General features: G+C 41.9%; 1 protein-coding gene across 10 annotated transcripts; it reads left to right on the top strand.

Annotated features, from left to right (window-relative positions):
* Positions 1-32,867: 32,867 nt before the first annotated feature.
* On the top strand, positions 32,868-64,991 carry dag1 (dystroglycan 1). Of its 10 annotated transcripts, XM_081705136.1 has the most exons (5): positions 33,395-33,745; positions 42,181-42,263; positions 47,051-47,624; positions 52,245-52,777; positions 58,697-64,991. In XM_081705136.1, exons 4-5 carry the CDS (start codon positions 52,475-52,477, stop codon positions 60,977-60,979), a joined length of 2,586 nt encoding a protein of 861 aa, XP_081561262.1. In that variant the 5' UTR covers positions 33,395-33,745; positions 42,181-42,263; positions 47,051-47,624; positions 52,245-52,474; the 3' UTR covers positions 60,980-64,991. The 10 variants fall into 10 exon arrangements, with proteins under 10 accessions (XP_026857651.3, XP_081561261.1, XP_026857655.3 ...); XM_081705135.1 differs by lacking the exons at positions 33,395-33,745; positions 42,181-42,263 and adding an exon at positions 32,879-33,019; XM_027001854.3 differs by lacking the exons at positions 33,395-33,745; positions 42,181-42,263 and adding an exon at positions 33,030-33,388.
* Positions 64,992-72,089: the final 7,098 nt, after the last annotated feature.

Genomic DNA, 72,089 nt, shown 5'->3' with positions numbered 1-72,089 from the left:
TCAACAGTATTGCAGAGCTCATTAGCTTCCCAGGGCATTTCCATTTTTACTAGGCTTCAGACCATCACAGGCGACATGATAGATCTATTTGCCTTTATCACCCTGGTCCACATAGATGGGGGGGGGGGGGTGTTTGGGCTAGAATAGGCAGTGAGGTGGTGAGAGGCATGATTAAATGAACAATTGCGCAAGGCTGGTCCACCAGATTTCACATGCATGTGAGAAGTGACATTGCCCTATCTAGGCCATGACTGACACATTAGTATTTAAGGCCAGATGAGGCCAGAGATGTGTGCATTTTGCATTTACTGAAAGAGATAAAGGTTGCAGTTTTGGGGTTTTTTTGAGAAAAGGGAAACTAGGTTAGACCTGGCGTGATGTATTCAAGAGTGATTTTTCCATATGCACCACTGTGCCCATGGTAAGACGGTCAAGGCAATATCACTTTCACCATTCTCAGACACTAAAGGTGATTATAAGGCAATGCCTTTGGGATGCTCAACTCTGAATGGCGACAAAGAAATACCATTAGAAACTAGGAATCAGACAGTGAGACACTGACTTATTATTCAAGAGAATATGAAAGGGTCTCCAGTCCCCAAGAGCTGACAACTAAAGAAAGAATATCAGAGAACAACGCCCAATAGGAATAATTAAAAGAATTTCCGTTAACAGTTCCTCTAGTTCTTTTGCACCAAGTGTTGTTGTAGCTGGCTGGTATTTGAGGTAAAGTAAATAAAAATTCCAGATCACTTGCAGACATCATCTCAGTGAGCTTCAGCTGTCAAGCTGTCAAACACCACGCAGCCGGAGGAGTAGCCAGCAGGCTGTGTGGATTTACTTGAGATTAAGCAGAATTAAAATAAGAAAAACAAAAAATAAAAAATAAAAAATAACAAAAACAAAAAAGCTCCATAGAGAGAGTGGTGTCAGGGAAGTGTGTTCTGTTCTATGTATATGCAATGGATTCAACAGTTTATTTGATCCCAGTTTGTGTTGCGGACATAGCATGCTGTCTGACCTCTAAGTGCTGGGTCAGGAAAGGGGTAGGGTCCAAGCCCGACCTATAAGCTATCGGCCGTCTGTCCCCTGCAGTGTGCGGTATGCGTCCGCGTGTGTTATTGTGTTTCAGTGTGGAAAGTGACACAAGGTGGAAAGTGACCCGAGGCGCCCCTATGAGCTGGATGCCATGAGTATGTGTGGTCTGGAGAGTTTCTTCCCCCACCCACTGAGCGGATCTGGTCCCGGGCCCGCTAAGTAGCCACTCCCACCATGCCCTCTGCCTTCTCCGTACCCGTTCACAGTCCAAACCCATTACACAGGGTGGGTGAGGTTGCTGCAGGCTAATTTCGATTGCTCCCTCCGCGCTTGTTGACATATTTGGGCAAAGTGCGCGGGAGGTGGCAGCTGTACCCCCAGCTCTTGTTACGGGCCCCGTTTCAAAGCAGGGCTGTAAAAATAAGCGGAGGTGAGAGTGCAGCGATAGGGAGGCGAGTGACATCGACTGCCCTGGCACCCAGAGAAAGGGATCCCAGCCGTTCTTCTCCACAGCGATTCCGAGAGCCATTAAACCACGGCTGGGGGAACCAAAATGGCTCTACAACCTGCTGGCCGGCGCCAGAACTGAAATCAAACGCATGATTTGTTTTCAATAATACAATCGGCGGACCCTCCAATGCAACTCAAACGGCAGTAGCTGAACTCAGGCGAGCGCTCTGTTCACCCATCCATGGCTAAATAGAAGCCTGCAGAGAAACATTCTCCATTCTCTCTATAGTCTTCTTCATGTGCTGTTCATCCTATTCTGTTCATATACATATTGATGTATGTACTGCGGGTGCTGTTTTTTGTTGTTTTTGCGTCTGTATATGCCGTTTGTTTAGTCTGTGAAGTGTAATCAAGCTCTCATCAGAAACTGAATTGCTCAGATGCAGGCTTTATGAGTGATTCAGTGGCACTATTCACTACTGAGGTGAGCGAATCACCCCAAAGGATCACGCACAATTGGACATGAACACGCACACGCACACACACATGCACGCACACATGCACACATGGATGCATCTCTGCAAAGCCAAGCTATAAGTCTTTGCATTTTTGAAATTCAGTGCTGTGGGTTTTACTTTAAAGAGCACATAATTACATCCACCTTAGTATAACATGGCCTGAAAGGTCCATACTTGCTTGTGATGGATGCATTAGAAGTGAGTTTGAATAATATCAAGTGCTTTCTCCAACATTATTCAGTAAAAAATGTTAGGATTTCTACTAAGCAAAGTGACGTTTTTGATGCAGTGGAAGAATGGAATTATTCAGAAAATGTGGTGAAAAAAGTGACAGTATTAGCTGACAAATCTACTTTAAGGTGCATGAACTATTAACTGGGTTCGATCCTCAGTCACATTCAGCTGTTTCTCCCCAGCCCATCCCTACGTTGGCCCTTTAATGCCCTCAATCCCAGAGTTTGACTCCATCTTCTCTGCTGAGCTTTGGCTGCGTCTCGCATTTCAAGCCGGGATGCTCAGCATGGAGGTGCAGGCCTGCTGACCTTAGAGCAGAGGGGATATACACTTACAGCGGTGGAGGGAGAGCTCAGGGCGGTCCTGAGTCAGTGCGGTCCTGGAGCTTAATGTAGAAGATTTGTCATGCTCCCCCTCTCTAATCAGATGGTACTTGCCCAGGGGAAGGAGGCTGTAGAAGGCAGCTGGTGCATGTGCACTAAGGTGAACGTGCACTAAGGTTAGCATGCACTTAAAGTGAACATGCACTAAGGTACCGTGCTATGAGCCCCAGCACCCAGATCCACTCACCTTTTGTTGCATCATTGCCTAGGAGTGCTGGTACATAGACTGCACTACAGGTCTTTGACTAACACGTTAATGACTGATGCAATAAGTTACAAAGGATGAAATATGTTGTGTTGCTTACAAAATTGCCAAAAATATCATTCATATTAAAGAAAGAATGTTCTGAGATTCAAATATAGGAGTGCAAATCCATTTAACTGTAATGCATTTATTAATTTATTTATAAACAGATAAATCATCTTTTGGTAATATAAGGTTTAATAAATATATATATATATATTTTTTTTTAGAAATAAATAAATACAATGGAAATAATGTATACAATAAACCTTGTATTACCAAAATAGGGTGGTATATCAAGCACTATTGTATAAACCTTTGTAGAGGTCAGAGCTCATTGGTGTGTATATGGAATTATTTTTTCCAAAAACCAGCTAGCAGCACTAGAGCGCTTCTGGTTCTATCCTAGCTATTAGCGTCTGCCTTGTACCGAAGTTTGCCGGCTCTCCATAAACCCTTATCAGCCTATGTGAGCCACTTGACCCCATCTTGCCCCAGAGACAGTGTGACATGACAGCACTGATTATGTTTAGCTTTCACAATCAGGTAACCTTGCACAAAAAGGAAAATGCTCCTAATGGACCAAGACTGACCTGATAAAAAGGATTTTTTTGTTGTTGTTAAAAGGTTGTTCTACTTGCAGTTGCATCTTTGGTGCAGCCCAGACCAAAGACGTAGTCAGTTGAGTCTAAATCCATACATCTGATTGGACAGAGCATGCACATCGGGAGGGAGATTTGCCAATAAGCCCATGGGGCTGTATGGCTTTTTGTGACAGCCTTCTCCTCTGAAGACAGGCAACTGCACTGTGTGCCACAACCTCGCCTTTGCCATCAGACAGTTCATCTCAATTGGTTTACAACCAATGCATCGCAAGCGAGTTTAAAACTTAGATTAGTGAATGAAGCCTGTTTTTGGGCAGGAATCTCTGCAGGCAGAAGGACAGTTCGTGCTGGGTCTTCCATCTTTTTAACCCCCCCCTCCTCCCCAGTGTCACCGGGATTGACGGCAGATGCATCTGTTTTTCGGCAAAGATGGAATACCGAGAGCCATGGCGTTTTCTGAGCACATTCCAATATTCAGAAAATTGTGACAATACAATCAGTACTTCTGCTGAGTTGGTTGTTGAATGTCAGGATGTTCTTGAATACAATTCAAAAAGAGTGAATGAGCAAATCATTAATTTGCAGCAGGTTGTCTTCTGTGGAAGGATCTATTAATCATTGCTAAATGGATGAAGCTTTAAAACTGAGGGTGATTTTTATCCTAAGTACTTGTTCTATGGAAAATCTATTTTTTTAAACTAAAGACACAACAATACCAAAACCAATGCAAGAAAAATTGTAGCAAAGATGATTGTCTGGGACTAGCTTAGAGGGAGGAGTAACCATTACCACTAAGCAGTCCATCTGAATAACAGTATAGTAACACTGTTATAATACAGAAGTTCTAATTAAGAGAACTCTAGGAAAAGACCCGAGTTTTTAATAACGGTCATTGGTTTGCCTCCTTATAATTCAACTATCTCACAAGAAAAGCCAACCTTCTATTCTGTCCTGATGGCTTTTTAAAGCTCGCCAAAGTGTGCCGCTTTTCTACACAAGAGGCAACTTAATAATCAGCCACCATGTTATGCAATGGAAATGTTTTGCTGTTATTTTCAGTCATTCGTGGGCTGAATATGCACATATATTTCCTGTAAAGCTCAATTGTATGCTAGCGTGTGGGGGGTTGGTGTGTGTGTCTGGAGGATGGGGGGTTGCACAGATGCTCCCAAACATGGACCATTCAGTGGCAGTAAGCCTCAAAGGCCAGTAAGGGTGGCTGTGTGATGTGACAAAAGAAGCATTTGAAAGTTCTTGTGGAGGGATGGTCCAAGGGTTCATTTACATGTGTATTTGTTTGCCTGAGGTTGGAATGTTTATTACACATTGGTGGTCTTTGGGGAATGGTCCCAAAGTGGACCCCATGTGGGCAGCAACCTGTCGCAGTGCTTTTGATCTCCTGAAACATGATTAGTCCCTTCGCACCACTGCCCAGTGGATTTATTGAGCAGACTCCTTTGGGAGAGTTCAGCATGTTTTAATGGGCAATAATCAATTACGTTATAGAATGTTTATAACCAAGCATGGGGTTTAACAGACAAAGACGGCAGGGTTGTAGTGGATGATTGGGATGGATGGTATAATGAGGGGACCTGTGGGGCTAAAGGGCAGCTAATATAAGCATCTAAACACATGGAATTAACATTTAAGGCTTTACCACCTGCAGAGACTTTAGAAGGAAAGATTTATCCATGACACGGCCAAAGGTTTGCTTTTCCAATTTTCCAAGTTTCAAAAAAACCTTCTAAGGGAAATTTCTAAATCTATGCAAATACATGTGGTCATGAGTTACATAATATGTGTAATCTAACATTCAGGTTTAGACCACCAAGCAAGGAATGCTATGTGTAAAAGCACACATAGCTCTACTACTAAGAAACTTGATTCTTTTATATGTTTAGAAATGTTTTTAAAAGGACAAAAAGTAAGCTTGGTACACTGAGAGTGTTTATCCATTTTGTTGCCGATCTTTGAACCTTTGGATGCAGAGGAGACCTATAATCAAACGTTCTGTAAGCGCCAGTTAATTAAAACTCCGCTTCACAATTGCACACTCAAGGTGTTTTTGACTGATTGAGTCTGGCTCTAATCTACACAGAAAGAAACACTTAAAAACAGCTTCTTGACATCACTGCAGGAGCAAAAGATCTCTGGAAGAGACACTTTTTCACATGTGACTGACATCACCAGTGTTTTCTATGTGCATTAGCCAGCAGTGACATATTAGGTTAGAGGTCTCAATTTATTATGAAATTGTTAATTATGCGTTAGCTATCTGATGTGTTAACTGTGTAAATCAGTAGATCGGGACCTGGATTAGTATAATTAAAAGATTAGAATAATCACACTTTAGCACCTGTAAGAAATCTAAGAATTTTATATACAAGATTAACTTAAAAACAAAACAAAAAAACCCATTATGTCTTGCTTCCTGAGTTAACACCAGTATTAGTTGAGATGAGAGTGGAGATTATGGAGTTATGCAGCTTCTGCAACACCCCTTACCCTCACCCTCACTATCTCCATTTCTCTCTGTCTCTCTTTCTCTCTCTCTCTGTGTCTCTTTCTTTCTATCACAGACCACCTAGCTACATAGGCAGGGGCTCAGGGGAGTCTGTCAGCTGTCTGCTCCGTTCGGTCAGCCCCTGATTAAAGTGACTGGCAGCTCCGTCTACTGTTATTAATGTGCTCTATCCTCTTTCAGTGTCCCCACTTGCTGGAGTGACTACAGCAGGATCTTAGAACCATGGTGTTTCTCCCCAGTTCTCTCTATCCTCTGTGCTTCCACTTAGGTTAGGCTAAACCACTTAAGCTCTGCTTTTACCATAGAGTAACCCCTCCACTAATGGTGTCCCACTGATTTACTGATTTACATTTACTTATCATTACAAGTTTGCCTTTAGCTCCTGCTATGGTAAATAGTAAATCCATTATGCCTCACATTTTCTTGATTTGACCACTTACCTTGTATGAGGCCCATAGTGAATCAGCACCTCCCCCTCCATATATGTATTACCAAATTAACAAAATTAAAATATTATTTAAATGTTCCTGTAGGAGAATGTAGAATAAAAATAGCGTCTTCCCAGGCAGAGAGTAGCACAGTGCATTGGGCCACTGTGGGTTTTAGCGGAATGCTGGTGTTGACGTATTTTCGCTCCCAATTCTGTCCTAAAAATAGCCGAGTCTGATAAATAGCAGCATGAAAAGGATCAACTGAACAGAGCTGAAGAGTTAATTACACTGTGACTCATGATTATTTGGCTCCGCTATTAAGAATGACAAAGTTAGCTACTCAGGATGAAGCTTGCCAACAGCCCCCCCCCCCCCCCCCCAAAAAAACCTCACTTGTGTTGCCTTCCTTTTGCTGCCTTGGCAACATTAGCCAACCAAGTTAAATTCAGTCCAGCATGTCCCCTAGGAACTGCTGCATAAACACCTGATCCGGATCCCAGAGCAAGCGAGCCGGGTTTGAGAGAATGTGCCGACACGTCTGCTTCACCAAATCTTGACAGAAAATGATCTCAGAGTTGATGTTTCCTTTGACGACTTTGAAAATCATCCTCTGGGTGACTCTTGTGATCAAGAGGAGAGCACTAAATGCACTGTGTACAGTGTGTGCGGGCATGTGTGTTGGCGACAGGGTGTTAGTGGTTAATTATGTCCTTGCTTGTATCCTGATAGGAAATCCATTCCCTCCTGCACAGTCCGAAGAGCAGGTTTTCCGAGAGGGAGACAAGCTCCTTCAGACACACAGAGTGTAAGCAGACTGCCCCTACCAAAGATATCCCACATTTCTCCGGGGCCCATGACATGGTACATTCAAAACGTTTGGATTCGATGATGGAAAACTCCTCTCGCATTGAAAAGTAAAGGGTAGAAAGAGGAGCAGGATTGAATGTGACACCATTTATTCAATTCCAAATAGCCCTGATATTTTCTGAGGACTTAGGCGACCAGGGGAGTTCTGCGTGTGAAAATCGTGTACCAAAAATTAGCTTTGGCGCAGAAGGCTCGGGTAACCCTGCATTCTTCACGTAAAGGTCACTTGTTCTGGGAGATTTCTTTAAGGCTGCTGCTTCACCACAGCTGATCAAAATCAACAAACACATGGCGAGCCCATATACAGGACACCTCAAAAAGACGCTTTTCCTTCTATCTGCTCTTTAGAAACACCAGTGAATCAAGCGCAGTGTGAAGCCAGCCTGTCGGGTAGCCGCCAGGGCGGCTAACGTCTTCTGAACTGGAGCTGTGGAGGCAGAACTCTGCCCATATGCCCGCGAGCTGAAGCGAGTCATTCGGTGGGGCCTCGTACATTTTTCATGACTTGATGAAAGGGCTTCTTGGATTAATCATTGTGGGCTTGGACAGGTTGCAGATACGGCCATGAAATATGAATACAGCCTAGTTAACGCAGCTCCATCCAGATCGGCAGAGATGCAAGAGTGGGGTGGGGTGAGAGAGGGTGGGGACTGTGCTTCATCTGGCACACAGGTCATCATCTCAACTTGTCTCGGCACTGGAGGGAGGCCAGTGTGGTCACAGTATGCTTTCTGATGGCTTGCTTAATTCACTGACGCGGATTGGCCCGTGTGATGTCTGTTAATGTGCACTGTAAATCTGTGTTGTTTACAGAAAAGCCATGCCTCAAATATGATGACCAGTGCAACAGGCTATTTCATGCTTTCTTCACATTCATGATAAAATCTCGTGTGTGAAAAGCAAATCTGAAAAGGGGTAACCAAGCAACCCACACTTTAATTAATCATGGAGAGAGGCAAAGTGTGTAAGGTCTCTGAGCTTTCAGACCTGGCAGCTGCTAAGTTGCTACGGGGCTAGGTGTGAAAGATGGGGCCGTATCTAAATGCAAGTGCAATAAAATCATCAAAGAGTGTGAAGCTCTGTCAGAGTGTTTCAAAGCCGCTGTTTGACTTAAAGTCAACCACCTAGTATTTTACATGCCCTAAACAAAAGATCTGAACAGTGGTCTTTAAATAAGTTAGCTTGTGTGTAAGTTAGTGTGCTTGATTTTAAAATAGGCACATGGAACATATAATTTGTAACACCCCTCCCCCCCAGAAAAAAACTGTTTGAATTTGAACCTATTCCATCATCTCTTTGCAGAGTAATTGACCATCTCTGTTAGCATTTAGCACTAAACATAGCAAAGCATCAAAGCATTAAATTAATTTTGCATTAGATGTAGTAACATTTTGTTGATAGAGACATAAAAGGTGCACCAATCAGTGCAAATTATGACTCACAATCAGTATAACCAGTTTCGGTGTTTAAGCAAGTACCCAGGTATCACTAATGAGGAGAAAAGGGACAAACACTGAGAACATGGCACTCAGTATATACTCTTGAATCCCAGCACTCAGTACATGCTCTTGAATCCTGGCACTCAGTATATACTCTTGAATTCCAGCACTCAGTACATGCTCTTGAATCCTGGCACTCAGTGCATGCTCATGAATCCCAACATTCAGTACATGCTCTTGAATCCTGTTTTCTAACTTGAAATGAGCAAACATCTGCCTTTTGATTAATTGTTCATTATTATATTCATTTATATGAAATAGTATATGAACATATATTCTTACTAGTGCTTACATGGTCATTAGTCAGTTTTCCTAAAATTAAGATGGTACTTACAGAGGCTTATACAGAGCAAAAGATAAACGTTTCCTTTCCTGTCAGTTGTGTGTACACTGAACAACATTGCTTATAGGAGCCATGTTTTTGAATAGGCATGATTTTCACTTAAGAACGCATTGTACCCTTCTGCTTAAAGTGGTCAATGGATGTCTTTTTCTCAGTGGAGGACTGAAATGGGGGAGTGCCATAACCAAACAGACACAGAGGCATTGGGAGGTGGGGAGGCATGACCCAAGGATTTACATTCTCAAGGCATGTTTGCCTGCAACAAGTAATGGCAAAAACCCAACCAGTCCCTTCGGTCTCTTCTCAGCCCTGCCCCCAGCACCCCCCCCCCCCCCAGCAGACTCCTCCCCCAACTGACACCCGCCTATCCACTGCAGACACCGGAGGATCAGAGTCCATGTCTCAGTGTCTTCATAATATTCCTGAAAAAGAACTAACCTGATCTGTACTGAGTCATCAAGTATAACTTTTATATGGCTTTTATAAAAATACTTACAGTAACTCTACAGGTGTTGAAGTATAAACAAATTACATTATCTTGTTACCACTGCAAAATATGCAAATGAAATAAAAAATAACTTAGAAACTACTGGGATTCAAATTTAAAAATATGAAAACTGGACATCCATATATTATCTACCAAAGCTGTTATGATATTCCAAATTGTGATCGCTTAGCAATGCCTAGCAGTGCTGTGGGTGCCAAAAACTGTCATATCACTTTGTGCTTAAAATAAAACACATCAAGCATGAGCTTTGAGTCTTTAATGTTAGCCTGTCTCACATGCAGGGCTCCCTGGGCTAACATATGGCAGAAAGAGACCAAAGGCAGTGTAGTTCACAACACAGGTGCCTCACGTCATTTTTCGGTTAAAAATCACTGCTCACCTGTCCACCGTCAAATGCCTAGTACATCAGAAGTGCCAATAGCATATTACTGCAGACCTATCTGGGCTCTGAGCCTATTACTAAATGGTGGCCAACAGGCTTGTGGTAAAATGTATTAGATATTTAACAGACAAGGCTGACAGAAGATAATATAGCCAATATATATAGAGAGACATGGCAATACATATGTCTCTCTCTCTGTTTCTCTGTCTTTACTAGGCATTCAAAGACTTTAAAGTGTTCTGACTTTGTGTCATTCTAAGCCGCAAAGAGGATTACACATACAAATCCAAACAAAGTCCCTGAGGTATATAGAAGTGCATCACATGTAGCCGAGGACTGATACCGGAAATAGTTTTACTGAGCCATGCTGTAAGCACACTTTTTTCTTACTTGTCCAAACATAAGCCATAGTTTCTAAGTTGTGGCTATGTTTGCTTGACTTCTCATGTGATTCTAGCATCAAACCAAGCATTTCAAATGAAGGTGTCATCAGCCTGTTGTGCCCCAGCCACCCAACCTGGAGATTCGCTGCTGGTATGCAACACTGATTCACTTCGCTTCATTTCTGAGGGATCGCCAGGTACATCTTTTTGAAATAAATATGGTGCTTTCAAGCCAAAAAAGAGCAGGAATGTTAAAGTTAGGCAAAACAAGATTAGGCACTAGGGATGTAGGGGAATAGCATCCCGATTTCTGAAAGAGCGAGAGGGGGAGATCGACATGTGAGCTGGCCTTGGCAGGCCACTGCCCCGCACAGGAAGCAAATGCGCAGGAGAAAGTTGTGCAGTTATATGCCAAATGCATATGCATTTGTGTCAGTGGAATGTACGTAACAGGTGAGCTGTACAGTTGTGGCCAAAAGTTGAGACTGACACAAATTTTGGTTTTCATAAAGTTTACTGTCTCAGTTCTTTTCCTTTTGTCAGATGTAGTGAAGTACAATTATAAGCATTTAAGCATTTTGACAAAAAACATGCAGTATTATGCAAAGACATATTTACAGTGTTGACCCTTGGCATGCTAAATATCAGCTTGTGGGCAAATCCTGACTGATTGCAACCTAAGCTTGCCTAATTAGTTCTTGGAGTTGATTACAGGTTTCTCCACCCTGTTTTTAAGGATAGAGTTTCCTGGCCATGTACCCAAAATGTAAATGTTTTGTTCTCCAAGCCACTTGGTTATCACTTTTGCTTTGTGACAAGGTGCTCGGTCATGCCGAAAAAAAAGCATTGCTCATCAATTTGCTCCTGGATCATTGGGAGAAGTTGCTCTTGGAGGATGTTTTGATACCATTCCTTATTCATGGCAGTGTTCAAAATTGAGCAAACCCACTCCCTTGGATTAGAAGCAACCCCACACATGAATGGTCTCAGGATGCCTCACTGTTGGCGCGACACAGGACTCATAGTAGTGCTCACACTTTCTTCTCTGGACAATCATTTGTCCAGATGTCCCAAACAGTCTGAAAGGGGCTTCATCAGAGAAAATAACTTTACCCCAGTCTCCTGCAGTCCAATTCCTATACTTCCATCAGAATGTCAGTCTGTCCTTGATGTTTTTCTTGTAGAGAAGTGGCTTCGTGGCTGCCCTTCTTGACACTAAGCCATCCTCCAAAAGCCTTTCACCTCACTGTGTTTGAAGATGCACTCATACCTGCCTTCTGCCATTCTTGAGCAAGCTCTGCACTGGTGGTGACCTGATCCTATAGCTGCATCCTCTTTAGGAGACGGTCCTAGCACTTGCTTGACTTTCCCAGGTGCCCTGAAGCATTCTTCACTGCAATTGAACCTCTCTCCTTGAAGTTCTTTGTGATTCGGTAAACGGTTGATTTAGGTGCTATTTTACAAGCAGCAATGTCCTTGCCTGTGAAGCCCTTTTGATGTGATGCAATGTAATGATGACAGCACATGTTTCCTTGGAGGTAACCATGGTTAACAGAAGAAAACTTCAAGCACCACCACCCTTTTAAAGCAACCAGTCTGCTCTTCTAATCTACATGACAGAGTGATATCAGCTGCCTTGTCCTCATTAACACTTTCTCCTGAGCTAACAAGTTGATCACTTAAATGTTATTAACAGGCCATTTTGTGGCAGGGCTGAAATACAGTGGCTGTGATTTTTGTGATTATGTTAATTTCCATGGCAAGGAATAACTGCAATTAATTAATCTGATCACTCTTCACAATCTAGAGTTAATGGAAATTGCCACCATAAAAACCTGAAGCAGCAAACTTTGTGAAAAACAAAATTTGTGTTAGTCTCAAAACCTTTGGCCACAACTGTACATGGGGGGTGAGTGTTGAACCTGGGCTCACTGGAGATGCTATGAAGAGATCATTTCTGTATAGGGTGTGTGGCTAGCTGTGGCTAGGTATTTAGCTTTGGAGCAGAAGAAGAAAGAAACACAGCCAGGAACCATATTTGACCCACTTCTATCCTTCTGTCAATCCACCCATCCATCAATAATTCTCTTCCTGCCACCTCAGCTCTGAGAGTGATCTTGCGGCAAGCTAAGATGTCTAAGTGCCTCTATTTTTTTTGCTACCATTTTAGAGTGGTAACCAAACTTGCCATCACATTTAAATTTTACTGAATGATCACACAGGGAGCAGTTACAGGAATTCTCCAATCAGCTCATGCTTGCTCCCAGAACAAGTTAGCATCATGGGAATAATGCTATGTGACGTGTGTAGCTTTTTTTTAATTTTCATTAACAGACTAAAAATTGAAACCTGACACAACAGTCCTTTTGCCATTACCATGTGAACACATCTAAGTGTACAAAACAGGGTCGTAGTGATCCAGCTCGTCCGATTTTCCTAACCGAATGAGATATTGTTGGTCCTCGGTCATTCCGAGGAGCCTGAAGCGGTCCAGCTGGTGCTTGGGTATTCTGTCATTGTCCAGCCTTGGGCTGAATACTGTGGCTGAGCACTGGAGGCTGTGGTGACCCTGGCCTTATCTTTGAATCAGACATAGTCCTCATCAGATACATTTGTCATTGCAGCTGCGACAAATCTCCATGGAGACATGAATACCAAGGACAATAAAACTTGAAAGACTCTGAGTTCGTATGTAATAAAATTGGTGTTAGTGACCTCTATGGAATTACCATTACAATAGAAGGCCTGTCCCAATGGAGGGGTGGATATATGGGTAAATAAATATATACATAAATAAATGCATATATAAATGCATAAATATATGAACTCAGGATTTAAGATGAAGTGGAATTGACTCTTCCTAAATTATGGCTGGTAGTTACAATTAGTCATACTTTAAAGATTTTTTTTTTGTTTGTTTCAAAATTGAATTTTAAACATGCTTAATGTAATAAAAATTGTGAACCCTTGAGTTCTGAGCCCGCTTCATAATGCTGTTGATGTGGATGCATTTGCCTGAAGAACCAAAGTTGGCTTTAGGGAGTGGGATGGGATATTACACCCCTCCATCATCCACCCTTTATCCTCTACCCTCCAGCTTCCATCCTGTACCCTTCATCCTACACCCTTCTTTCTCTGCCCTCCATCTTCTACTCTCCACCCTCACTCCTCCCCAACTCACCACTGAGCCGATCTCCATATGCACTCCTTTTCCGCTCTCCTGAGAGCTGGCACTGCCCTGCTGCAAATGACAGGTCATCCACCCTCCAGTCGCCGAGAAGCAAGAAGAGCACATGCTTAGTTTGAGGGTTGAGGCTGTGCCATTTTTGAGCTTTTCCTGGCCCCAGCCCTTCATAGCAATCCATTCTATAAGCATTGGTGGAAGGCCCATCGATGTTACGTAAAGAAAACATATTAGTCTGGGCTTTCTCTTTTTCTCTTAATGGTTATGTCATGTCTCTCAGGCCATGGGTCTTTCTTGGTTTCCTGGTATCTGCTACACAGGGAAAAGTCAGCGATTTAAGTCAGTGGAGCAGTAGATACATTTTTGTTCTTTGATATGCTGATCATTTGGTTGGATCTTAAATGTACCGTAAATGTACCATACCTTGGGCTCAGGTAATCTTTCTCAGCAACTTAAAAGGACCCTGGGCCTTTTAAAAAACGTTTCTGAATGCAAGCCCAGCCCAGCCTTCCTTTGCCCGGCTGAAGCTTGGGGGAAGCGGGAGGCTCATGTGTGCAAATTCCGGCTGAGCTTTTTGAGCAGTGTGCTAAGCTGCCAGGTCAAGCCTGAAATGTGCTCACGCGTCCGAATCTGAGCAGATCACATGCCCGCTCTTTTATGTTCTCTTTGGATGCTATTCGCTCTGGCATTAGAGAGAATCCATCCATGTCGTTGGTCTCCTGTTCTGGGTCACACGGGGGTCCATGACTTTCTCTGGGGCTATTAGAGACTGTGTCAAAGGCAGTATAATCATGATGGCAGATGTTAGGTTATAGTGACGCAATAATCATAAGTAAATTCTGATAAAAAAAAACAAAAACAAAAAAACAAAAACACTTTTAGATTAATATTTCTTAAGATGTTATTTTCTATTTCTTTCTTTTTTTGAGAGAGGAGGTGATTCCTGATATCCCTTTTAGCTGAAGCATGAAATCAGAGTTGAGCTTTACAGTGACATAAGCTATCAACACAGAGTAGCACCCATTTTAAATGTCAGAGCCCTCGAGGTCTCACTCGCCGAACAGTGACTATTGAAATTGGATACATGTAGAGTAACAGGATACTTGAAGTCTGAGTTCTTCCAAACTGTCAGCCTTTGAAGAGCGCCGATTGTGCTATGGAGCGCCAAACTGTTTATTATATGACTGTTTTTGGATCATGGAAACAACTTTTCCTCATGACTCATCCTTGTTACATCCTATGAACAAACCCAACTTGCATTACTTGCATGACTAACCTAAATCAGGTTTGGCTTATTTCTATTGTATTACAATTTTCAAAATTTCTATTATTTAATATCTAGTGTATGTATATGTATATATTATTTGGTTTTAGTGCAAATGCCTCAAGACAATCAAACTATGAATGCTACTATGATGAATGCTGCTTCTCATGGTTCAGAATTGGAATTGTGTTCTGTAAAATCCAATTGACTGTCCACACCAGTTTGGAAATCCAAAAGAATGAACTTTTACTATGGAAGCTCTCTCAAGCAACAACATGTAACACACAAAACACACAAAATGTTTTCCTTTATTTCCTTATGCTTAAAAACATGATGATGCATGCATAATACATAGCATGTCATAACTGACATTGTAATATATATCTCTTAAAAGTGTGTATCCTTTTTAATACATATTGGTGTAAGATTTTCCAGACCTGTTGCAATAGCTCACAATACTGAAGGTTAAAGTCCTCATTTTAAAAAGCCCTCATTGATATTTTAACTCTTAGAGTAAAGCTTCTCAGTGTCCTTCAAAATGCTTCCTATCATTAGAGAAATACACTTGAAATACACTTGAAAATGTCATGGTTGGCTTAGTCTAATATCCCAAATACACTATAGGGCCTAGTTAATTTCCTTCTTAGATAACCAGACATTTGATTCCGTCACTATATCTAGGCTTCATTGTGGAAGAGAATATTGCACTGGCTTCGCCGACTAGGTTCTGTCCATGGTGTGTGGTGTGCGTATGTCCACATGTGAGCATGTGGGTGTTCATGTGTGTGTGTATGTGCGTGTGTGTGCATGCACATTTGTTTGTTTGTGTGTGTGTGTGTTTGACTTAAGCATGACTCACTTTGTATTTTCTATTGACTCAACAAGACAGCATCACTGGCTATCTTATACTGAGTTCAATAGACTAACTCTGCAAATGCTCTTGGCTAAGGCGGGTAAGCATTTGCGTGTGTCTAAGCATTTGTTAGAGAAGATAGACTCAGATAAACAGTATCAACAAATCAAATTACACCCGGCCTCTGCCATTTTTGATCAATATGTGTGGAGATAACTCTGAGGGAATGCCTCTGAATGGCGTGACAGTAGTGTTGTTGCATGTGCTGATCCATGAGTCCCCAAGCATCTGGCCCATGATGAAAGAGCAGTGCAAAAAATAACAACAAGAAACCCCATCTCCCCCCCCCCACCAGGGTGTATGAGTATCAGCCCTAAAAATTTGGAATTGCATTTACCTTTTGGGAGGTAAAGGCGTGGTGTATAATTGGTGGTACTGGTACTGAGAAACGTGTCGGTTTTTCGTTATGTTTCTGAAGGACTTAGAGGTCATTCTGATAGAGAGAGAGGGAGAGGGGGGACAGAGAGGGGCAGGTAGGTGGCGGGAGTGGTGAGAGCAGGAAAAAACCCAGGGTGTGTGACACGCTGGTGTGACGCTCTGCCTGCGTCTCGTTACAGTCCTGCATCTGCATGAAGGCACAGACAGCCCTGCCTCAGTCTTCGGTGGCGTCAAACTCTCTTTTATTGTCGCCTTTTCCCCCAAAATCGACTGAACTCTAGTTATCGATCACAATCTAGCCGAGACCTCATCAATTAACTTCTGCCCAAATGCCCCTCCCCACAGAAAAATATTTAAAAAGACAAAAAAAGGTAAAAGAACTGCCCTTATTTGCAGCTAATTCAGAACAGCTGGTTGGTAGGCCATGGGTGAGAGGCATTCCAGTTCCCTATATTACCCTAGCCATTTGCTCAGACTTGTGATGCAGCACCTTTGTGCATGTCTCTCCTTGCGTGTGTGTGTTTGTGTGTGTGTGCCTCTCTCTCTCTCTCTCGAATCAGCTTGGCTCCACCCCCACCAGGCCAACCTTCCCACGGGTAATGCGCCTGGACCAGAGTCAAAGCAAACAAAGTGTGCTCGGCTCAGCTCGAAAGAAAAGGGCAGTTCTTCCCGCTGCCAGTTTGGGGGCCGGAGTCAGCGCGGCGTGAAGCCGAGCTCTCACCGTAGCACTGCGGTTGCACGATTGCACCATGCCATCCGCACGCTCTTGGGAACTGCGGAGAAGGTTCTTCTACACCACCCACCACCCCGACCCCCATACCCATTGTGGTCCATATCTGGTTCCATTGGTGCAGCCCCTTATCACCACCAAATGTTGTTACCTGTGGATCAACGGGGCAGAGGCCAGGGAAGTTTGGAAAGTACGATACTCTGTACACTTCGTGAAGCTTCTGCGAGGTAGTGATTGGCCTGCATTTCATTCAAATTCCCAAAACCCACCATAGAGAAGTTTTTCTGTTTCTTTGTCTTTCTGTTCTCTCTCTTTCTCTTTTTATAACGTGTCTGGATTGCTGATAATTGCTCGTAACGCAGCTCAGCTGATAGGGAGGCACCGAGGGAGCCTGAGGGCGATATCAGCAGTTGTTAGGAGTCCGACAGTAAGTGGTTGGGTCTCGATGGTGCAGGCCATGACGGCGAAAGTCTGATAATCTCTCTCCAGCTGGAGCCCTGTGTCTCACTTTATCTGGCTCAATTAGCAGGCCAAGGTGTATTCTTGGATGTCCACGGGAATGTTTTCCACCCCCTAAATTTATTTGTGTCGTGAAGCATGGGACAGATACCGATGATTGCTGATGAAAGCTACCCAAGGCAGTCTGGGAAGGCAAGGAGGATAAGGCTTGTTTTAGCTTGGTCTCACTGAGCTGCTGTACAAATGCAGACTGAAAACCTAATTTATACCAGCCATCCATGAGAGAAGAGGTTTAAATGGCAACAGGGATGTGAAAGGATGTCGCACACGTTATAAAACCTTTAAACCTCAGGATGCTTGGAATCTGTTTGCAAGTGAATTAACGCAAATATTCCTGGTTTAGCATAAGCTGGTTTTATACAGAAGCCTTAAAATCTTCCTGAATTGGTCCAAGTATCATAATTCACTGTTTGCTCTAACAGTTTTTTTTTTAATTTATTTTTTCTTCCTAGTTCTCACTATGATTTTTCACAATGTAATGTCAACTGGATAGCTACTGTGCTAAATTGAGCTTTCCTCAGACACCCAGGGCTTCTCAGTATGAACAAAGTTGAAGAAACAAGGCTGTCTTGAGCTTGTGTACCTCTGCATAGCCACTTTGAATCACGCTGCCAAGAATCGGCCGTACCCAGGCCATAACCCCCGTGATTAATTGCACCTTGCTGAAGAGATTACCGTGTGAGGAAATTAATAATTCCATGTTCGCTCCGCTTTAAGATTCTGTGGCACTGGCATATACAGAAGGCGGGGGAAGCGGTTTGGAGACGGAGCGAAGTTCCACCTGCTCTTTATAGGCTTCCTTATCTTGCAGGCAGCTGCTTTGTAGTTATTTCATGAAGCCTGCTTCGGTGGGCTCGGCGAGGCTTAACCCCCAGTCCCCTGTGCTGCACGTGGGCTCCCAGCCACGCATTCCAAACTGGCCCGTGTACACCCGACCTTTGTGTAGTCCAATTTCTGGCTGGTGGGGACTCACTACAGTAAGAGACTTTGGTCCCGTGTAACCTTTGCTTCCATGCTGAGCATTTGGGCCATTGAATCTGAACATTTTCAGCTCAGCTGTAGTGCTTTAGAGCATTTCTTAAAAAATGGACTAACTGACACCTCAGCTGCACGCCTATGCTCGCGAGACCCTTTATCGTAAACACACACCTTTTAGATATACAGCTTATAGAACACGAGCAATGCACAAATTGTGTTGGTCCCACTGCACCTTAGTGATCATGCATTTTTGACCATAGGACTGCTGTACACTGAATATGGAGTGTGGCTAAAGGCTTTAGCTTGCCTAAATGGGTTACAGTCTAAAATTGTCCACTTACAAAATACACCTATAAGACCCGTGTACCTAATAAATTGGCCAGAGGGTGTAGATACAGCACAGGATTTTAAAATATAGCAGCTGTGAGTATGAGTGTGCCCATAAGAAGACGCTAATTTAAAGGTAACTACACCAAGATTTCAGGAAGCAATATTGATTGCTACACACAACACCTCTAAAGGGCCTTTGAAAAAGAAGCGAACAGCAGTGGCATCTTTGCGGTAAGGCCCAGGGTGAGCGTGAGCCCGGTCGGGCGTGTGAGTGGAGCGTCCTGATTGTGAGTACTGCTCAACGGGACGTAGCAGCAGCCAGGAGCGGGCGTATTATTTCCCCCCCATTTCCTGGTGTGCTGCTTCTATTGCGAGGGGAGTGGGTGTCACAGACTGAGTGCCAAGAGCAACAGCTGTTATTAGTGACCCCCTACAGGGACACGCTAAGTGCTTTCCAGCATACGGGGACAAATTCGGGTTTTGGATGACCCTTGGTTCTCTGCGCTTCTGGTGGCAGGTTTCCCACCCTGCTTGAAATGTATCGAAGAAGTCTTGGCCACGCTCACCAGAACTCAAGCAGAGCTTTAGAGATGTGGAGCATGTGGAAGTGGTGAAGGAGGCCTGAGATGGGGTCCACTGTGATGAGGCCAGGCAGTGTAAGGAAGCAGGAAAAGTGTCAGCTCATATTCTGCTGGCAAAGAACAAACTAGTGAATGCAAGACTCCTAATGAGAAAAACACAGGTACGTGAGCTTTCATGCTTCTGCAGTGACCTCAGTCATGACTTAACCTGTTTCATGAACTTGCAGGACTCATATTAGCACCAAGGTCTTGAGATCTTTACTGATTCTTTGGGGGTCCCCAGTACAAGAGAGAGTTCCAGATAATGAGACAGTGTCATCCCATGTCAAGAGCTGGAAGTCAATCGCGTGAGTTCCCACTAAGATGACAGCAGAGATCATAATAAGACCCTGCCAATGTTGCCATGGGAACAATAAGCAATAGTGGCATTTGTCCTGCTGACAAACATTTTTTTTTCTCCTTTTCATTATTCTAATGCTCAGACCTGAAGCTAATGGAAGGTGAGGCTAATGGCAGTGTCTTGGTTTACTGCTGGATCAATCGCCCTTTTTCATCCAGATTCATGTGGCTGACCACTCCCCCGACACTCAGAGACATTGGTGCATACATCACTCAGCCACTCCTCTCTTGACAAACACAGATTCAAGCGTGGCTTCGATAGCTTGGTGAACACTCGGCATATCGATCTGCCACAAGCGTCTGCCTGCCCCGGACTGAGACGTTTGGAGTGTTTTTTTTTCCTCAGAGGAGAAGAATTGGGTGTGAACTCCGCCGAGGTTGGCGTTGACTGAGTTTGCATACAAACTACCATGCAAGTTATTCAGAAGAAAACACAAGAACTCACTTTTGCAGACAGCAACCACTAAATCTTAAAACAGGACAAAATATGTAAACCTGTGCATTTCTATAATTAATCAAGCAAGTTGCATGCCAAATTCCTGATATCAAATCAGCTCTTACAAAGTTCCTGTGACTCTAAATCTGTCCAGAGCTGACTCATATTATGATGAATGGCTGCTTATGTGTAGGAACACTGGCACTATGTAGTCACAGTCCAAATAACCAGCTTTCCGAAATACACTTCAAGCTGAGGCTAATCACTAACCAATGCTGTGTTGCTGTCTTTATGGGGTCGCTGCAGGTCGTCCCCTTATTTATACAGGCGTGCCCCGCCTGTTTAGTAGGTCTGGCGTGTCTTTTACATTTTGCAAGCAGGTCGCAGACTGATGACCATTGCCAATTGAACCATGCTCTTTTTAAGCTTCTGCATCAGTGCTGGCTGCTGTCTGCAATCCAAGGAGGAGTGTGAGCGCGCAAAGAGACACCAGAGCCGCCTCCGCATCCAGTAGGAGGGTGCTGACTCATCTTGGTCTCCATACAGGTGCTCTGGAATGTAAATCAATGATGTTATTTGAGAAGTGGAGGAACCAAGCTCTTGGTTCTTTCTTTGTGCTCATGCAAGCAAGTGTGTGTGTGTGTGTGTGTGTGTGTGTGTGTGTGTGTTTACTGAATCAAAAAAAACAAATAAACATTTGCTGTATACTACAAGAAGTTAGATATTCATCAAAGAGTTATTTTTAAAACATCATGCGAGGTCTTTGTCCTCATTTATGGTCAGGTTGTACCCTAATGATATCTTTTTGTTTGATCTAAAACGGGCCCAAAAGCCTCAGGACAAAAAGAATACTTCTTGGTTAGTGTTTCACTGTGGGAACTCCTCTTATTGGCTAAGCATTCATTCCAGGCCTGTCGAAGCAGGCACCAGATTCTGAGATCAGCCTGCCTGGCTCCGATGCAACACCTTCAGAGTTAAGGCTCCTGCTTTTCAATTGTTCTTTGTCTGGGAGTCACACAGGCTCTTCCCACTGAGGTTTACAATATGATTTTAGTTTAGTTCATATTAATTTACTGCTGAATGCTCCAATATGTAATAAGAATTCAGAAGGGATCACAGACTCGTGCTGATTGGTGGGGCTTTTGGGTCATGGAGCATTGTTCTGGAAAACAGGAGAGGGAATAACTGGGGCAAGGGAGAAAGGGCATGTGTTTGTGCACGGGGACAGGGACATGAAAGCGTGGTGAAGAGAAGGTCTGTCAGCACATCCATATAAGAGTGTCTGGCCAGTAGTGATGTGGGAGCAGCCCCGGGACAACAGCCAGTCTCTCCTCGGTCTGCAATTACAAAGTGCAGCTGGCTTCGGGTGGCTGCTGCTCATCTGCATCAGCCTGACACAAATGTCATCGGTCCAGATCAGGAACGTAAGATCTGTCTCCTAGTGTTGAAGGTTTTCAGCTTAGCCCATTCTTTTAATAGTGGATGTTGGTTAAGTCAGAATCATTTAAAAATAGATCTGTTCCTAAAATCAATACACAGGCATGGTGCATTTAGTTCAGGCAAATATGTTTACTTACAAGGTGCCTCTCCTATATATATATATATATATATATATATATATATATATATATATATATATATATATATGTGTGTGTGTGTGTGTGTGTGTGTGTGTGTGTGTGTGTGTGTGTGTGTGTGTGTGTGTGTGTGTGTGTGTGTGTGTTTACATTTACAGCATTTAGCAGACGCTCTTATCCAGAGCGACTTACAAAAGTGCTTTGTCATTTACTCATAGAATATATCCTAGTACAGTACAGTAGGGTAGAATCAAAAATACCAATGAACTAGAATACTGTAGAATACAGGGATGAATGCTGATACCTAGAAGTACAAAATACATAAGGTCTAACTTAAACGATGATAAGTGCTAGAGTGTTAAACAATACCCTACAATAAGTATTAATTTAGTCAGTCAATATGGGAGCAGTGTCAGTTGTCCTTTAAATATTCTGCAAATAGATGGATCTTCAGTCTGCATTTGAAGACTGCAAGGGACTCGCTGTCCAGACAGCAAGTGGGAGTTCATTCCACCATCTTGGAGCCAGAACAGAAAATAGTCTCAATGCTTGTCATCCATGAGACCTGAAGCAAGGTATTTCAAGCCGAGCCATACTTGAGGTTCAAAGTACTCGAGGTATGGATCTGGCTTTGACCATTGACCTCGTGTATGAAGGGGCTGGTCCATTTTTGGCTTTGTAGGTAAGCATCAAGGTTTTAAATCTGATGCGTGCAGCTACAGGGAGCCAATGAAGGGAGCGCGGCAGTGGTGAGTATATATATATATATATATATATATATATATATATATATATATATATATATAATTTTAACAAATAAAAACTTTTTGGCAAAAATGCCTTCCTACATTCTACATAATTTCTTTTTAGGAAACATTTGCCAACTATATGCACTTAAAGCAGAAATACAACCTTAAGAGTTGTAGTCATGTACAAAACTACTCATTGCACCTAATTTATTTTACTAACAATCCCTTGTGGAAATATTTCAGTAGCTTTATTATAAACAGAACTTTTTTCTTATAATTCCATAGACTAACCATTAGCAAACCCTGGCAGAGTCCACAGTTGTGTCCAGCTGGTGAATAAAATACCTACTTCAACTGAAAGTCGTTCCAAAGACAGACAATTCACACTCATCTACAGGATAATTATTTATTAACAATTAACTTGTGTTGTCGTAGAGTTTAGTCCACAGCTTGTGAGAAGATCTAGCCATTTCATTAAGGTCTCCTTTTGCTCAGCTAAGCAGTTCTTTCCCTATCTCCAGTCTCCATGCATGGAGAAAACATGGTATTGATGAATTCCTCTGACTCTTGGCCATTAAAAATGAAGAGATTAATTGCTCAAACTAGAACTAGTTCTTTATGGGCTAATGTGCAGCACTATAAACTCGCCCCTTGAAAGCTCACGGAGAGCATGTTTGGGGGGAAAAAACCTTTATGGGAAGAGTAATTGTGCGTAATTGTCCAATTTGGTTCACAATGCACTGCCTAAGCTGAACAGAATCAGAGATCAAAGACAAAGCCAGTGAGGGCTGAAGTTATGTAACAAATGAACTTAGGTATAGAGAAAACACAGCAGATCTGAATGGAAGAAGTAACACGCTAAAGGTGACCTTCATACCAACAGAAGCACTTTGTACTGAAATTAGTGCTGTTTCGGGCCATTTGGTCAAACGTGTCTTTTTTTAGGATACGTTTTCATTGTTTATTTGAGGAGAAAACTCCTGCAGCTGAGATTGCTCTGTCTTTATGAGACATGCTTGGTGATCCTGTGTGAAAGCCATGCACTTTCGCTCTGATATGATGCTGTCTCCTTACTTGCCAATTAGGTGCATAATTAGAATGTAGAGTTCCCATTTAAATGATGACATGCATGCAAGATAACAGAAGGAGATTATATGTTGCCTAGCAACATTTCACTGCCTTAACCCCTTCCCTCTCTGCCGGTTTTTTTCCCAGTAGGAAATGTGGCCGCTGATTCAACAGAGATCATGGCTATTGGCTCATGCTTTTTTGCATTGCAAATGAATTAGGAACTTTGATTCAGTTCAATGAAATCTCTCAGCCATAATCATCATGCACATAATTCTGTGAGGAAGCTGTATTATTGATTTTATGACACACTGAGGGGTGTGCTGCAAGGTAATGAAGCTTAATGTACCACTATTAAAGAAAGCCAGGGGTACAGAATTAGCATTAGCACCCCCCCCCCCCCCCCCATAATGGTTTTGCAGTTGACAGTCAAAGAGTTGACTCACACCAAATATCATCCCCCTACACTAAGTGCATAAACATCCGCTTTTCACAAGAGATGGGTTTCCTCTTAACACCATCATACTTCTGGTGATGCGCTCACTAGAGCAGATGGACATGAAAAGAGCAAACCAAACTGTAAGTAAGTGTAAATAGGACTGCACTACCTTTCTTTTTTCTCCTTTTTTATCTACTGCCATATTTGGCTTGGGGAGTTAATGTTTCCAATTACATTTCAGCATGAATTGCAGATGCATAATATGACAGTCATGGAAGTCTCCTGGAGACCAGAAATCAAATATGCATCCAGTGGATGACAAATGTTTGTTATATTGCTTGAAATAAATTTCAAATGTATCCATCTGCAAAAATATGCATACTATGCAAACCTTATGCAGTCATATTTACATTTGCCATATCAGCATATCAACATAGTATATTTTACTATACTCAACAGCCAAACTCGTACTTATAGTCAATGGCCTCTTTATCGGGTGCATCAGTCATTTTGAAAGTGCGGAATTACAGGCTGTCGCTTATCTCTTGGCATGCACAGCTCATCAGCTGGCCAGTTCAGCTTCTCTGGTCACCAAGCTCTGATCACCAGTACCAGTTCAGCTTCTCTGGTCACGCTGTGAAAGGTCACGCTCCTCCATATCAGCATGAATGGCGCAGTGAGATGTGCCTACATCCCAAATGATATCGGATCAGTAGCAGTCAGAAAACGTCCAGTAGATGAACTTAGTAGAAGTACTAAATACTAATGAAGTACTAAGTTCATCTACTGGACGTTTTCTGACTGCTACTGATCCAATATCATTTGGGATGTAGGCCCATCTCAGTGCGCCATTCATGCAGACATGGAGGAGCGTGAGCTTTCACAGCGTGACCAGAGAAGCTGAACTGGCACAGGTTTATCAAGCACAGCAGATATTTTTTACACGTGGCAGTGTCACTGTGGGTTTGATAGGGATCAGCCTTAAAAAATATCTCCAAACAGCAGCACCTGTGCTGGTATTGGACACTGTCCACTAATGAAAGGCTAGAGAATGGCTAACACAAATTGCACAGTGACAGATGTGCTGTAGGAGTTTCTAATAAGGTTTGGCTTTTCTAACACAGTAGCTTGTGAGTGTATATTGCCAATTGACTTAATAAACACTACAAAAAAGTAGTGGCAAAAAAAAAAGGTCACCACCTAGATTTAACTAAGCAAATAGGTAAGAGCCTCCCATTAGATAATGACTGCATAGGTGAGTATGTTTCAGCTGGCAACAAGTTATTTAACCCTAACTGATGCAGTGAGCAGCTTCTCAATTGTTAACCAACCATGTCGAAAGACATCCTGTGGTTGTGGAAAATATGTTAATCTGTTTCTGAAGGGTCAAATTATTGGCATGCATCAAGCAGAGAAAACATCTGAGGAGATTGCTGAAACTACTAAAATCGGGTTAAGAACTGTCCAATGCATAAATAAAAAATGGAAGGATAGTGGGAAAACATTATCTTCGGGGAAGGAATGTGGTCGGAAAGAAATCTTCAATGATCGTGATCGGCGATCACTTAAACGTGTGGTGAAATCAAATCATAGAAAAACAACAGAAGAACCCAGGGATATGTTTATATATTATGAAAGTAAGAGTATTTCCACATGCACAATGCAAAGGGATCTCAAGGGATTGGGACTAAACAACTGTGAAAAACACTTGTCAGTGAGGCTAACCAGCAAAAACAGCTTCAATTTGCTAGGGAGCATAAAGATTGGAGTCTGGAGCAATGGAAGAAGGTCATGTGGTCTGATGAGTCCAGATTTACCCTGTTCCAGAGTGATGGGCACATCAGGGTAAGAAGAGAGGCGGCTGAAGTGATGCACCCATCATGCCTAGTGCCTACCGTACAAGCCTGTGGGGGGCAGTGCTATCATCTGGGGTTGCTGCAGTTGGTCAGGTCTAGGTTCAGCAACATTATGTACCGAAATAATGAGGTCAGCTGACTACCTGAATGACCAGGTTATTCCATCGATGGATTTTTTCTTCCCTGATGGCATGGTCATATTCCAAGATGACAATGCCAGGATTCATCGGGCTCAAATTGTGAAAGAGTGGTTCAGGGAGCATGAGACATCATTTTCACACATGGATTGGCCACCACAGAGTCCAGACCTGAACCCCATTGAGGGATGTGCTGGGATGTGCTGGAGAAGACTTTGAGCAGTGTTCCTAATCTCCCTTCATCAATACAAGATATTGGGGAAAAATTAATGCAACTCTGGACAGAAATAAATGTTGTGACATTGCAGAAACTTGTGGAAATGATGCCACAGCAAATGTGTGCCATAATCAAAGCTAAAGGTGGTCCAACAAATTATTAGAGTGTGTGACCTTTTTTTTGGCCAGGCAGTGTATAAGCATACCATATTTTTGCTATGTAATAAAACATCTGGCAGCTACCAGACACCTCATCTTAAGGTCATTTACCTGTGTTCCTTCTTCCGTTGAAAAAACATGGCTCGCCGTTTGAGTGTTTAATGTCATCCTCAGACCCCAGAGCTCTGCTGAGTCTCAGCCAGTGCTAATCCTGTCTCATAGTATTAACAGATGAGTAATAAACCCTCTCCCATTGAGCACTGCTACAAGCAGTGACCCGATCATGAAGGTGATATGGCTGAACAGCTCAGGGACTAACAGAAATGTCATTGGGAGAGGTAGCCATGCTCCAGGGCGTAAGGATTTTTTTTCAAATCCCAGAGCTGTTTTTGGTTTCTCCAGCTGTAGGCTGAAATGTCCTTTGTCACGTGAAGAAGAAAAATAATGTATCATGAATGTTTAGCTTTAACCGATCGCAAAAGTGACTGGCCATCCTCAATTCAAGATAAGTGTGTGTTTTTCCCCTTGGGGATGTGAACAGGTGAATTCATGTAGGCAGTGGCAAATAGCAAGGTTATAGCCTGAGTCTACTAGTGCCTGTCACATCCAGGGATTTGTACTACAGTGTCACATCTGAATGATTCTATGCCTGCTACTCCTTACGTGGTAGCCTAAGTTCTGCATTGCTTCCCAGTGTTGCTTTTACAGCCAGGAATTCCCATAAAGGATTCACTGTAGCCAATTTACTTACTGTTTACTTTATGGCTCATTTAACTCACAGCAAAACCCAAAGCCTCTTGGGAGGATTTCTTCTCCTCTTTACAAAGGCAGAGACATTGTATGGCATCATGGAGTCGCGAGGGCCCTGCTATTGCAGCCCGCTTCGATGCACACCGACAGTAATTTCCAGGGTGAATAATGAGTTGCCTTGATATAAAGCCTGATGCTGATAAGTATCGGCAAAAGGTGACAGCGCTTTCTCCAGATGAAATTGCCTTGGAATGCCTCCATGGCTCCAGGCCCTTAAAGCTGGGGCCCTGTTTGTTTTGCTTTGGCAGTTCCACATGGTACAACTGGGACATTCCGCATGTCTATGGGCAGGCGGCAACGTTTTTGTTTTGGGATAAACAAGGCTCTTGGCCAAAGAATGGGCAGACAGCAAGGTGACACACTCTCGGAATGGCCGCCCCACAGACGTATGAGCCCTCCGCTATGCCGGGTGGAATACCACAGGGGAGACATAAAGTGGTGCTTTCGGGCCTAGGCTGTTGTAGGAGCCCCCTGGCAACAAAAGATCAATGGTGTGGCTTCGCATTTCGCCCAGTTCTCAGGCATTAGTGACCCATTCTGTCGCCCAAGGGGCCCGTAGAGGAGAAAGACAGAGGGAGGGTAAGGAAGGTTGTTGCCAACTTTCCAACAGCCCAAGGTAACAGGGTGGACCTGATGTGGCCAGATGTCTATTTACAGTGTGATAGGTGCTGATGACTTTGAATTGAGATGTCTGCAGATCACAGGGAGGACATTATCTAGATTTTCCATTATCTTAGTGATTCAATGCTTCATCCACATACCTCTCATCCCAAGAGACCTTTAATTTAGTTAGACAGATGCTGTGAATCATGTCTGTGTCTTTGACCAGTCCAGATGTTCTCTGAGAGACTAATCTTTGTGCCTGGTCACATGACAGTGCTGTCTGCCCTGCACCTGACACCTGCCCTTTGCACATTATGTGTGCCTTCATGCCATAACAAGATGAGAGATTTGAAGTCAATGAGTAAGTGCATGTGAGCAAGCATGTGTTACAGGAGTGATCAGACCAATGAGCTGCAGTTCTTCACTTGCTGTTTGCCCAGCTGCTTCCTGCACTGAGGGGCCTACTTTTTCACATCCAGTTCAGCTTGCCTGTCCTCAAAGTCACTCTTCTGTGCAATTTAAAGTAGCACCAAGTCACAATGTGCAATTTCAAGCAGCACCAAGTAACAGTGTGCAATTTCAAATAGCACCAATTCACTGCACACAATGGAGGCTCTCTGGCATTGTGATCCATTAATGGGAATGAAAAACCAGAATGTGACATTCTGTTGCCAGCCTGGTGTGGTATTATAGTCAAGCATCAGATTGCACTGGAAAGTCAACTCTTGCTTTACTGTTATTATGGGTCACTGCGTATTTGATCAGCTCTACTAATGCATTGCATTTACGACACAAGCTTCCATGCTGCCTAAAATGTGCTTTTTCCCCAAATAATTACAGGGGAAATGAACACACTATGTCAGTAGTAACAAGCCAACCACTGACAACAATTAGTAGAGAAGGAGGTCATCTTCTGATTAGTTAAGATATTCAATGAGTTCCGGCAGAAGATGTTTGGATGGCATTAACTGCAATGGAGTAACCAAATTTCTCACTGAGCAAATTTACCTTGTCATTTTTGTTTTCTCTCACTTTTATCAAGTGCAGATTTCTATAGTTTGTTTAAGAGTAGCTTATGGGCTAACTTACATATTTACATAATGTTATGATTGGTTTAATTCCAGTAAACAAGTCAGAATGTAAGAAAAGGATGAGAAGTTTTTATAATTGCTTGTAATCTAATTTGTGTCCACTGTACTAATTTAAAATTATTTCCACTTTTTTTTTTGTAACTCATAGGCAAGAAAAGACATTACAACTATATTACAACTTTTAAGTCGTAATATTGAGCATTAGTCAGTACTCAGCAAGAGGAGTCTTGCTTCCTATTAAGATTTCTTCCTCATGCTCTAGGGAGTTTTTCCTCATCACTTTGGCCTTTGGCTTGCTCACTGGGGGCTTGCACTCAAGCTTCTTTGTGACAACATCTGTTGTAAAAAGCACTATATAAATAAAACTGACTGTACTAGGATATAGATGATAATAGAGGATCATCTATATCATACCGAGTCACAGTGTGTGTGACTTGGTATGTATGTAAACACACACACACACACAGATAGAGAGAGGTCATATGTTTTCACTGTTTCCAGAGAAACAGGACGTTTCAGACAGAGATCCTTCATCAGCTGTGCAGGGAAATTGCCTCACACTTGGAAAGCAATAAACTATGCATTGCTCAAAGCCCCAGAATACTACAGTGGAAAAATACTGTTTTAAAATATGGTCATCACATTAATGCATTTAACAGTGGATGCTGGCTGTCATCTGTGGTCACACTATCATTGTTGTATGTAACACATATAAATTATTCACTAAAGGAGAAGCAGCTTTGCTAAGATTTCCTATGATGATTATTTATGTGACAAGGTTCATTGTATGATACACATGTGCTCTCCCTCTCTAATTCACAAACAAACATGCACAAATTCTGGAGAGACTGAGTACAAATGCAGAGTCTCTATTCATATCTCTTTCTTGCTCTCAAACTGAAAGAGACACAAATATCTAACACACAACCAGGTCATTGTTTTGATATTTATGAATGGGAAACTTTTACAATAGTCCACATTAGAGATATAATAAATGTCAAAGCATGAAAAAATGTATGATACCCCCTATGCTGGTTGCATGCTTTGATGGGAAATGCTGTGATGGTCATTAATTTGGAAAAAGAATGCTTGCATCATTTTATTTTAAACTCCAAGTCCACTTATTCCAATTAATTTAAACACTTAAATACTTGTTTAATCATTCTGTCTCAGACTTGAAAGAATTGATTTGTTGTATCGGCTGTGTGCCTGATTGGTTGCAGTGAAAACGTGCAGCCAGGTCTACTGTTTGCAGATAAAATGACTTACCTTATAGAGTCCCATAGATTTCAAAGTTTTCTGATTAAGTGTCTTAACTAAATCATTTAAATTTCATTTTCATTCAGTGAGAGTTGCTGATGCCTTTACAGTGAACACAAGGTTTTTGAACAAGCACAAATCTGCCTTGTGTGTGGAGAAAGTCGGAGATGCCGCCTGATGCATCAAAATGACCTCTGGATACCTAGCAAGCTAGCTTCTATCCTCTGCACAATCATTTCTTTTTTCTGCCCTTCACAGCAGTCCAGGAGGCCAAACTGAATGCATAGTATCCTGCTAATTTTAAATGTATATCTGGATTTACTGATTACTTCTAATTCTGACATATATTATAGGGAACAAAAAGAAAACTCGCCAAGAAACAAGACTTTTATTCTTTGTTAATATGGTAAAATAATAAGTATCGTTGTAAGAAATCTTACTTGCTAGTGCTCTTATTCAAACATTTTGGGTGACCGCCCATCGAAGCCTATAAAACCTGGGTGTGTGAATGTAGGTTGGAGTGAGTTCTTTTTGAACAACTGCTGTGTTCATTCTGCCCCCCTGTAGCACTGTGTACACATGCTGCAGTGGTGAAATAACATAAACACATAATTCCATATGGACGGCACTGAAGATATGATCATCTGAGCTTCTGTCTGATCCTTGCCTTATGTAGCATGCCATATTTCTTCTGAATGTATAGTAGTGAAAACAAAGAAAGCAGAGCAGAGTCAGTTGCAAGGATAGGTGACTAACTGCAACTACTTATGTGGAATGCAGCACTGTGCACTGGGCATTATCATTAATGTTTATTGAGAGTTTATTGCTCCCTTACTGAAATGCTTTCCATATTGTGTGAACACCAGTGTTGCTGAGCTACATATACATATTTAGCAGTTACCCAACCTCAAATGAAATTTGATTACTACCTGTACTTTGTCATCCAACATCAGTCAACAAATTCAAAACCTGAGCCTTTTATTTCCAAAAAATATAGACATATATAGGTTATGCAGTGTATATCACACTTCTACTAAAGAATATGTTAAGCCAAAAGATCTATATTCCAAATAGCTCACGATACCATTGTTTTGTCGTAAATTTTAATAACTTATGTGGAAAAGCAAATAGGACTGGAAGTCTTGCGAACATGAATACTCATCGACACCTTGCTTTGTCACTTTACATTAGACACACTCTAATAGATTCCTTCAAATATAAAACACAGCTGTTCTGCAGGTCGTATAGTCCTCAGGATAGTTTTTTTTTCGTTGTTCAGTAATGTATTCATTAATGTGTACATATATGGTGTTTCAAACAACTTAAGTCTAAAGCTGCTACATGGAAGGTATATTCCTATCCTACAGCTGACGGGTGCATGGATTTGTAACTTATTGAATGTTGCTGTCTGTGAAATAATATAATCTAGGTTATGGGGAACAGGCAGCTAAACCATCAGAGCGTGAGCAAATATTTCCGAGTTATTTATTTATTTATTTGCCAGTCTTTTGTGTGCTGTTTCTACTGAGTTTCTGAAGTCTTATTCTCATCAATCAGTTACCTACAATTGGAGAGTATTCCCTGTAACATTTCCTGTAAATAGGATCCTGTTGGGGACATTTGACCTTATTAAAGTGTACCCTTATTGATCCATAGTCACCCTCAGCATTCTTAGATGACCATTTTCATACCTGGAAATGGTTGGATATTGACCGTAAGATACAAGTCTGGGAAAATCGACCCAGAGTGTTGGATAGTTATATCTAGTGTAAAAACTGTGCTTCCGACACATTTGATGGGCATTTTGTGCCATATGATAGTTAATATGGGTAGAATTGGCAGGAGAAATCTGCTGTTGTTTCTTCCATGTTACCTTGTGACGACACATTTATGCACGATCACGCCTGATGTCAGAATATCCCGTTCTTTTTGGCATGTTGCAGTGATGAAAAGTTTAAACTGTTACATGGAATAACATTACCTTTGACTTACAAAATCATAAACATAGTTTATTCTGTTATTTTTATTAACGTTCTGTCAAAAACATTTTTATTGTGAACCACTAGCATATGCTATATCATATTTCATCTTGCATCTATATAATTATTCATTTATTATCAGTATTATTTTCAGTATGCGTTATGGTACTGTAGACCCAAGTAATGTTTGTTATATAACACTAGTGACTTATATAATAGGCCCCCAATATATTCCATGGCAGGAGATTAAACGGTTCAGGTAGTATATTCTATTTATGATACGCTTTGTTTGCTTAAGTTTGATAGGCGTGTCAGAGGTGTCACAAACAGCAGGTGACGTACGTATTTGTGGAGCAAAACCTTCTGATGCTGATGTATGTTGTCTTTAAGTCCAAATAGCTGGAAAAGGCTTATTCATATGTTCAAATTTTTTTTTTTAAGAAGGACAAATATTGACATGCCTAAGAACTAATCATGTGCAAGAGCCGGTGAGTTTACTAAAGTGTTTGGTTCACTACAGCCAGAAAAAAAGAAAAATCAACAAAATAGCTATCCACCCTTTAGGGTGTAATTGTGAACATTTGTATGAATATAAAAAAACGCTTTTTAAGTAAAATGGTCTAAAATTATTTACATATTGAAATATGTTTATCGTTTTACTAAAAAGTGGAGGCATTTACATCCTTATTTGTGGTAACCTGAAAACAAACACACTAAGCAAAAGTGTTCAAGGGGTGGAGTAAAAAGAAAACTAACCGCCTCTTCTCCCATAGAGGGGGTGTCTTCAAGGGAACGGTATACGCCAACCTAACTGCCTTAGTTAGCCTTGCCTTGCTGGCGGAGGAGCTGAGAAGGTGAAGGACGTGCTGTAAGCAGGTTATAATACATAAGAAAAAGCTACGGTGCGTTGCGAGCGGGGGACAGCGTTCGCCGCCGCGCTCTGCGGAGGCATAAGTACGTCATGTGATCGCCCTTGTTTGTAGGCTTTTAGTTTAGTCCCCCCCCTTTTCCTTTACTTTGATTTTCTTCGTCATTAAGAGGCAAAGAAGGACTTATAATCAAACACCGTGTCACGAAGTGCTCCTGAATTTTAAATTGTGGATTTGTTTTTAGCGGTCTCTGTGAAAGTGCTGAAAAAAAAAACTCAAGGAAGTCGTCTAGATCACGGGCTTGCAAGCAAAGGGAGTTTGTAACGAAGAAAGGCGTATTTTTGAAGGCTGATTCAAGAATACCGGGGTCACGGGACAGTCAGCACGTTTTTATTCGTCGCTGTTTTTTTTTCACAGATTACACACTGAAGGGATTTTATCAAGTTTCGGAGCGGTTAGTCAATTTTCCCTTTAACGCTGTGAATGTCTGAAATGGTTGCAAGGAACGTCTTTAACCTGTTTATAGATTTACACTCTTGGATCGACTAGGAACGTCTTTAACCTGTGTATAGATGTACATTCTCTTGGATCGACTAGTCAAGACTGACGGTTTGCTTCTGTCAGTGAAAGTGCTCAATTTGTAGCTGTAGATGGGGAGAAAATTCAAGGAGAGGGCGAGTTAAGATTATTTCGCCTAACCTCAGTGGAAATAACGAGCGATGTAGCAGTAGTGTCAGACAGGGAAAAGCGGCACAGCCCGAAAAGAAAATCTAGCTAGCTACAATGTGAGGTCGGACAACATTGAAATGAGGTAAGAGAATGAGTTAAACGGGTATATACTTTCTACTTGTGGTTGGCGTCGTGGATTGTGGTGTCTGATATTTTATTTTCCGTGCGAGCTGTCTTGTGCTTGTATAAGAAGCTCACCGTTTGTTCGCTAGCAGTCCTGGGTAGCTAACAACTGCAAGTAGTCATTTGGGGTTTGTATTTTTAACAGGTGTTGGCTTTTTAACAAGCTTGACGAATGGCAGCGACAACCGAAACCTATTTACTAGTTAAGATAACCTAATCTTTGACGTTTTTGCATTAAACTGTATTGATATCGACCTGCATAGCTAGCTAGGTTGGCTATCATAGATAGCTGGCTAGTTACTGAAATTAGCTTGCGAGCTAAATTCGGTAAGTTAACCATATGTGGTCCGCACGTTAAATGTTACCAAGCGGCTAAACCGGATATTTTGAAGTTAGTCATTCAGCGTCGACCTGAGTTATACGGTCGGATCAGCTCGTTTAATGATTTGAAATGCAACGTCTGTTCAGCCGGCTAACGTAAAATGCTTTATTTTCCACAGGTTAAGGCAAATGTGTAAACACATGTCAAGTCACAATAAAGTTTAATTTCATAGCTATAATTTAATTTGTAGGTAGCTCTACTAGGTAGATAGTCAACGATAGGTTAACTAAGATGGCTAGCTAACTTAGGTGTGTTAAATATTTTGTAACTTTAGCTAAGTTAGCTAGCTAGCTACTGTCTAAATATTTCATGGTGTTAAGCTTTTATACACGCTTGTCTTTTCTCGGTTTTGAATTGGTGTGAATGTGCTGTTACGCCGTTTAACGTTAGATTTTTCTTAATGTAACCCTGGCTAAGTTCCGTGTTTAGAGTGAAATGTCGTAGCGCCCTTTACCGTTTTTGGTTTGAGATTTAACGTTAGCTGGATATTGCAGAGTAAGTGGCCTGTCATAGAAGTTTTGTGTGTAGCAGAGTGAACAGGAACAACACAATCCGTAGGTTAGCTAAGATAGTTTAGGTAGTTAAAACTGTTCAAGAATAGACTAAGGTCGTTGAACATGAATATGGCCGCATTAATTGGTGTTGGGCTCAGCGGTTACTGCAATGTATATTAATAACCAGAACGGAGCATTTGTTTAATCATTTTTATGTTCCTCACGTCTGACTCGCCATGGAGACGTTTGAAACCTTTTCAGCTTCGCGAAGCGTCTCTCTGGTGAGACGGCCTCTTGCCGTCAGCTGAAATCCTTGCAAACACTATCTTTAAATCTGCTAAATGTCACCGCAGTGATTTAGACGTTAGCTACTGGGCAGTATTTCGCACGGTGTCGCTTAGCTAATGTTATAGACTATTTTCTCGTCAAATAGCAATTTGTTGTACCATGAGTGTTAACTTGTTACTACTCAGTTTTGTGGTGGAACGAGCAACGTTCGAGCCAATTTTTTTTTTTTTTTGCGTTTTGGGAACACTGTGCAAGTATTGTAATTGGACATGCTATTTTAAATTTGTAATGTAGCGGTTAGCTAGATCGGTTATGACTGTATTCTTTGCCTTGCCTCATTGTAACTTGCTACTGAAACTGCGCACGGCATTCCGGCAGGTTAATTGCACCATATCACCCAGTGATGTTTTGGGGCAAGAGCCTGACGCCTTTCTTGCATTTGGTATGATAGAATTCTCCAGTTTACTTCTGAGAGTCCCTAGAACTGAAGGAGGAATCCGTGACGATGGGTGGGATGAGAAGAACAGACTCTCTGGTTTTATATCGCTGCATATAGGCACCATTGGCCTAGACTGTATTTTATGTGTAGTAGGTTTGGAGCGTTATCTGCCTTGGCATGCAGTCTGCGCAGTGTTCTGCCAACTCCCTCGCTCCTCCTCAGGGGGAAAAACTAGAGGAGATGGGATAAAATTAGAAGACAGGCATAAGTTTCCTAATGTCTCCCCCCCCCCCCCTTGTGTCAGATTGGTGACGCCACTATATATTGTGTTTCACGTACTGAGCATGCTTTCTTGGTTACTTTTAAAATGCCCTGTTAAGTCTACATTTCTTAGCGTAGGCTCCAACGACATCCCAACAAGCCGGTAAAGATAGTAAATTAGTCTAATTTTACACGGCTGTCCTGGGTATACTTACGATAGCGGCCATTGCTATGGCCCCGGAGGCCGTCACCTCGCGAGGGTATTTGGGTGTAGTACTGTAACAGATATCCCTTGATATTGATTGCTTCTGAAAACAACTCTCTTGGCTCTAGGAGTGCTATGCATGGTTATGGTTTTCTTTTTCCTTTTTTATTGTTTCAACCAGTCACTGTAATACATACATAAGCTATTCATTTAATAAGTCAGCCTTGTTGTATAAATGTCAATAAAAAGTGTTGCCCATTAAGTTTTTTCTTTTTCCATTGAAGTTCTCTGACAGATTCACTTGTTCATTTTTTTTTATAACATTGCTGTTTGTGCAGTTTTGACTTTCTTGGTATGCATCCACTTTACAGTGAGTTCCCTGTTATACTGGTGCCCTTTTTGACACAGCTTTGGGCAAATCAAGGGAAAAGAGGCGCATTATCATTTGTAGGAGTATCATCATACTGTATTTATGGTGCTTACAGAGGTCTGGTGATATGGTAGGAGGTTCCTTTATGGTTCACCCAGTGCAGATGTAAGTATTTTCAAATTAAAGCTGACATTCTGCCCCTTAACCTCAATAGCTGTTGGTTCATTTCAAATCCAGTGTGCCAAAAAAAAAAAAACCCTGTCCAGTTACTTTCACATTGCACTGGGATTCAGGTTTTATACAGTAAGCAAATAACTGCTACTGTGACCACATTTTGTCAAAGTGAGAAATTTTGGTGTGTAGTTTCAGTTTGAGTGGGTTAATGTATTACTAGTGCACCTTTACAGTTGAGTGTTTTATTGTGCATTTCATTGACTCATAAGCCCTTCAGGCAATGCCAGAGGGTGTTGGAAACCAGCAACCCCCCTATCCCCATAGAGAGCTAATGTTAGCCGTGTGACTTTGCCCCACTTGGGTTTAAAAATAGAAAGGAAAGGGGGAGCTGAAACTTCCTACAGGTGACGTGCAGTTTGGTGACGGAACTGTGCAACTGCCTCATTGAGGTGTGGCCTGAATCTTTCTAGATGAAGACCTTAAACTCAGATTATCCCATTCACCATATTAGCCTCGAAGCAAGGTCCTCCGAAGTCCCACGGCGAGAAAGCTGTACCTGACAACCCCCACCTTCCCTTTTTTTATTATTTTATAATTATTACTAGTATTATTTAATCCAGCATCGTCATTTCAAAATCAAAATTGTATATTGGCTCTGAGATTAGACAGTGTGGGCGGGTAAACATGATCTGCGGTGCGTGGCGCTAGCCGCGTGTTCATAGCGTAAGAAGCCCTTTCTTCGCACGCACACACAGCGTTGCTGTTTGCTTTCCCGGTGAGTCCCTTCAGCCTTCAAAAGCGCTGTCTGCTGCAGAGCGCCAGCAGTTCACACTTCAGTCGTAGCCTAACCTAGATTTCTGTAGTAGTGCTTGTAAATAACCTCAGGTACTCTTTTAAGGGGAGGGGGTGCTACAGTGAATCATGTAACAACTGCATCATCTGCGTTTTTGCACCAGTTAACTGTCACTGGAACATCTGTATTTGTTCTGGAATTGGCCATATGAGAGTGTTTAGCTGACTTTTCTGTTTACGAAAGGTAGTAATGATTTTAAATCATTTGGTTAAATGATGCAGGGTAAAGCCAAGTATTGGAAAAACAAATAAATGGAGAAACAAAAACCCTGACCTGTTACAGTTATGACCAAAGAGCAGTATTTGGCTATATTGGCTACACCCAACTACTAACATTTGAGTATAAACATATACAATCAGTATTTGAAATGCCCATCTCTAAAGAGCTTCTTCAAGTAACACATTATCTGAGTAGATTAGCAGTTTGTGTAAATTTCAGATGCAGTAACCAGATAACAGCCTGTGTGCTGGTATCTATTCCATACAAGCAAAGCATGTATTGGAAAAAATGACGCTGGCGACAGAGCAGGCCTATTTGCTGAAACCACTGAACGAGGGGCTCATATTTACCAAAGAACTTGCTTGGAGTCCCCTGACCCAGTTATAGATATAACTTTGAGTATCTTAAACATGTACAACAAGCCTGCCATGTGAAAACTGATTGAAAAGAAAAATGCATAACTTGTCGTGTTATGATTAAAATAAAAATGGTGAAAAGCAGAGAAAAACATGCTCTGGTGAGTATTTTATGATTAGTGTCTTTTAATGAAAGCCAAATGCAACTTTCATCCAGTTGTTCATAGTTTTGAGCTAATGAGAGCAGAGGTGGGACAAGTAGCTGAAGACTACTCAATTAAAAGTATTCTTGCTTTTAAAAAAATTAGTACTCAATTAGAAGTAAAAGTAGTCATTTTGATTACTGTTAAATTATTTTTGACTTTACTTAAGTAGTACTTAACTACACAATTACTTAAGAAATTACAGCTAAGGCAAATGTCGTTGATTCGATGTAAAGCTTAAGAGAAATGCTGATTCGAAGGAGCATTTGGCTACATCATGTAAGATCTCTGAAAGCTAGATTGTTGAGTCATTAATTGGTTTAGCCTCACTACCAGAAATCTGGAACCAATTGATAGAATGACCCAGATTAGCTGTATGATTGGCTCAGAAGGACCAGTGTCAGCAACAGCAGCCCTACTGTTGGTCTTGGGCAAGTTAAAAAATTAACCAAACTCTCCTCAGCACCCCTAATCACATGAGTTCAGTACCAGGGCTGAGTGTATCCTAGGACTTCATGCTGCGTCAGAAGCTGCTCTTCTTTTGTCCAGACTTGCGCTTTGGCATTTTTATAGAGAAGTAGCTGAGAATAGACATATGACCTCTGTGAAACACTCCTGTACTGCTGTGATAAAACTGGCCTTTAGTAGCAAGAATACCAGGCTTCAGTGTAGCAGAGATTTGCCTTCATCTCACTCACCTTCACTGTTTGTTTGTTTTTTCCCTGCTAGGTTTTTGTTTGTTTGTTCATTGTTTATTTTCTGTAGGCACAGTGGTAATAGTTTCTTCAGAACATGTGTCTAGATCTTTCTTTCAGAGAAGGTCTTATTCATTGTCATGGAATGCACTAGACTTAATTCAGGGCAGCATGTTAGTAATTAATGGTTGGATTAGACCCTTATCTTTACCCAGATGAAGAAAGCTGCTTCTGCACCTAGTGCATTTCTAAACTCAGCCTAAACCTAACTGACCTTATGACCAACCTATTTACTGGGTTTCTGTTCCCTTAGGACCATCAGGTGACTGATCAGTAGTTGTCCATCTTGTGTTGGTGTGCTGTTATTTGAAACCACAAAATCAAAATGGACATGGCTAATTAATGTTTGCTGGAAGTGTTTTTTTTTTTTTTTTTTTTTTAAACCTCCTGGCACAAGTTCCGGCTAGGCTGCGAGTGCTCTTTGACCTGTATGCAGCTTGCATAGGTTTTCTTGAAGTGGGGAGAGGGTATGGTGTGATCCTACCAGAGTGCGTTTGAGGTGGTGGGGAAGGTGGGGTTTGTCTTGCCTGCACAGAACTAGGTGAACCGATAAAGCCCAGAGCCTGTCTCACTGCCACCCTCAAACTGGGAGAGGGAAACAAAGGGACCACCTGCAATTCTTCACCAGATTAGACCTAGCAAACGGCAGAGAAAGTGCGGGTGGTCATTCCGGGGAACCGCATTTGGATGCAGAGCTGCCTATTCATTCCCACCTGTTTCCTCACAAAGGAGCGAGTCAAATGAATGGCATGCAATTTCACAAGGAGTCTGTTGGAATTGTTTACCTTGGAGGAAGTGATTTGTAAAGTGTTTGGGTTAATTGATAACCTATTAACCTTAAGATTAGGTGCACTTTTTACCGTATTTAAATGAAAATGTAGGGTTTGAGAAACCTGAGATGGAATTTTGACTAAAGTACATTTGTCCCAAAGATTAAGCCTGTCAGCATGCAGTGCTAGACCTGACTATATCCTACTATTCAGATATTTACTTTTTGGGTTGGTTTTCAGCTTTAAACTTGTGGCTGCCTGATTTTTTTGAGGGGGCTAATTGGAGGTTTTCAACAAAAGCGAACTGCAAAATAAATTGTCAGCACATTCTTGTACTAGAGTTGTACTTTTTAATTGCACTTTTAAAATGAGGAATACCATCTCAGCTCAGGTGCCTGACATCCCACTCTGTCACACTTCAGTTCTCGTTGACTACATTAAAGGGAAGTCAACATGCCAAAGAGCTCAGCTGTTTTAGGAACATTTGAATAGTGTGCTGCTGCTGTTATTATAGTTGTGCTATCTTGCTCTTTTTTTACAGTTAATTCCAGCAGCATCACTAGGGAATTTTTGTTTGCTTGTTTTGTTTTTTTTGGGTTTTTTTGAGTAATGTTACCTAAGTGGGTGGAAAAGGTCTTCAGTCATTTAACCAAGCCATGTCGGCCAGATCACCAAGCAAGTTTTTCATATTGAAGATGGCTAATGTACTGCTATAGCATTTTATCTAATTGGCTAAGATAGTATTAGAACAGTATCTGTTCACATTCATTAGCTAACAATAAAAATAAATAAATAAATTATTTAGTTACCTGTCTACCTTTGTGAGTCCCGCAATAAACTGAAATGCATGTCCATGTTGTCTGTATTTTGCCTTGGAGAGGAGGGTGGTCTGTGAGGGAAGGTGACTCTCCAAGGGATGTGGTCCTGGTTAGATACTGTAGTGTAATTTTTGAAGTGTCAGTAGTGCACTGTTTTAATAAACCGAAGATGGCAAAATAATTTGGGGCTGGCATCAAAACATTTAGGGATTAAGCCCCGAAAGCCCTCTGCTAATGACTCCTCGGTTCATTCGTTTGTTTTGTGCATTTTCTGTTAATTTAAATAGGCTAGCTTTTATTGTGTCTGTAATTGTTTTAAAAAATGTATTTGAGTGATTTTTGTAAAAATTTTGGTCAGCTTGTTTTTTACGTCTGTTTCACAGTGCCTCGGATTCTTGGAAAACACCAGTTTGTTTATTTTTATTTATATATATATATATATATATATATATATATATATATATATATATATATATATATATATATATATATATATATATATATATATAAACACACACACACAAATACTGTGGAATAACAGAATACCTAAGCACTAGTGCTGTCCATCTCAGCCGAGAACAGAGAAATGTCTGCAGGAATGAAAATAAATAAATATGAAAATAAATAAAATGTTGTATAAAAAGTTTTCCTTCTCAAAAAAGGGTATTTAGGGAAACCAGTTAGCCTCTTAATCAAATGTCTTTTGAAGGACAGACCATGTAAAGAATTTCAGCTGTCATGTTCTCAAAAAAAAACAAAAACAAAAAAACCTAAGCTCACAAGTCTGATTCAAAAGGTTTTCTTAATCTTTATTAGATAAAGAAAATAGTAAGCCAGACACTTTGTCCTTCTGCACACTCCTTGGCTCGATTGCACGCCCAATATCCTATTTGCTATGTGCCCTTGACACTGATCCCTGGTAGAAATGAGACTCTGACATTTTAAACCTAAACACAGTCCTGGCCCCATGAATTCTTTTGGCTCTTGTCTTTTGTTTTGTTTTGTTTTTTTAAAAAGGGATTACCTGAAAAAAAAAAACTGTTAATAACAAGATCCTGTTTTTGAAGTGGCTCCACGAAATTAATATCTCTTTAAAATATGGCATTGGCGTCTTTTGTAGACCTGGTTAGGTACATCATTGGCAATTAAACTCTGCAATCCAGTTTGAGCAATGAGCAAGCCATTTGTGCGGGAGGTTCGGATGGGCAGCTGGATGTCGGCTACCCCGGCAGCTCTGAAAGCCATCAATTTAATTTTTCACGTATGCCCCTCCTCTGCGGAGATGCTCCCCACAGACAATAACTTGTGCAGCAATGCATGGGATATTACTTGATGAATTTTGACAGAGGCTTTTATGGCCGAGCCCCATCTGAATCTGAACAGAAGCAGCTGCAAAGGCAGTTGTTGACTATCATTAAAAGCATGTGGACCCGCCGTGAGGAATTACCCTGTTCAGTGCCCAGTTCCTAGCTGTTAAGTGTAACACGGAATAATGAAGCCGAGAAGGAAATGTTCTTGGTCTTGTCCTTCTACTGATGAGTCTGATGAGCCTTTCTCCTGCTGTTTTAAATATCTAGGTTTGTAATTATTGATACAGGTACAGGATGTTCTTTTAACCTTTCATTAATGGACCACAGTAGAAGAATAGTAGATTGCGATTGTTTCAGCTTCATGGTTTCTGGGGGTCTTTATGAATAAATGTGGGGCATTCTCATGGAGGGTGGGGGGGAGTTGTGTTGCCATTGTAGAAGCAGCGCAGCCTGCTGATGAGTCTGCTGTTGACTCCCCTCCTATCCACCCCCTGCAGGGATGGAGTGGTGTGGAGGGGTTGCAGTAGCGGCAAACGATGAGCCCTTCCACCTGGGCCTCAACTCGGGCGCCGCTGACCTGGTAAACACAGTGGGGTATTGCTACGTAGCAGGGGGAAACATGAGCATAGGCATGCTACTTCTCGCAGTTAAACACCAGCGTCTGCTTTTCTCACACGCACGCGCACATCCACCCAACAGGTTGACCTGTGGGGTTGTTGCAGGTCAGGGAGGGGGCTGGTAATGGGTGCAGGCACTTTTTTGATGCTGGTATTGCATAATCTCTGCCTCTCGGTTCACATGCACACCCGCTGCACATGTTTGCTCATGTTGACCCAGTTGCCTCCTAGAATGACCGGTTCCGGAGAGCTGGCAGTGTGGTTGAAGCAAGTGTGAAGCTTTCAAATTGATCGATGTGGCTGATAAGAAGACACTGTAGTTTGCCATCATGGCCAGACAGGGAAGTGTTAAATAGACTAATAAGAACTAAATAATAATATTATTAATAATAATAATAATATATATAATTATTATTATTATTATCCATGCATATGGAAGATGGGTTTTGCTTGCATCGTATTAAAATGATATTTTTGAACCGCTCTTGATGGAGTTAAAGATTGGTCTGCATTCTGTTGAGCAAAAATTATTTACGTTGGTTGGACTGTAAATGGAGCTTTTCATGCAGACACCCACTGAGCACTCATCTGGAACGTCTGACGCTCTGGATGCTTGCAACACACTATAAAATGTGCTATTGTGGGTTGGAGTGGGTTGTGGTTTTTTTTGTTGTTGTTGTTGTTGTTTTTAAACTCACAGGAATGCTGCAATCTGAGATCACTATTTTAAAGGTCCCAAAATCAAGATAAATTAACAAACGATATATTTTGCTGCTCTGGAATACATAGCATGCTTGTATAATTAAAACAGAACTATTTCCTTGGTTTAGGGTGTTTGAATGTTTAATAATCATAAGTATGGAAGCTGCTTAGATTGCTTGGATAAACTACATGGGGCTATAATGCTAGTGAATTCCATAGAACATTTAATAATGCTCCTGGGGCATTTGTAAGAACCAGCCCTAGATCTTCCTATTGCAAAATGCCTTTGTGGAAATATTGCTGCATTTTTCCAAACTCGAGTAGATGGGGTACGAGATGGCGTCCCGCCAGTGCCGCGTACTTATATGGACTAATGTGGATTAACATCACAGTCCCATTGTAAGCTGCAATTTGGCAGCTGTTTGCTGCAGCGTGGGGGCTCTGTAATTTGCCACAGCTTTGATGTCTACAGTGGAGACCTGTAGTTTTCACCTAGCACCATACACATGGGTCCCTAGGCCACATTTCACTGGAATCACGTGGAGATACCTTCCACAAACACAGTGCAGAACGTTTTTCCAAAATAGCCAAAGTGGGTCAGTGTAATCTTCCGGTAGATTAGATGCACTGTAGATTTCGCTGTCTAAAACACTTGAAACGTCTGGGTGTGTTACTCTCTGTTTAATTTAATGACGTCCATTTTCCATAACGTGCATACATGAACTATCCATTTTGTTTTTTGTTTTTTTAGTTTTTGGCTAATGTACTTATGTGGCCTTCTGGAGTTGCCAGAACCTCAGGGTACCTTTCATCAGCTCTGTGGTCCCACTGCTCTCCAAACAGGTGGTTGTATTCTCCGAACTCCAGGCGCCTCCAGTTGCGTAGCCTGACTTGACACCACTGGCGAGTTTTTTGACGTCTACTGTGCATGTTTGAACTATTTGTTGACCCAGGCCTTTAGTCCCACAATGGACTCAACAGATGTGTTTCTGTTTAGCAAGGTAACATGTGCTTAGTGAATTTTTTAACCACAGAGAAGCCATCTGGTTCAGTCCAATGGCGGTTTGTGGTAGTGGGTGGGGGGTGGAGAGCAACAGCTTTATTCCATTCCTGACACATGAGTTCCACCTTTTGAAGCATAGTGCGTGGATCTCTCCACAGGCCTCTGCTATGTGCGTGTCAGACATGGGGTGAGGGGGGGAAATGAGATTTGCCTCCGGTTCGCAGCCCTGTGCCATGGTTTGCTCAGAGCAAACGATGGGCTCCTGACCCGGCCCCGCCTTCCTCAACTCTCCCGCCCCGCCTTCCTAGTCCTGCATACACGCCTGCTCCGTCCAAGAGTGGTGGGGAGGCGGCACTGCGGTGTGTCTCACACTCGCATGCCCAACAGGGCTCAGGGAGAGAAAGGGTGCCATCTTGCTTGCTGGCTGCTGTACATGCACTGAATGCCATTGTCCTCCGCTTGCCCCAAGGAAACTGCTTTCCCCTTCATGTAGATTAGCGGTCACCCCTTACCCCGGTGCCATCACTTTACCTGAGAGTGAGTGCACCTCCCCTCTGTCTCTCCTTTCCTCTCTCCTCTGCTCTTCTCCTCTTTTGTCTCTTTTTTCATTCTTTCATTCTGTCACTTTATTCAACTCTGTTTTTTGCTCCATGTTTTTTCTGTCTCTCTTTCTTCCATCCCCGCCCCACCCAGAGCAGTGTCTTGAAAGTGAGGAAGTGGTGGCATTTGGTTGTCTCCTGATTTAACACACTGGCATCATCTCAGCTTGGGCTGAACTGCTCATTCACAGGATCAGGGGGGTCCATCTTCTGATTAAAATAGGGAGCCTCTAGTCTTGGGGAGATTTTCGTCACTGATAATTTTAGGAAGTGACCCTGGATGGTTTTGTTCTGGAGTCAGTCCTGTTTCGTCCTTGAATGCGTCACCTTTTGAGTTGTTGTTGGTTTTTTTTTGTTTGTTGTTTTTTTTTTTTTTTTAAATATTGTTCACTATTACAGCTTTTTCATGTTTTTGTTTATTTTATGGTTCATTTATGAATGTTTTGGTGGAGATAAGGTGTTTCCTGCTTTCTGGTGCATTTTGCCCTGACCTTGCTGAGACTATTTTTGTCTGGCTACGTGAACAGAAAGAGCTGTGGTTTTGGGGGGTGGGAGGGGTATCGCAGGGGGCCGGCCTTGTTATTTATAGCCCCGTCGGCGAAGTGTGATGAGCAAAACCAAGCCTGCAGGTTGTCTAGAGCATACGTCACAGCTAGGTCATCTACCAGTCTGTGTATGCATGTGTCTGTGGCTCTGCTTCGGAGGAAGGCCCTTTCCTGGAAATAAGCCAGACTGCGCAGAAGCACCTGTGTGTAAGCCACCCTCACAGGCCAGCAGGCTGCTCTCACACGGTCATTAGCAGACTGACCTTGCCAAGCTGCGTCAGTCTGACGAGCCCTGACGTCGAGGTGGCTGGTGGTTGCATATTTGCTGCCCGGGGGGGGTGTCTGCAGCTCTGGCGTACCAGCTGTCGCCACCTCCACCCCTCATTCTGTAACGGGGAGGTAAACTGGTGGTGGTCTTCCAAGTGTCTGATAGCAACAACCAAACATGCAAGAGGAGCAGCTGTAGCCTCTTGCAGCCATGAGCAATGACTCATGCTAAAAAGAGATGCACAGACATAACTGGCATTACGTTCACCTGCGCTCAGAGTCTATTTTGATTATAGGCTGTTTCTGGGTAATCGTGAGTTGAACGCAGCTCATCACACGTAATTAGAAAGGTCACAGTGTGTATCTTGTTCAGAGTTGGATGGAATGTATTTGGAGATAAGTATGATTTATTCTGACAAGCTGTCAAGGAGGGAACGTGGGACACCAGGCTGTATTTTTGTCTCCCAACCATTCCATGAGATGTTGCACTGGAAGGTCTTAAACCATACTTTTCTGAGACGATAAAAAGTAAAAATATTTTTAGCCTGCCTTAAAAGACGACCACCTGGGTCTTCATATCCAATGGAGCAATCATTTAATGATATTAGGCATTTACAAGATTGACCATTGCAGTATAACAGTTCAATCTCCTGGCTACTGCCTGAATGTGGCTACTGCTACTTCCTTTTCTTTTATTTCTGGAGTCCCAATCTCATAAAGTTGTTGGTCTTGGAAACAGCATCCTTATTACAAGCAGTCTGGAGAGAGAGGTGAAAAAGAACTTAAAAGTTTCTAATTTTAGTCAGAAATGTAATTACCCCAGGTACCTACAGATTTGGAAGGATTTAACAAGAATTGCCGTTTCTCCCTTCCTTATGTTGTGGCGATTATAATTAAAGCGATTTAGGGAGCCTAGGTAGAAAAGCACAGATGAACCCTCCATGTGTTGTAACTGTTCTCCAGAAAAGAGCTTGACGACCAAGTTTACGGAAGTGTAATCAAAGTGAACACGTGTTTTGGGAAGAAAATGACATTCCCAAGAATTGTTTTCCTGTAGCTCTGCTTTGCATTGCGTTGAATTAAAAATCCATTTGTGGGGCTTAAAATGCTTCTGTAGCCTACTTTTTAAAAATTATAAATTAATTTATGGCCAGATTGAGTAAAAACATCCCTGATCAAGGGTAAACATATTTTATCCCTGTTTATAGGCTAGCTCTGGGTTTTTGATGGGTTCTAACAAGCTTGGTGTTTATGAATGCAGCGAAGGAATGTGTGGGACCATGCAGCTACACCCTAATCTGTTTGGAGATGAGCTTTTTAATATTTGCTTTGGCCCACTGGTGAGCTTTGCAACATGAGATCTTATGAATCTCTGCAACAAACCATGGGAGAGTAAATGCTTCCTATTGTAGCTGGTATGTGCAGAGGTTCAAGATGCCCACCACACCCCTTACTCAAGTATCACCATTACCGCCAGGCCCCTGGGTTCATGTTTGCTCGGCAGGCGTGTGGAGACCTGCATGTTTGCAAGGGCACTTTCAATTTAAAAAGAGACTGGGTGTGATATTTCTGCTCCACTCTGGCAGTTCTCTGTAGAGTCGTCTTATTTGTTTCTTTCTGTTATTTCATCATAGGTATTGGGAACTCGCACTGTTCAGTTTCCTCTTATATCCCACGTATGCCGAGATGGAGTCAAGATTTGCTTGTTAAGCTCTGTGACGCGATGCACCCATTCTCCGCAATGCCATATGTGCGCCCATATACCACAGTAGAAGCCTCCGTAACGACATCTCTCAGACGGAGACTCCCGGAGATGATCTGCACTGTCGTGCTCGGTGCCCAGGCCCCTTGAGTTGTTGTCAGACCGACCGAGCTTCTCCAGTCAAGAGTGCTCTGCTTTTGGCCACCCCATATCCCCTCATCTTTAAGTGTCATCATGGCAATTAATAGAAAGACCGGTGGCGCTTCAGGCGAAGGTTGAGGGCTGTGGAAGTTGGGGTACCTGCAAGCCAACCCAAAAGCCGGGCTTCTCTGCCCGGGCGCTGAGATCCGTTACAGGGCTGCGGCCACCTGGGCGGGACGGGGCCTGTCCTGCAACACCTTCACAGAGCCATCAATCACCGATGCATTCCACTCCATGGAGGGAGACACTCGCCCTCGTGCTCACCAAATTAGGCAGCGCGGTGACAGCCACTGACCCAAGCAAGTGTACGTAGTGTGCTTGAGAAGAGAATGTCAAACCAAAAGAAATGCAACAGTTAAAATAACATTATTATGAATGCTAAAAGTGCTTGAGGCCATCACCTGTTTGGCAGCAATTTATTTAAAGATGTAGCTTGTGGCCTACTGCAATAGAATGCACAAAACTATGGTGTAGTAGACAACTTGGCACTCAATTAATTAGACTATGCCACTACCGATTATTCTTGCCATCACTTGATGTCCCTTGATGCACTGTGTTTTATGAAAAAATAGGCTATATTTTCTGCTACTTTTTCTTCAACTATTAAAAAAACATTAGTGAGAAAACATAAATGAGGAAAGGAAAGACTGGTGCATTTTCTCCCACCTGAATTCACCTAATGCTATAATGATTGCGGTACCTGTTTCCTTGCCTTTTGCTCAGAGCATCATGGGTTCTGAACCAGCTGTTGCTCACTGTACCCTTAAACAATGGGACTTTCTTTTCATGGATCATGTCGAGGTGACCACTATAATTCACTGTGCACGAGAGTCACTTAAATGAGAGGTTGCTCATGAAGAAGTGGAAAGGTGTGTGCTTTTAATGGCTAAATCGCTTGTTAATGGAAAGCACTTTAGAACCAAAACAAACATGGTATCCCTGCTGCAAGTTTTCAACAACCTAAGGAGTCTGATCAGCCCAAACAAGTATATGTACCCTTAGGGAAATTCTCATTTAATCAATAGGCAAACTATAACAGGCATTTCATCAAAGTTTACTAGACTCTTTTGTCATTCCTTCAAAAATAATTTTACTGTAGCTTCATGCAGCATTTAAGAAAATCTGCTTCATTCAAATAATTTTCATGTCAGGATTGTCCATCATTCAATGTCTATGGCTTTTAATCATTTTCACTTATTCAGCATTTTTAAGCAATTTCATTAATTTAATTGTTGTCAAATAAAACAATCTACAGTACTGAGGAAAAAGAGGTAAGGTTTTAGTTACTTAAGAATTTTGTTTTAGAATTAATTGAGCCCTTGCAACAAAAAAGTCTCAACATTGTGATATCTGTCAGTCATTGATGGATGATGGCATCATTTATCGTCCCAACACTAGTGTACTCTAACTCACTAGTAAGTAATAAAGCATGGTGCATGCTTGTGATCATTATTTGCAATGGGTCATTATTGTCAGCTGAGCTGTTTTGTTTGAATTAATATGAATAATCTCATCTTGGTAGATTTGTGATTTGAGTAGTCCCCATTTTATCTATAAAATGGATTTCACAACTTGATCGTTCAAATGAGTGAAATTTTATATTTCACTGTGATAGAGAATTGTGTTGGGGAACATATTTAGAATTTTGGTGTGAGTTATTTGGTTTGTGAATGGTTAGTTGGAGATTAAACATGGTTCCTCTCCAATTACAAGTGCTGTTTTTTTTTTTGTGTGTTTAACAAGTCCGGAAATAATGATGAATTAAGTGGCAGAGCACTTTCTTTTCTTCTGTACCATCTAATAGGGAGTGAGTACGCCAGGATTTGTTCAACAAAGCATTTCTTGCTCCCCCTCATTTTACTGAAATGAAGGCTGTGAGCTTCACTGGTCCGGTGACTCTCCCAGAGTGGAATGCATTTGCAGACAGGGAGTGAGTCACTGCCTTTATAATCCCGTCCAATGGCGCGAGCCTCCAAAAGCCTTGCGGACAATGGGCTGTCGCCACGTTGCCGAGGGAGAGAGAGTGTTAGCTCGCTGCCAGAGCTCCTGTTTCCAGAAGCTGCCTTATCCAGAACCCCATGCACTCCCCCCCCACCCCCACCTCCCCCGAAAACCTTTCCAGCGCCGTTTTAAATCTTAATCTCCAACCGGAGCCTGCCACACAGCTTCAGTCCGCCAATACAATGGCCCACTGTCGGAACATGGAACGCGGAACATGGTTGGACCCTCCTCATTCCCTCTGTGTTCACTGAAGCGACTTTCTTCTCGCCCCAGTTAGGAAGGTACGGGGGGGGGGGGGTGTTCGTGTTCGGTTTCACCGTTAAAAGGTTCAGCAGGCTGCTGCAACTTCTACCACCAACTCCAGCCTCTAAGCCTGGCTGACCAAGACTGAATACCTGGGATAGGCACTTTTTTTTTTTTCCATGCTTACGTTCCATTTTTGGCCTTTTGTAGGAGGCCCTTCCTTCTTGAGCATTGTAAGGATGGCTTTATCCCCTACCGGAGATTGGTTAAAATTCCTTTCATTTATTTCCAATTCTATCAGGCTTATTGTTAAAGCTTAAAATTGGGATGTCAAGTTGGGGGGCAGTGGGGGCTGAGTGGAAATGGTCATGTTTACTGTATCACTACACAACCTTTTCAGTCTTGGCAGATCAGACACAAGGCAAACAGCCGGCTTCCAAACGGACCAAAAAAAAATGACGAGTTTTCTGCCAAGATGGGACTTCGGTTTTTTTTCTGTCCTCCCCTTTCATCAATACTACTGGAGTTCGGCGTGTTATTGGCTAATCAATAGGTCCAGGAGTGTGTTTTTCAATCAGAAGTAACTGATGAGTGTGAGATGGGGGCTTTTGCAGTGCTCAAGTATGCGCTTCAGACCGAGTTTGCTGAGTTGTTTGCTTTGGTGTGGCTGTGTTTTGGACCAGGCCCTTTCCAACTTTCCATTGCCCAGCCTGTTCAAAGGGAGCACTGGGCTGATCGGCTGTAACGCCCCTGGCCAAGGTCCACCCTAGCGTTAGATCTTTTGCTGCTTATCAAAAGGATATAAAACTGCTGTAAACCATGCATCTGTGGTAAGTTTCTAAAGCTTTTTTCAGTTTAATGAGTGTTTGACTTTTGTGTAAAATGGAAACTTGCACTTAATTCATTCATTCATTCATTCTTTTCTTATTTACAGTGCTAGGCTAAAGAATGGTAGCTAGGCTTGGTTGTTAGTTCACTAGTGATGAGCAGCTTCTATTGTCATTTCCAACTATATACAAGTATACAGTAAATGAATGTTTCTCAGAGACAGTGGAAAAGCACAAAAGAACACAAGCGCAAACAATAAATGCAAAATACAGGACCAAGTCATAACATATAGTACAACACCAACCAGTGCACAACGAGTGGATGTGCAAAAAAATGTAACATGAGTACTTTGCAGATATGCTTATGGCACATAGTAATGCAGCAGTCAATGGGGTAGTGGCCAGTACAACTATGTAAGAATATAATACTTTTAAGTGAAATGCAATATTATTTGAATACTGTATTCTACCGGCAGATGTTAATAAATCTGAAAAAGTGCAATAGATTGTGAGATTGAGTGTTATGTTAAATATAGTGTGGGTGGGAGTGTGTATGTATGTATGTATATATTTATATGACTATAAATACAGTGTTCTGACAGGAAGGAATGGCTTGAACACTGAAGATGGTTCAAATCAGAGCGGGGTCAGGCCACAGGGGGTGTAATCTACTGATGATTCTTGACTCTGAAAGCCATTGCATAACTCGGATATGTTATTCATTCAGTCATATTCCATCACCTCTTAGTCAGGGACCACCGCAGAGTTCCGCCCCCTGAATGTGTTCTGCTGTTATTCCGCCCTGTCCCCCAGTAGTGCTCCTGTTTTCCTTCCGTTTGTGTCTTTGATTCCACAACACATGAAACCTCGCCATACACAGGTGTCTGGTTGCAGCCTAACAAGAACCAGACTTTAAAGATGGACAAATCGTTTTATCGCACTTAAAACCAACAATCAGACCTTCTGTCACTAGAAATGAAATCCTGCCGGATACCAGGGGGATGATCTAGACATAAAGGGCTGCTGTTTTCCTTTCTTTTTATTTCAAGAGGATCTCCTGTGTTCTGGCTATGGCTGAGGCTGGGTGAGGGCGTGAGAGCCAGCTCCGTTCCCATCTCCCCCTCCCTACCACTCCCGTTTGGAGACTGAACCCCGGCCTGGATGCCAATGATCGGAGGCCCTCTGGAGAAATCGCCTCTATTGTTTGGAGCTACTCCCCAGTTCACATGCAAACCCCCCTACCCCTTTATAGTACCCCATTTCCAATCCTCCCCACCCCATTCCTTTGCTCTGAGCTTTTATTATTATTTTTAAGACCCTTCTCTTGAAAGGACCTGTATGAATAACAGACCCCCAGAGTTCTGCGTCCTCTGTCTCTGTGCACCTGCCCCCACCCGTTAAACAATAGGGGGGATAGGCATGCATTCATGCCTGCCACCCCCTCAGAAGTGCTTCAGTCTCTCGGTCGCCGTGCACTGACCCCTTCTCCACGCCTCTGCACATTCCTGTCGGCCCCCAGGAAGCCTGCCGCTTGACTTGGAGCATGGTGCTTTTTAGGAGACATGTTTGGTAATGGCTGAGCAAGACAGCAGAGAGAAAGCTGTGAATGTTAATCAGATTAAGCTCATCTACCTGTATGAACAGTGTGTGTGCGGAGCCAAGTGTGTGCACGTGTGTGTGTAATTATGTGTATTTGTGTTTGTTGGGGGGGATTAAAAATTAAGGAATTACCTAGACCTTTAACACAACATGAATTGGAGCCCCATTGTTGTGCCCTCTGTTTTGATTCCTCAGCTAGACATGTCTCCTTTGGTATTGAAATGCACACTAATGAATTCCCTTCTCTTTCAACAGGTCTCAGAGGCAACCCCTGACAATGGGATTTCAGAACTACTGAAGACACTCTGACAAAAGACAAGGGAAGAGGGCAAACCGTGAGAACAAAAGGGAGCGGATTGTGGGTTGAACCGCAGGGGCACTTCTCAAAAGAGGATCAGTTCTTCTGGGCTCGCCGGGGGGGCGTGCATGCTGCCCCCTCCACTGGACATCCTCCTTTGTGCCAGCGCGAGAACACAAAAGCAAGTATGCACAATAAAGCAAGCAAACGCAGCGTGGCCGTACCACGGGCCAAGACTGCCATGCTGCTCCTGCTGATGGCGGTGCTGCTAGTCGGGACCCAAGCCTCCTGGCCACAGGGGCCCGTGGATGTGCTGGGGGACCTCGGCCAGCTGGAAGCATCCATGCACTCAGCCGTGCTGTCTGACCTCCAAAAGGCAGAAGTTGCCGCGGCGGCCCCGCCCTCTGGCTTTCTGGACTCCTCAGCCGTGGTGGGGAGGGTGTTCCAGATGCACGTTCCCACGAAGGCCAAGGACAGCAGAGCGGTAAAGGTGAGCATCTGCACCAAACCCCCATGCAAGCCCCCTCCCACCTTTTCCTCTCAAAATGTTTCGCAAATGTATTCAAGAGAATTTACCCTCCCGTTATTCATCCCACTTGGCAGTTTTGCATATCAGACGTGTTCCATGGTTAAGATGTGGACCCTGGCCAGTACACTTAGTCAGTGGGAGAAGTGACATTGCCTATAGCATTGCTCCGTGAAACTTATTCTACGCTCCCCTGCCGAGCGATGGTCCGTAAAAGCCAGCGGACGCTCAAATAATGCAACACTACTTCTGAATCCCGTCAGGCTGCGCACACACGCTGGGTGCCAGGACTCTCGGAGTTCAGCAGACGTGGGCCTGCTGTGCATGCTGATCGGCGAGGGTGGTTTGCTCCCCGCCCTCCACTTCTCATGGGCATGCTCCGCACACACTGACCATACGTTTAATGACATGCTATATGCTGCTTTCATCGTGCTTTCCAGTACTAATAGCAGAAGCAGAGGTGTCTGCCTGTCTACCGGACTCAGCAGATGAGGCTGCGTATAGACAGATGATTTGTTGTTGTGGCTTCTCATTTTCCTGCTCACTAGACAGTGTGCTATATTAATTACTACAACTGCTTAAATCAGTGTACAGAGCCTTAGCTGGGCTGGCATAAATGATGCATGTGGAATGTTTGAAAACATTCAGTCCTCCCATCCAGTAATTTTTAAACCACCACACCAAATCTGATGGACTCCCTACTCACCCCTGCCTCCCTTCTTTCTCGACAGCGTGACCCCCCTGATCCCAATCCAGTCATTGTGTTGCTCTGTCCCGTGTCATCGTTAGGAGACACTCCCATGGCAACTGTGTATCCTGCACTCGCTGGATCTTTTCTGCCCTGTCAAGCGCATTTTTTTTTTAAGTTCAGACCACAAGCCCCTTTGCGCACATTTGGAAAATCTCCCCCGACAGCTGTGCCAAACAACGCGCAGACCCAACAGTTAGTGGAGGGTACAGGCGATGTCTCCAGGGTTCTGCTCAAACTCATTCTGCTTCTCCACCCTTACCCCATTATAATGAATTTGGCCTCCATGGGTGTTGGGTGCTGTGTGAAGCAACTGTTAAGAAACTCTTCTTTCCTATATTTCAAAGTGAAACGGCCTGTCCAAAGGCCAGCGTAAAGAATTGAGCTGAGAGCTGCAACTTTGGACTGACAGTATTCATTTCAGCAGGTCTTAAGCTAGGCTTTTCTCCCATTTTCTGAACTCATCAGACATAAGTAGACATTTGAGTCTGCCCATTTGTATAACCTAATATGACAGGGCTTAAGAAAAGATGTTTACCAGAAAGACATGTCATGATTTCAGAAGCAAACAGTCTAGTTTGCCATCATCCTCATTGTTCACTTCAAACAAGGGTTGAGGGGAGAGCATCTCATAATGCCCCATGTTAATAACAAAGCAAAGCTGTATTAAAATATAAATAAAGTACTTTAACTATTGGGAGATGGAAAAATGGCACACAAAGCAAAGGATGTTTTTGAAGTCACTGACCTACTTAATGCTTCTGGATATCTTGCTTAATTTTACCTAATGGAATGGAGGCTAAAACACAATAGCTTTAGGGGTTTTTTTTTTGTTTTTTTTTTAAATCCACACCATTAAATTCCATGCAATAAATACATAATATGAGGGAGTGCGTGTGAGGTAGGCATGGGCTGATGGCCATTGATGATGAATAATACCTGACAGACATCACCATTTTGAACCAAGGCATGTGCTGGACACCTCCAAGCCCAAATGTGAGGAACCACAGAGAGCAACAAGGATAAGATAAGGAGGGACCTTCAGATCCAGACATGATGGTGGATAAGATGCAGAAAAAAACAATGGTAATAGATGTGGTAGTTCAAAGTGATGGAAACATCTAAAGGAAGGAATATGGAAAAATACCAGGGACTGAAAGAAAAAATGGAGCAAATGTTGAAGGTTAACCCCAAGTTCTCCCAGTGGTGATGGGGGCACTTAGGACTGTGCCCCCTAAGATGGAGGAGTGGCACCAACAGGTCCCATAAATGACAACAATCCCAGTTCAGCGCGCAATCCTATAAGCAGTGAAATGACTGCACTACACTCTCAAACTCCCAGGCCTAATTTTAATATAATGTAATATAATTTAATAATAAATTTAAAAGTGTGTTTTTAAAAAAGGGTACAGCATGTCAAAAGCAGTTGACAATTGCATCAATCTCATGGGTCCTGATAAATAGTGACAGATGTTTCTGCCGTTATTGCCACCGTCCCTGAGAAGCACTGGGCGAGTGTCTCGCAGCGCGTCCCCGAATACCTGCTTCTGTATTCTACTCCTCCCGCACCTTGATATTCGCCTCCTGCGACGGCAGGATCTTTCTTCATTCCCCTGCCCCCCACCCCACCCCACCCTTTTTTTTTTCTCTTTTTTTTTCTCACAGCACAAAGACCGGTACTGAAATCTAATTAGCTTTGGATGCATGGCATTGGAAAGCTTTTGTATTCTTGCAGCTGAGGCAGATTTTCCCCCCCTCCCCCCCAATCACTCTGCATCTCTCTCTCACACACACACAGATACAGAGACAAAAAAAAAGGGGGGGGGGGCTTGGAAATATGAGTCATTCTATGTTTATGGTCACATATTAATCATGCTTATTCTGAACCATTATGTTAAGGGATATTCCCTGTGTTTTTGTTGTGATGCATCTTGCATAGCAACCAGCATTGCGGTGGCAGTGTCATATGGAAGGCAAGCATTACACTCATTCACCACACACCCCCCCCCCCCCCTTTCTGAAGACTATTTCAGTATCCCTGACAAGTCTGTCATTTTGGGAGCTGGCTCCTTTTACACACAGCCTTTTTAGTTAAAGGGGAAGAGGGAAAACAACCCACAACTTGTGTGAGAGGCCATCCTTCCCTTCACGTCGTCACTCCCTGTGTGTCCACAAGAGTGCAGCGATGGGAGTTGACTGTTTAAGGAATGTTTGTCCTTGGCTGTTTTCTTTCAAGTGTTGAAGTAAGCAGGAATCGGCTGATTTAAAAACCCCATTCTCTAATTTTGCTGATTATTTTGTTAGTTGGGTTGCCTTCCCCCCTCCTATTACCCCATGTGGGACGTGCGCCTGTTTAAGAGAGTGTCGTGTAACTTTAATTTGGCTGAATGGAATCTTCTACCATTCCCCCTTTGTCATGCTGTGAATGCAGAGATGTTCTCTTAAGCGACCTCATGCTGATTCTGCTTTCGGTGTTTGGGTAGGCTTTTGAGGATGTGTGTTAGTTAACGTCATGCTGAAGTTTGAACAGAGCTTACCAGTCCTCCAGCTTGTCTCTCTGCAGTCAGGCTACGTGGTTTTCTTTAACTCTCCATCCCATGCATTCTTTTCCCTCACAAAAACGCATGCCACTTGAAAACTTAGAAGAAAAGTTGATGCTTACTTCATGCTGAATACCAATTCATTGCTTTACCTGCGTAAAATATTTCTGTCCTGGAGTTCTCTCATTACTTTTTCTTTCTTGTGAATTGTTGCAACACAGAATTTCTATTTGTTTGAGGACCTGGGTTAATGTTTAGAAAGGTAGTGGAAATAAGTGGCAGCCATTTAAAATCTGTTGTGATTTCTGCCATTACAGAAGCTCTGCCGTGCATTGTACGAATGCTCAGGTAACCTTATCGGACCCTGCTTTGGCATGCTATATACAAAAAAAAAAAAAAAAAGGGTCACTTTCTCTCAATAGGCCTCTTAATATGGCTTATAGGTTTCACCATAGCCAAGAGAGCTTCAGTTTGAACAAGTTTTAGTCGTTCTCCCCCATCACCTTTGTCAGAAATATAGCCCTCTATGTCTCTATTCAAACCTGTTTAATTTTTTCCCTGAGTGCATGTGTATTCCTGTGCGGCAGGGAATTAATTTTAACATACATTTTTAACAGTAGAAAATGGACTGGAAAACCAGTTCTTTGTAAACATCCCCTTGGCTGGACCAAAGCACCCCTGAAAATTTCCAGTGGATAGCTCTGCCAGTCCCCCTGTGTCTTTTCAATCTCCATTTCAGCCTCATATCTTGAAGACATGCATGTGCCTACTTCTTGAGAACTATGAATCTTATCTTTTTAGCTGTCTTCACACCACAACAATGAGGCCCTTTTTCTTACAGACTCCTCCACTCATACATACTAACAATGAGCCCCTTTCTTCATCTTTCACAGAGGAGTTTTCATTTCTTTCCTTTTAATTCCTCCATGTCAGCAGGATCATTCTATTCTCCTCAGTCTTTACTTGACTGAGACTTGGAAGTCTCTGGTTTGATTTGTTCAGGTGTGTATGCCTGTATTGGACAGTTGGGATGGAAAGTGGATATTTCCCATTAAACATGGATTGGACCCCACCCATACAATGCCACTGTCAGTGAAGCAAGGGAAATATGATAAAGGAGGCCAGATATTGCTGCCTGTTGCTATGATGCTGTTTCTGCCCTTCAAGAAAGACTTGTCTATGGCTGAGACTTTGCTTTCATTACAGTGGGTTGCATGAATCATCAGTTTGGAAACTGTGGTAGCCCAAATTTGAGCAAGTTTGGAATTTTAGCAGTGGGATTGATTCTGCTGTACTGGTTTCAAGCGTCACAATAAGAGCTAACCCTAAATTTAATTTTGCATATCGTTTTAAATCCAAGAGCAACTTTTTTGTTTCATACTGCTAATGAAGATGAGATATATTAAGATCATTCTTGCCTAATCCAAAAGAATAGTCAAAATAAAAACCCACTTACAGTGGTTTGTTTTGTTATAGACCATAAACAATAACCCCTTGCTTCTCTGTTCATTATAATGTTTTTTAAATTGATATAGCTATATCTCTTTTATTCTATTTTGAATTTTTCCAAATGGCAGCATCCTGTGCAGAGCTTGAACCTGTTTGAGTGCTGCAGTGTTGGTGTTTTAAATGCACTATTCATCATCTGGATTATAGATCAGCCTATAATTAGAGTCCCACCTGAATTATTAAAATCTCTCTAAGAGAACAAATTGGTAGGTAGACCCAGCTGTACCTTAACATGACAACAGCATTTAGGATCACAACAGATGATGACTGGGCTGGTAAAAGGTGAGGCATAGGAAGGTGTGTTGTGGTAGGGAACTATGCTTCTAAAATCACAGGAGTTTAAGCACAGAAATAAAAAGCCCAGCTGCCAGAACAAGTCTAGCAGCTGCAGTGTACTGGTTAAAGTATTAGCGGTCTGTCTCAGGAGCATCATCTTTACATTATTTATCAACCAGGATTTATTATATATCAGATTACGGTACCTGTGCCAGAAGGTATATTTTTATATTTGTAGTGCAGATTGTTTATTTAAGGGTATCATCACTTCAGACTGATTCATTATTGTACTCTTCTGTCTACGAGGGCTCATCGAACAACTCTCCAGCTGTGTAACCAGTCAAGTCTCTCCTACTGGAGAGAGCCCTAGTGCCATATTTGAATACCACCTCATTAACTTTTATTTTGAGATCTGCATTCACAGATGTTAGAAATAACCAATGTGTTGGTTGTGCCTCAGTGCTGCCTAAGCAATGTATTGTTTCAGTAAGCCATGCTTTTTATCTAAATAAGCAGATGGCTATTATATTAGGTAATTTAGGTTTTTACTGTTGTAAGTCTTAATGGTCTTTGTTTATATAGAGTGGGTTTTAAATGTATTTAACTGTTTTATGTGTGCACACATTTTTTTCTCCCATTTTTCATGAAAAAAATTCACTTTATATCCCACTCTCAAGATAACCTGTCCCATGTCTCATTTTACAATTATTTCGGGTAGCAGTATAGCAGTAGTATATCAGTAGTGGTATAGCAGTAGCAATTTATATGTAAATTAGTGATGGTAATTTTTATACTTTTCTCTTTGTTTAGATTACAGAATCGGGCAAAGATACGCTACCAGTATGGCTGCACTGGGACCCAGAAAGCAGCACCCTTCAAGGACTTCCATTGGAGGTAGACAAGGGTGTCCACTACATATCTGTTACAATTAGTAACGTAACTGGTGTGTCCCAGATCCCTGATGTATTCTCCATTGAGGTTCATCCAGAAGAGCATGCTGACACTGACCCCATTCAATTAGCAGTCCAGTCAACCGATGGTGATTCTCAGCCTTTTGTCTGTGGCAATGAAGAGCCTGTTACTGTGCTCACTGTAATTTTGGATGCAGACCTCTACAAGATGAGCTCCAAGCAGAGAGTGGAGCTTTTGGCCAAAATGAAAAAATTCTCAGGGGTTGGGCTCCAGCACATGAAGATTTTGCCTGTTGTCAACAATCGCTTGTTTGATATGTCAGCTTTTATGGCTGGACCAGGAAATGCTAAAAAAGTTGTGGAAAATGGTGCTCTTTTGTCCTGGAAACTGGGCTGTGCCCTAGATCAAAGCAACATTCCCAACATCAGCAGTGTTCAAATTCCAGCAAAGGAAGGGACAATGTCGGCGCAGTTAGGATTCCCAGTTGTTGGATGGCACATAGCTAACAAGAAACCTCATGTGCCTAAAAGGGTGCGAAGGCAGCTTAACAATACCCCTACACCTGTGCCCTCTCTGCTTCCTCCATCAACATACCCTGAGCCACCCATCCGTATTGTACCCACACCAACATCTCCATCAATTGGTCCAACTTCTGACAGTTCTGCCCCACCTGTGTGGGGTCCAGTACCACTGCCTGTGAAACCCACTATTCGTACCAGAGATCCAACTGCCCACACTCCCACAATAGGCCCACCTCAGCCCACAAGAGTTATAGATACTACCAGCACTATTGCTATCCAGCCCACCACAACCAGGCCAGTTTATGTTGGTCCTTCTGTAACTCCAGCAACACCAACCACCAGGAAACCAACAAAGAAGCCCAAGAAACCCAAGACCACCCCACTGATGAGGGAGCCTAAGTCCACCACACCCACACCTATAATACCCAAAAGTAGCACTCCGTCAGTTGTTCCACCTGATGTCAATGTGAAACCAGAGCTACGCAACCCAATTGATCAGGTAAAGGCATACATTGGCACATACTTTGAGGTGAAGATTCCATCGGACACATTCTTTGACAAAGAAGATGGTACAACAGACAAGTTGAGGCTAACCTTGAGGAAGAAGAATGATCCTGTTGGGGAAGACTCCTGGATTCAGTTTAATAGCACTAGTCAGTTGCTTTATGGATTGCCAGATTGGCCGCATGAGGGTACACATGAGTACTTCATGCAAGCTACTGACAAAGGTGGTCTCTACACCACTGATGCCCTTGAAGTTTGTGTCAGTCGCTTTGGAAATAATGTGAAGCCACCAGTCCTGTTTGCTGCTCGATTCCAAGGTGAACCACGTTCAGTTACCAATGATATCCACAAGAAGATCCTTCTCATCAAGAAACTGGCCTATTCATTTGGTGATCGGAACTCTAGTTCAATTACACTGAAAAACATCAGTAAGGGATCCATTGTAGTTGAGTGGACGAACAACAGTCTCCAGCAGTTTCCCTGTCCCAAGGAGCAGATTCAAGCAATGAGTCGAAGGATCTCTGATGGTGAAGGCAGACCATCACCATTATTTAACAATGCCATGGAGCCAGACTTCAGAGCCATAAATATTACCATCAAAGGTACAGGAAGCTGTCGCAACTATATGTTTGTTCCACCAGATGACATTCCCGACCCATCTCCTCCTGCTGTTACTCCTGCTGTGGGAGCAGGACGACAGAGCACCGATGATGTTTATCTTCACACAGTCATACCAGCTGTGGTTGTTGCTGCAATTCTATTAATTGCAGGCATCATTGCCATGATTTGTTATCGTAAGAAGCGCAAGGGGAAGCTTACCATTGAAGACCAGGCTACTTTCATCAAGAAAGGAGTACCCATAATTTTCGCTGATGAACTTGATGACTCTAAGCCTCCTCCATCATCCAGTATGCCCCTTATCCTTCAAGAAGAAAAACCTCCTCTTCCCCCACCTGAATATCCCAATATGGCCAGTCCAGAGACAACCCCCCTAAACAGGGACCTTTTGGGAGAGTACACAGGCATACAGGATGAGGACCCTAATGCCCCTCCTTACCAGCCTCCACCACCCTTCTCTGCTCCCATGGAGGGTAAAGGGTCTCGCCCCAAGAACATGACCCCATACAGAGCCCCACCCCCATATGTGCCACCCTAATGTTTGTTGATCCCTCCGTATGTGGAGGACAGGGAACTTGCGGTTCCAAATCCAGTGTTGTCTCTTTGCATTTTGGATGTTGGAGGGGCACTGCAATTGGGTACATTGGGTTGCAAGAGTTGGGATGATCTTGTTAAAAACTGTACTTTTGGGGGGAGGTGGGAGGGTTTGGGTGGGGGGGAGGTGACCTAGGTAGTCTGCAAAGGACAGCAAGAACAACCTCAGCCTCTGACTACTCTGGCTACTGCTGAACAGTTGGGAGATCCATACTCCAGTCCTAGTGCTTTTGTGTCTAGATGGGCTTTTTGTTGTTGTGTGTTTGTTTTTTTTTAACCCTTGTTTGTAATTTTTTTTTTTTTTTTTTTAACTGACTTCAAAATCAATTTACTTGCCTAACAGCATTCTTTTTATCTTCTGAACTTTTTTGTTTGTATGCTTGGGGGTTTTTTTTGTTTGTTTTTTTGTTTTTTTTTAATAATACATAAAGAGAAGAAGTCAGCTGACTGCAGATGCAAGTGCTTCATAGAGACATTCTATGAATAAGGAAAAAAACATGACCTAGTATGACTCAAAGAGCTGTGCAGTCAACCGGGCTGTTTTAAAAAAGGTTTGCCTTTTAACATTAATTATACTGCTTTTATCCTTATTCACATGTCTAGCAAAGATGAGCATAACAAAAGGTAGCCAAAAAGCTTGAGAGATAGAAACTTTTTGTTTAATCCACTGTATATTTGATGGTTGTTCTGCTAGAATTTTATTTTATTATTGTTTTTGGGGGTTTTTTGGTCGTTGTTTTTTTTTTGGGGGGGGGGGGGCGTGTCGGGTCAAAGTAACACTGAAATAACATGCAGAAATCTCTGTCTGTGCCCCTAAATAATAGAAGAAGTTGTCATACTATGGTTATGTTCTGGCTGATTGTTTTAGAATGTGTAGTCTGTCCCTATGAAGATTCATGCCAGATTTGGACAGATAATCACAGATATAAAGATGTCTTATTGTACTATCTACTTGTGTTCTGTGTGTGTTTTTTTTGTTTTGTTTTGTTTTGTTTTTTTTGTTTTGTTTTTTTTTAAGGTTCATGGCCAGGGCTACAGCATTATTCAGGTCTGATATGCCATCACCGTTATCTGTTTATATTGAGAACATGTTATCATCTAATTTAAATGAGACATGATATGATGTAGCCCAAGCCTATCCTTTCAAGAAAACACAGTAACAAAGCATCTCAAAGTAGGCATTCAGAACAAACCCCCCCCCCACCCCATGGAGACTGTCTGCTCAGGTGATCATGGATCACACCAAGGAGACAATTAGCTCAAATGATTGAAAGAATCACAGTCTAGTTTAACCATTAAAATCATTTTTTTGTTGTTGTTTTTGTTTTCAAATAATGGAGTGTATTCCTTGGATTGACTTAAAATAACTGAAAATAAAGACTGAATATTTTGATAACAAACCATCTTCTAAACAATGGCATCCTTTATTTAATGTAAGGGTTATACTATATTTGCAGTTGAATGCTATATTCTTTGCCTGGGTGGTAATGCAGCAAGTGTCTTCTGTAAATAATAATATGCCTGTGGAGTTCATTGTATTTATAGTCCAGAAGTGTGTACATCAGATATGGGAAAAAGACTCCTGCAGTTTGCTTTAGACAAGGGGTTATTATTTTTTTATGTAGTGGTTCTCTTGAGCTTACATTTATTGGGGGGGTGGGGGTCGAATTCTAATGTGTAGTGATATTCACAACCCAGAAGTTACTCTCGCTTTCAGCTAAGAGTGAAAGAGGATGGTAGAGAAAGTTTTGGTTTCATTAACAAAATCATCACAAAAAGGGGGGGAAAAAGTGGTTGATAAAATCAGTCTAATTTTTATAAAGTTTTTGATACAGCCTCAAATTGTTTTATTAATAACAATAAATGAATAGTGTTTTGCGATTTGTAAAAGTTTAACATTAGCGATTCATTCATAGCACATTTGTCCTCACAGGTCTCTTGGGTAACTTTTTTAATTTTATTTTATTTTTTTTTTAAGTAAGTTATTTCTTGGGGCTGCTAATGGAGGGGGCGGGTTTAACAAATCCTAAAATGTAAAAATAAATCATTGAACCTATGTAAGCATTGTTTCATCATGTGTTTTGTCATGACTGTTTTTATTTTATTTTAGATTATTTTCTGCTTCATACCTCTTGTTTGGTTCAGGGTTTCCTTTTAAAGTGACCCTTTGCAATAAAGTAAGGTCTGGAAGAGTTATGACAGATGTGTTCAGATGAGCAATGTGTAAAGACTTTTTGGGGACTTTATAATGTACCCCAGTGAAGTCTTAGTAGATGGCCCCTCATTTGTGTGACCCAGTTATTTTGATGTGTGCGCTATTTCAGATCTGAAGAGTTAACAACACATTATATGTAGCTTAGATTTATTTTTATGAATGTGCTTTTGTTGTAATCAATTTTCAAATGCTTCCATTTACCCTAAAATTGCTTCATATGTTAAAATACACTGAGAGTTGTTTTTGATTCGTGTCTGTCAGCAGTTTGTGACATTTTAATATTAATTAGCTGGTTAATGTGTCCTTCCTGCTAAGATACACCGGTACGGCCTACAAAGCTACTGCAATGGGATGGATTCTATTAAGCACCTTTTTTGCTTTAATCAATAAAATATATTTGGCATATTTGTTTCAGTTCAATGTTTTTACTTTAATACATGCAGTCATGAAAAATTATGTATGTATCTTGTAAGAATTTGCCATCTACCTCCTTGGGCAGCAATGGTAAAATACTCACTGGCTCAAGAGTTTAAGCGAAACATTTAAGCATTAATCAGGAATTAGATGTACTGCTTTTTGAGATTCATAGTGTAGTGATTTGTTTTCTTTTTGCCTATATGCAACCTTTTAAAATGTTTTGTTTAATACACAACACTACATCAATAGTGTGATTTCACAGATGAATCTGATATACTCGAGCTCTCAGTCCACTCTAAAGAACATAACCTGACTGGGTAAATGCTTTTAGATATAAAACCAAAGATGCAAAATGTGAAATGGCTGTCACTAGCTAACATTTTGCCTTTACTTGCTACTCAAGATGTCCTTTGGTTTTGAATTATTATTATTATTATTATTATTATTATTATTATTTTTTTTATTTAATTTCTTACACTTTTGGTCTTTTCACTGTGTTATATACAGATAGCACAAGCGGAATAAAACTAACACATATGCTCAATTTTTAAGCCTTGTTTACCGTAACAGAAACATCTACGATGTCAAAGGTATTTAGAATAATGTACTCAATTGTTGTCACCATGCAGAAAGCATATGTTTGTATGTTTTTCAGCACTCATGACTGTGTATGGCACAGCATGTTTTATCAGCTGACTACTGACATCATGTTTGTCTTTTATTTTATCCTAAAATGGCCAGAAAGGAATGGTAATACAGTTATGATTACTGATGACAGAGGTCCTAATAATAACACAAGGATAATGTTTTAATCTGTATATGTGTTGTATTCAGGGGGAAAGGCTAGTATTACATTTGTTTTCCCTGCTTCTCATCTTACTTTTTGCCCCAGTTTTTTTTTTTTTTGTTTGTTTGGGGGTTTTTTTTGTGTGTGTGTTTCACGCAGGACTCTACTGTAAGGCTCATTTAGGCTTGCTCTACGATGGGTTAACTTAATTTTAACACCTGAGCTGCGTAGGAGGATTGATCGTGGTAACTAACTAAGCACCAGGGACAGTGGAGAACAATAATTGATGAAGTAGAAAGCAGAAGCAGGGAAATTGTTCACACTTTGTGAAGCTTGACAATTACAGTTAATTACTGCATCTTACAATCTAGACAAGAGGGTCGCATAAATTAATAATACAGAGAATGCATACAAAATGAATTTGTTTTTTATTTTATTATTTTTTTGTGTTCAATAGCTTTGATTAATTTATGCCACTAGACACTGTATGTTGGAATCTTGTATTAAAAAAAGAAAAAGGATTTTCACCAAAAAGTGTCTTTGTTGTTGGTTACACTTTGCTTCCATACGTTTTAACTAATTAATGCTTCCTTTGTTTGTGAAGAAACTTCCCTTTGATAGGTTTTATAAACAACTGTATATGCTGACCTTAACATATTCAGAAACGTTTGCCTTATGAAGGTGTGAAGACTCCTACTTGTGATGAGACTTTGACACAGGTGTCCGTAAACCCCTAAACTGCAGGGAACCCAAGGCAGGGCCAATCTTTTCATTTAGTTTTAAATATCACAAATCTGCCACCTTCTTATCCCTCAAACAAACTGGAACATTTAGCTGTGCATTTTCTTTGTCCAGGGGGCATACTAAGGAATATGGGTAGGCAATGTGTCTCTGACAGAGCAAAGATAAAAGCCACTAACACTCTTTGCTGTGCACATGAATGTTTTTTATAATTTTATGGCCACATCAACTCCCAGGTAATTGGAAACTGCTCTGTCAAACAGTTCTTGCAACTGGTACTTGAAACAGAAGCCTCTGAACTGATGAACAAGAACTCTTAAGTTGGCTCTGTAGAATTCTCAGGTGCTTAAAGACAAAGTGAGAGGTGCAGTAGAACTTAACTACACTTGTCCTGATGCATCAAATAGGACTTGCATGCTAGCCAGGGAGATTTAATGCAGCCAGCATATTTTAATGATTCTGGTCAATTTGGCTTTGGTGCCCACCACTCCTCAAACAATTTGAACATCCTTGTGATATAGTGCGGTAGTTTACACATTGCACTGCTGGTTCACCATGCATATGATGATTAAACTAAGGCTGTCTTTTAGCGATTCCTCTCATTGAAGCATACAGATGGCTCCATTTCCTTAGTTTGGTGTTTACCTAGCTGCAAGAATTAGAATGGATGATCTTTATTTTTAAGCTTTCAGTAAACAGTAGTGAGATTATGTAGACTGGCCATACCCAGTTTTAATTCAGGGTTTTGGTTTTGTTTTGTTTTTTTGTTCTTGGAATAAATACTATTCAGTACATCAGACATCAGCGTCAGAGTACTGAATTTATACCATGGGATCACTAACAAAACAGGGTGCTGTTTTATGTTTTCCCTTGAAGTTTCTTTTTAGGCTAAGACTAAACTTCACTCACTAGGAGTATCAGCCAGGGGTCCCCTAGTGTGCCATGAAGTTCAATCAGCCTGCAGAGTATAGCTCTGACCCTTGAGTTGGACTATTTTGCTAACAGTGATGTGACAGGTGAAGTAGGCTTCCCACATCTTAATTTAAAGCAAAGAATGCGAATGGCTTTTGAAATGCATGTTAAAAAATTGTCTCTTTGGTATGACAGTCCAAATAGGGTACACTAGGATGTTCCTCTGAAGAAATTCTAAGACCTATAAAAAAATATATAGCAGTACTTTTCATTTGATGCATGTTTGATGTGCTACTGTCAAGTACACAACTGTCAACATCAAGGACACTCCAGTGTCACATGGCAATGAGGGAGGGTTTTTTTAGGATGTGGCTACTTGTGCAGCGCATTTGAAACCCATGCGGGGTTCCTTAGGGCTTCAGTGTGGGCTTTGTTCTGTGTTTGCTGACTTGACGTTTGCTGACATTTCATATGTTAACGTGATGGATGATACTTTTCCACTTCTTTTTAGAATTAGCATATTGCAGTTGGGACAGTACATAAAGGCTACACAGCAATACACCTTTCCAAAGTTCCTCTATGTAACCAGTGGGATGAACCACTGGGGACAACAGTGGTCAAGCCTGCTCCTGGTACCATCCAACAGGCTTCAGGTCCAACGATAGGCTACTCTTCTAGGTAAGGGTCTCCAGTAAGGGTCTTGATCAATATCTGAATATGCATAACCTATGAACCTAATGTTTGTGACCTCATAAGGTCCTCAACTATTGTGTTGGATCTAATTTTGCACCCAGTTGTTCTCTCAAAAGGCAAACACTAATGCTAAGAAATTACATAATACAATTATTGCTGTATTTGGTTATGAATCTGTTTCATAACTGAAAGAAGGGAAAAAATACAAACACATGGGAGTTGGCTGGGGTGGGACATAAATGTTAGTGGATGGTTCTGAAAGTCATTTGATGAACATAACTTGGAGAACACAGATGAATCTCCATATGTTGTGTGCCATAGACTCAGCACCATTCAAAGTGCAGATCAAATCTGTTGCATGAATTTGAGGTTTATAGCTGATGCTGTTTCATTTAGGAACATGATCATTGTAAAGGCCCACACCACATTGGGTGACAGGCGGGGTAGGGGGCTGATTTAAAAAGGAATTAAGCGACTCAGTCATTCCCATTCATATGTGTTTTTTAACAGAGTGTTGCGTTCCTTAATGGCAATGAGCTTCAACTCTCCTTTCAATTTACCATGATGACAGTGAGAGTGGTTGTCCCTGTTTTTCTTACCAAAGTGAAAACCCTGTGAGCATTTTCCCACTTTGGGATTTGACCTTTGAAGACAAAAGGCAAGTCCAACTATCATCTCTCACTGATAACTATATCCTAAGACGACAACCCTTTTCTAACCACTCGCTTCCATTAAAGGATTGAAATTATGAGACCATTAACCCACCTAGTGTAGAAAGGCTAAGAAATAATCCAGTGTTAACCTCAAGAAGACATTTTTATTCAGCATTTAGAGTAGTATAAAATGGATTTAGGGTATTTTTGTCAGATGTATGGTTTAAGAGTTACAGAATGCCCTATAACTATGCCCTATGAAGTATCCAAAGCCATTTTCTGATCCCATTTTTAACACTAAAACCAAGTATTTTCAAAAAATGCCTTAGGTATTTTTAAATGATTCTGAATGTGTAATAAAATTTGTTTTTTGAGTTTAAAGTATTTCTTTAAGGATGGCATACTGTCTGAAATGGACATCAGATTTTGGAATACATTCTGCAATGCTATTGTCTTTGATGTTACCAAACTCTCCTTGAGGCTTTTCTGAGGTACTCATCATGCAGAACCAGACCTTGGAGTGAGTCTCCAAAGTTCCTCCCTGGCTTGTACTGTAGGATGAAATTCTCTCTTTCACTAGATAGCTGGAACTCATTATTTTGTACTTGTTGAGTGTGTGGCCTTATTTCTGGCCCATTAGTTGACCATAAGGAATTGTTCTGTAACCACAGATGTGCTTTTTCTGCAGTGGCAACAGTAGCACAGAGCTATTTTTTAAATTGTCACATGAAAATGAGAGGATGGGCAAAAGAAAGGGCTCTATAATGAGCTAATGTCCCATGTACCACAATTCTGCGAGGCAGGGAAATGCAGCCAATAGCAAACCACAAAGCATTTCCGTTCTCTCCAATGTTATGTGACACATGAAGGGCTGGCAAATCCTGCTTCCTCCAAATATTTGTACTCACGCAAATTGGCAGAAGCACCTCTTCTGGACTTAATAAGACTGCTAGCAGCAGCGTAAATCTCATCGGACATGTGGGGAATTAATACAGTGTTGATAACCCCGTAATGGCCCTTCAGTGTGATCATGGCTATTAGAAGCAGCTTTTCTCCAAGCTGCTTAACACATACTGTATTATTGGATCATTGTAGTCGCAGGCTGGATGACACTCATGCCTATCTCTTTCATTACGCGGCCACATAAATCCTCACGCACCCTTGTCAGACACTCGCAGAGCACTCCAAATGTTATTTGCTTCTAATGAAGCCTTTTATGTAAATACTTGGTTTGGTCCACTAACATTATGGTGATGGAAGGTAAAATTAAAACTGGAAAAAACAAAATAGAAAGAAAAAACAAGCTTGAATGGAAAGTGAATCAGTTAGAACAAATACAATGCATCATACTGGCTAATGTTTCTAACCATCAACAAATTTCTAACAATTTTGTAAATGCATACTGTCAGCTGAGTCATTAAACTTGTGTATTATTTTAATAAATGCCCCTTGAATAGCATACTGTTAGAAAGCATTCAAAATGTTTGTTGGCTGTTCTGTTAGAGGCGTGTGTCCTAATTACATGAGCAAGCTGTAAGAGATCTAAGTCCAGCTTATGCAAATATATCTAGATAAGGTAATACCTGTATCAAGTTAGTACTTAAAACACACTAACATTTAAGGAATATAATGAGTCCAGTTTTACTGTGAGGCAGAATTGAATTCCATGTAATTGCACATTTTTCAATTTCTATTTTGTTTTTAAAGCCTCTTGATTGATTATATGTAATGTTCAGTATGATACTGTTTCTCATATGAAGGCTTGCTTCCTCTTTAAAACGAGATGCTCTCAAAGTCATTTCATAGATGTATGTGGACTAAGGTACAGTCTTACATTTTCATTACGTGTTTAGCTTGCAGACTAGAAAGCGCTTGATTAATATTAGCCCATATGTTGCATTTTTTTTCTCCTGCATTTGTGAACTAAATCTCTCAGACAGCCTGTGGATGTAAGATGGAATTGCTTTGTTTTAATATCATTATTCTCTACATCCATAGATATATAGGCCACAACTCGAAGAAGTAAAAACAACATGAAGCAAAGATGATCCATAACTCCTAAGCCTTCAAAGATGCACAATCTTTGTAAATCTGGGTTCAAATACAAAAATGTTTGTGGCTATGTGACAAAAAAAACTACAAGTTTCAACACTGTCCAGTTCTTGTCCAGCAAACATGACACATGCACTGGGTCAGTGGAATAGTTTGTTATACTGGAAGTAGTGTAAAATGAAAATTACCATTAAAAAAGTTTGAACTTGCACACTTTGTCCAATCATCTCCAAGCTTCACTCTCATGTGCATATCACTTTGAGTCAGCCTATGAACTTTTTAGGACCTTATGTAATATAGTTGACTTTTTTCCAAACAGTTTAAATTCATAAACTCCCAAGCCATTCTTCATCCCACATGCATGCATTCCACAGTCGTCTGCCTCATTTTGTCTCGAACAGATGCAGTATAAAACATTTCACTCACTGTCACAGCTATAAAGGCCGACATCTACAGATACAGTTATCTAAAAAAGAGCTTTCACTTGCTTCTTGTCTTCATTCTGTGTAAGGTTACTATAGTAAATCATGAGATTGCACCATCCCAAGATTATTTTGTCTCTTGTCTATCATGCATGGAAGGAAAAACTGAATCCCTCCATCAAAAGTCAAGAAGCTTTTTTCCAAACGAAGCTAGCGTTTTGCTACTAGCGCCTCTATCATGGAAAGCCATTGACGTTACTAAGGAGACGTGTGTGTCAGAGCTGGAGAGACCTTGACACTGAGCTCAACACTTCAGAGAGGCGTTCTTCACCCAACAGCTTCTGTTGGCATCTCTCTCTCTCTCTCTCTCTCTCTCTCTCTCTCTCTCTCTCTCTCTCTCTCTCCTCCCCCTCTCCCATTTCCCTCATGCCGTCGCTCTCAGTGTCATTATTTTACCTTGGAATTTGTGAAGGACAGCCATTGTGTCACGTGGCCCATCAGTCACTCCTCATTTTGTCTCCACCAGGTAATTTGGAAGGAGGGTATCACTATGAGTCTACCCCTGCATGGAACGATGTTATTCTCTCTCTCTCGTTCTTTAGCATCTGGTGGGGTGGGGGAAAAATTGAAAAGGCTGTGAATGCCCATGGACAGCAAGGATAAGCACAGAGGTGCTACTGCTCTTGCACATTTTGACAGACGTTTTTGTGTCTTGACACGATCTAGCATATGAATGCCATCTTCACGCACCACTGGGCTCAAGAACCTGGTTGCATGTTGATGTTCTGTTCCAGGTGGCTGACTCCGTGTTGCTGCTGGTGCAGTTTGTGTACGCTCACCATCCATGTTACTAGAAAAAACACGTACTTTGTACCTACGATCACTTCTTTAGGCCCACCATTCGTGTAAGTGTACAATAATCAGCCACCCGCTGCCCTGTTCATCACTGGCCATTTTCTGACCACTTGACAAATGGCTAGAAGTAGTAATTTAACATGTCAGGTTCTAATATTATCATTCTATTTAAGATGGATCAAGTGTCTTAGATCAGGGTTGAAACTGAACTCTGCAGGGCACTGGATCTCCAGGAACAGATTTGGGCATACCTGCCCTGAACCATGTGCCACTGAATAGGGGTAGACAGTGTGCTTGCTGTCTGGCAAGGGCCTCCAACAAATCAGGACCTTTTCATTTCACTCTTTTCATTTCACCAGAACCATGGAGGTTTCTTCTCATCCTTATGCACCTCACACCAGTGTACACATGCCTCTTAGTAATTAAGCATATGATTTTACATAGTGTAAATCCCCAGATACTGTACTTTCAGCACTGATATACAGCCTACCTTCTCTCGGTGTGCGTTAGCCTTCATCTGACTGTTCTTCAACAGTCAGTCTCTGTCCACAGGACCACTGCTGGCTGGATATTTAGAGATGGCAAGCCACTCTCACTAAATTGAGGAGCGAAACCGGCACACAAACAAAACTCCAAAGATCTGGAGGTGCCTGATACACTCATGCTTACACAACATCCACATCATGCCACTACTACCTGAGCAGCACTGCTGTGCTGAGAATGGTCTGCCAGCCAAATAATAACCAGTCAGCAGTGGTCTTATGGTCAATCTGTGCTGAACAGGGCAGAGGGTAGCTCACAAACTGAGCATGCCAGCAGATGAGCTATAATCTAACTGTACTCCTATAACCCACCTCCCCCCATAAAACAGGTTTATCTAATAAAATGTAGGTGCAGTGTAGGTGTTTCTTAATAAAGTGGGTGGTATGTATATATGAGACCAGGCAGCCCACAAACTGTCACACAGCCAAGTCCTGTACTCTCTAAAGCCATCCACAGCTGGCAGGTTTATAGGTAATGAAAGCCACCACTTATACTCTTGTGAGCACTCTGTTTATTTTTATGCCAGCACGCACTGAGAGAAGCACAATTAGGCTTTTTGCTTTGTTTATGAGGCACATCTGGGAGCCCTAATCAGGCATTTCTGCAGTATAATATGGCTCTTAGGTACCGCGCACACTGAAATGATGTGTTTAAAGAAGCCGTATTCTTCCATATTAGAAGAACTCAGAGGTGAAGGACTTTGCTGATCCGTGCATAAATACAGCTTTGTCTTCATATGCGCCGCTCTATTAGTTTATCGAATG

Source organism: Electrophorus electricus, chromosome 22 (assembly GCF_041902795.1).
Source record: "Electrophorus electricus isolate QZ-2024a chromosome 22, ASM4190279v1, whole genome shotgun sequence".
Taxonomy (NCBI): Eukaryota; Metazoa; Chordata; class Actinopteri; order Gymnotiformes; family Gymnotidae; genus Electrophorus; species Electrophorus electricus.
Note: the sequence above shows the minus strand (reverse complement) of the source record. Positions and strands in the feature narration are given on the sequence as shown.

What these genes read in the sequence shown, in the direction of transcription:
- dag1 (XM_027001850.3), top strand. Translation starts at nt 52,475, where the DNA reads ATGCACAATAAAGCAAGCAAACGCAGCGTGGCCGTACCACGGGCCAAG. An exon ending in AGGACAGCAGAGCGGTAAAG is followed by an intron (nt 52,778 to 58,696) that starts GTGAGCATCTGC and finishes CTCTTTGTTTAG; the next exon opens with ATTACAGAATCGGGCAAAGA.